Source organism: Mangifera indica, chromosome 13 (assembly GCF_011075055.1).
Source record: "Mangifera indica cultivar Alphonso chromosome 13, CATAS_Mindica_2.1, whole genome shotgun sequence".
In the NCBI taxonomy this organism is placed as follows: Eukaryota; Viridiplantae; Streptophyta; class Magnoliopsida; order Sapindales; family Anacardiaceae; genus Mangifera; species Mangifera indica.
The window spans coordinates 14951123-15021767 of record NC_058149.1 but is presented as its reverse complement, the minus strand read 5'-3'; the positions used below and the strand labels follow the sequence as shown (position 1 = coordinate 15021767).

General features: G+C 32.4%; 8 protein-coding genes and 1 pseudogene across 15 annotated transcripts; 4 read left to right on the top strand and 5 right to left on the bottom strand.

Annotated features, from left to right (window-relative positions):
• Window positions 1–7452: 7452 nt before the first annotated feature.
• LOC123194936 (trafficking protein particle complex II-specific subunit 120 homolog) lies at window positions 7453–13528 on the bottom strand. The gene is made up of 10 exons (XM_044608444.1): window positions 12905–13528; window positions 12531–12737; window positions 12229–12411; window positions 11675–11784; window positions 10963–11022; window positions 10596–10884; window positions 10012–10304; window positions 9035–9912; window positions 8011–8913; window positions 7453–7875 (listed from the first exon to the last, which is right to left on the bottom strand). The coding sequence occupies exons 1-10, from the start codon at window positions 13313–13315 to the stop codon at window positions 7655–7657; spliced, it is 3555 nt and encodes a 1184-aa protein (XP_044464379.1). The 5' UTR covers window positions 13316–13528; the 3' UTR covers window positions 7453–7654.
• A 2384-nt stretch (window positions 13529–15912) lies between these two features.
• LOC123194937 (aberrant root formation protein 4) lies at window positions 15913–20654 on the top strand. 2 transcript variants are annotated; one of them, XM_044608446.1, is made up of 14 exons: window positions 15913–16151; window positions 16243–16419; window positions 16513–16662; window positions 17085–17157; window positions 17464–17633; window positions 17743–17802; window positions 17981–18131; window positions 18248–18307; window positions 18430–18701; window positions 18777–18848; window positions 19046–19123; window positions 19226–19429; window positions 19811–19862; window positions 20275–20411. In XM_044608446.1, the coding sequence occupies exons 1-14, from the start codon at window positions 16065–16067 to the stop codon at window positions 20301–20303; spliced, it is 1635 nt and encodes a 544-aa protein (XP_044464381.1). In that variant the 5' UTR covers window positions 15913–16064; the 3' UTR covers window positions 20304–20411. The 2 variants fall into 2 exon arrangements, with proteins under 2 accessions (XP_044464381.1, XP_044464380.1); XM_044608445.1 differs by having other exon boundaries at window positions 15919–16151; window positions 20314–20654.
• Window positions 20655–21344: 690 nt separating this feature from the next.
• LOC123194938 lies at window positions 21345–25257 on the bottom strand. Of its 6 annotated transcripts, none has more exons than XR_006497351.1 (7): window positions 24747–25257; window positions 22475–22531; window positions 22227–22289; window positions 22067–22135; window positions 21695–21983; window positions 21526–21592; window positions 21345–21417 (listed from the first exon to the last, which is right to left on the bottom strand). XR_006497351.1 is itself a non-coding variant. In XM_044608448.1 (6 exons), the coding sequence occupies exons 1-5, from the start codon at window positions 25083–25085 to the stop codon at window positions 21732–21734; spliced, it is 780 nt and encodes a 259-aa protein (XP_044464383.1). In that variant the 5' UTR covers window positions 25086–25257; the 3' UTR covers window positions 21345–21592; window positions 21695–21731. The 6 variants fall into 6 exon arrangements, 2 of the variants coding, with proteins under 2 accessions (XP_044464383.1, XP_044464382.1); XR_006497352.1 differs by having other exon boundaries at window positions 21345–21411; XM_044608448.1 differs by having other exon boundaries at window positions 21345–21592.
• Window positions 25258–28933: 3676 nt separating this feature from the next.
• On the bottom strand, window positions 28934–30146 carry LOC123194969. Its single transcript, XM_044608478.1, has one exon. The coding sequence runs from the start codon at window positions 29889–29891 to the stop codon at window positions 29334–29336; it is 558 nt and encodes a 185-aa protein (XP_044464413.1). The 5' UTR covers window positions 29892–30146; the 3' UTR covers window positions 28934–29333.
• A 5682-nt stretch (window positions 30147–35828) lies between these two features.
• LOC123194584 (probable receptor-like protein kinase At1g80640) lies at window positions 35829–39128 on the top strand. The gene is made up of 10 exons (XM_044607861.1): window positions 35829–36122; window positions 36319–36492; window positions 36593–36846; window positions 36934–37066; window positions 37145–37208; window positions 37290–37386; window positions 37528–37630; window positions 37986–38104; window positions 38188–38277; window positions 38747–39128. Exons 1-10 carry the CDS (start codon window positions 35954–35956, stop codon window positions 38903–38905), a joined length of 1362 nt encoding a protein of 453 aa, XP_044463796.1. The 5' UTR covers window positions 35829–35953; the 3' UTR covers window positions 38906–39128.
• Window positions 39129–39918: 790 nt separating this feature from the next.
• Window positions 39919–44482, bottom strand: LOC123194583 (aspartate aminotransferase, chloroplastic). 2 transcript variants are annotated; one of them, XM_044607860.1, is made up of 11 exons: window positions 44167–44482; window positions 44006–44065; window positions 43308–43502; window positions 43100–43138; window positions 42926–43015; window positions 42688–42796; window positions 42496–42605; window positions 42087–42230; window positions 41809–41975; window positions 40672–40936; window positions 39919–40312 (listed from the first exon to the last, which is right to left on the bottom strand). In XM_044607860.1, the coding sequence occupies exons 1-11, from the start codon at window positions 44236–44238 to the stop codon at window positions 40181–40183; spliced, it is 1383 nt and encodes a 460-aa protein (XP_044463795.1). In that variant the 5' UTR covers window positions 44239–44482; the 3' UTR covers window positions 39919–40180. The 2 variants fall into 2 exon arrangements, with proteins under 2 accessions (XP_044463795.1, XP_044463794.1); XM_044607859.1 differs by having other exon boundaries at window positions 43308–43505; window positions 44167–44474.
• A 1426-nt stretch (window positions 44483–45908) lies between these two features.
• LOC123195324 lies at window positions 45909–46789 on the bottom strand (annotated as a pseudogene).
• A 6938-nt stretch (window positions 46790–53727) lies between these two features.
• Window positions 53728–54718, top strand: LOC123194415 (protein PPLZ02-like). Its single transcript, XM_044607604.1, has 2 exons — window positions 53728–53923; window positions 53996–54718. The coding sequence occupies exons 1-2, from the start codon at window positions 53841–53843 to the stop codon at window positions 54507–54509; spliced, it is 597 nt and encodes a 198-aa protein (XP_044463539.1). The 5' UTR covers window positions 53728–53840; the 3' UTR covers window positions 54510–54718.
• A 10293-nt stretch (window positions 54719–65011) lies between these two features.
• LOC123193898 lies at window positions 65012–66447 on the top strand. The gene has a single exon (XM_044606970.1). It carries the CDS (start codon window positions 65061–65063, stop codon window positions 66219–66221), a length of 1161 nt encoding a protein of 386 aa, XP_044462905.1. The 5' UTR covers window positions 65012–65060; the 3' UTR covers window positions 66222–66447.
• Window positions 66448–70645: the final 4198 nt, after the last annotated feature.

Genomic DNA, 70645 nt, shown 5'->3' with positions numbered 1-70645 from the left:
AAATTGTCCAGATTTATTTTAGAGAAAGTTTTTATTTATATTATAAATTAATTTTGTATATAAATAATATGTCTAATCACAATATACTATTTGTGTAATTAATTTTGTTTATTTGACTTATTGAATACTAATTTTCACTGGATTATATGTAACTGCGGAAACAAGTTAACATTCTTACTTAAATTTGAAGGTAAAAGTGTCAAAAAAAATACCTTTTACTAGGCATTTATGAAATTCAAAAGATTGAAACTTACCCGTCATGCAAAATCGAGTGGAAAATATCGGCTCCGCTTACTACTATTCGTGCAAACAAAATATTAATGGCGGTCGTGGGCATGTGTTTGAAAATTCACAACCTATTGCATTAGAACAGCAAGAATTTTCATTTATTATGAGCAGAGACCTACCAAAAATAGTGAAGGAACAGTGTGATTCATTGGCATGGGAAGTTAAACGTCTACTGTCATGAATCTGTCAAAGTCTTGATAATGCGTGTTTCTCAATTTCCACGTCAAATTTTTGTTTTATTTTTGATCGATCATTCAACCACAAATTAAACTTTTGTTTTCTTGGTAGCCAAACAGAAAATAGAATGCCAATCACCTGCCCACACCAGACAGGACACATGACTTGACATGACATGACATGACACGACAATTTCTTCCCAATTATGTGAAAAAGCTTCTGCTCTGCCCTTGAATCTTCAACAATACCACAAAAGAAGCTTACTTTTTTAGGATCTCTCGCCATTAAGGACCCAAAACTCATTTGTATTTTGCTCAATATTTTAAGTATTTAATTACATAATTAAATTATATATAATTATATAATTAAATATTATTTATTTTTAATTTAAAATTATTTAATCACATAATAATATATTATCTAAATATTCAATTAAATATTTAAAGCTGAATATATATATATAATTTTATAATTAAAGTTTTCTCTCAATCATATATTTTTATTGTCATAATTCATTGTAAAATTATTGTAACATCGGGAATAATATGAAAAGAGCATACAAACTTTGTTGGTTTTATGGAGAGATCAAAGGCAAAGAGTTGTTTCAGGATTAGGAAATGTAAGAATGGAGCCTTATGTGATATTGAAAAAGATATTAGACTATTTTTACATAAATTGATTGAAAGTTTGAATCATGCTTTTGAGAAGTTTAAGATATGACAAAAACAGTGACATTAAACCTATAAAAAAAGATATATACATACAACTTCAACCCTCCAGCGAATTGTTCACGGCTCCACTTATCTCAATTAAAAACCAGCTAAGCTTGAGCCACTCTAATTTCACTCTCCAAATCTTACTAGCTCGGCAAGTATGCGACATTATGCATGCAATTCTTTTGGTCCATTAATAACAAAGGATGAAAACGTGACCATCAAATGATCAAAACGTGCCCTTGGAATCTTTATTTTAACCTTAAAATAATACAACACAGAGGGATTTTATTTATGTATATTATCATGCCATGCGCTATTCCCACGCGATTTGCAAGAGTTTTAGACGAATGACTGGTTACATCTCTGACACGTTTCCAATGCCTAACCTGAAAAATACAACCAAGTGACGTACATCAACGTGTAATACGCGGAGCCGTCACTGTCACCCAATCGAAAGTCGTCATTAAGTCCTTTGGGACGACCCAAAAAGGGACCCACACGTTTTAACGAAGCTGCAAGAAGAACTGCAACGGTGATGATTCATCGACATATTTATATTATTAATACCCATTATTATTAATTGATTAATGGATTGAGAAGATAATGAAGATTGTTAGATTATAATAAGATAATTATGATCGCTTAATTTAATTATGATCAGTGGAGGCAAGAGGACCCACTAACTAATTTTTCATGTAAAATGAGAAAGAAAAGTCATAGGTAAGATTTTGTCTCTGTCTTTTTCTTAGCCTCTTGGGTACAGGTGATAATATTTATATCATAATTTTATTTTATTTTTCACATATCGAGTAGAGTGATCTTGCTTCATAAAAGTTGTCCTCCTTTGAAGAAGCATTCACTCAAGGATCCAACTTTACTTTTCAAGGAAAAACAATGTCGTGTGTGTGCAATTCTTGTAACTTTGTAAGTCTCAACACAAAAAAAATCTCCACTAATGCCCAATCATTTATATAAGTAAATCGTACATATATAATCTATATGTTAGTGAGGATAAGCGATCTAATCTAAGATCATCGGGTTATTCTAATCCAATTCATTAGGAGGTTTGCCCTCTGACCATCAGAGTTTTCTTTAGAATGTATGTCGGCAGAAGGAGTAAAGCACACTTTTGAGAAAATAAAATTGTTCCTAGAGATGCATGCATGAAGTCCCCACTAATGGTGAGTCACTCTCAAAAGCTTTCTCTATTCCTAGAGATTCTGGAATTTGATCCCAACGAAGGGAATATTTACACGAACACAACATTTTTATTTCTTTATTATTTTACAATATGTACCAAATCTGAAGACAGAACCCAGTTGAAACTATTCTTCTGCATGCGCCATTTTTCTTCATATAGTAGCTTATTATTATTCTAATAATAATAATAATAATAATAATAATAATAGATTTCCAAACCTAAATGGTTAGGTTAGGTTAGGTTAGGTTAGGTTTGTTGTGGAAAATTAGAGACAGTCTAGAGTTGTTTACTGTTCCCACCAAAGTTTCCCCTCATAACTTTTCTATCTACTACATGTATAAAACACACTTTTCCAATCAAAACTTAACTTAATTAATGGAAAAAATCTTAATACCATATTAGAAAATATAATTCTTATATTATCTCCAACCGTGTCACTTTTCAAAAACTATATCACTCAAAATTAACAAAATTTAAAAATATCTTTGCTAATAAAATTTGTTATTGATAACTTTTTATTTTCTTTTTACTTTCACCATCTTTAATGGGTTTGAGCTTGAGTGGATAGGTGAGAGTTTTGGTTGGTTTGGGGTTCCAATTTTGAATTAGGATTGTAGGTTGACTAGTCCAATTGATAATAGAGCAATGCTATGTGTACCCATTTTTGGTACATAATTTATATACGCAGTGATATGTCATCATGTAATTAAGTAATTTTAAAATATGTGTTATCATATGATAAAGAAACATCCAATCATATGATAACACCTAATCTGTGTACATAAATTATGGACCAAAATAGGTATACATAGTTTTATTGTTGATAATATTGATGTCAGCATGATGGTCAGACTAATTTGATATTACAGCTTAATATTATTTACCTAATTAAATATGAAATCAATATGATTTAATTGCAAAAACCCATATAGCCATTATCGAAAATGAATTTGACATTAGTTTTTGATCTAACAAATTCAACCCTACCCAAATTTAAATACAGTGATATAAATAGCGATTTCTCATTATGACATCAAAGCCTATAGTATACACACCACGTCTCTTCTCATTTGAAATATCAGTGTGTGTGGGGTTTGAACTTTGAACTTTCAATTCATCATAAACAGTAAACATTTTTGAGAGCTTTGACTGCTATCTGAAAGTGAAATTGGACTGCTCAAGTGGGAACTTAGACTTGAAATTTTCAAAACCAAACGAAATTTAAGCTTATCCCTAAATTTCCAAGGCATGGGGCCTCATAAAACCAGGCAAAACACATTCAAAATCACAACTTTACTGACCAATGAACACTTGTGAAGAATAGACAAACACTACTAATCACAAACTTTTACAATTACACTTATTCAGCTTCAAACTTGTCGAAAATTTCTCTCTCAAAACTCAAAATCAATCAATCAAAGAGTAGATTTGAGACGAAACTAGTACATGCAAGGCTTGGCTCAAGGTTTGTTTAAATTATAATTGTTAATTTAAACTCAACTTCAAATTTGTTCTAACTAATATTTAATGTCATTCGAGGTAGACATGTTTAAAATTAGTTAATTGAACGATTTAACATTATTTTGAATTAAATCTAATTTTTTATTAAAAAAAATCATAAATTAAAATCGAATTAATTTAGAGGTTAATCCGTTTTGAACTAAATTAAAACAATTGATTAATTAAACCAGATTTCTTGTTAATCATTTTAAAATCAAAATTCATAGGGTCATCCCCCTTTCTTTGTTCAATTTTTTGAAAACTAGTTTTCCTTTTTATGAGTTTTTGAAAATCAGTTATAATAAGTTAATCCGTTTTCAAAATTACACAAATCTAATATCTAATCAAAAAATCAATTTTATTATATTCTTAGGCTAATATTTGAATTAACTTTTCAAATAATTCATTATTAATTTGAATATTAATTTATTTAAATTATCAAATAATTTTAAATATATTTAATTAAAAATTATTAATAAAATAAACAACATCAGTAGAGTGATAAATAAATCGAGTTAAAACCCCCAATATAACTTGGATTCATTGGAGCCAAATGTAGAGTCAGGAATCCCTTTGGACGGAGATGGAACGAAGTGTCAATTTATCTCTGTTTGGCATGAAAATTTGATGTGACCCACAAGGATAGATGGATGGATGTGATTCTCCTTATCCAATAATGATGAAACGTTTCATATTGTAGACCTTTATATATTTTGTACAGGTTCGATGCATGCATTGGTTTGGTTTGGTTTTCAAAAGCGCACTTGTCGCTTTATAATATTCATTCAGCCAATAATACAGAGAAATACAAAAAATGGTATCGATTTGGGACAATCATGGACCGAATTTGGCTAAGAGTAGTTGCTTTCACAAAATGCCTCAATATGAAATATGTTGCAATTGAATATGCGCTAGTTTTCTTTGTTCCAATTATATATACCTTCTTCTAATACATACTTTAATAAACTTCTATCAACATCATTTGATCTAAAACAAAGTTGCATTTGATTCAGATCAAGCTCAAATAAAATCTAATTTAAAGTCATTTTAAATTAAAAAAATTAAATCGAGAATATTTAGATTAGTTGAAATTTAAATTCAATATAAGAAAAACTTTAAATTTGATTCAACTAAACTCAAATTTGAATATTTAGATTAGTTTAAACTCGACTTTTTTATGAAATGAGCTTAATCCTTAGTTAGATATGATCTAACTTAACTCAACTAGAATTTATGACTCGGCATGAATAAACTAATTTTGAATTAAAATTCTAATTCAATTCGTTTGTTTGTTTACTCAGTAATATTATTTATTCCCCTAATAACCTTTTAATGATGGTATGCACTACCATGAATTAATTTAAACTGAATATTATAAATTAAATCCGAGTTTAGATTAACCTTGAATTCAATCTAAACTCAAATTTAAATTTGAATAAATGAGATTTAATCTGATCTTAGTCGGAATTCAAATAGACTTTAGGGTGTTTTCATAAAGCTCAAACTCTTGTTGTGTCTATTTGTGCCGACCCCCTAACCCTAGAACAAGTAGGCTTTCAAAATTTAGGTCCACAAAAGCACTTAAAAAAGAAAACTTCCTGTCATGGACCACAAAGCCACTTATTTATAACTTACCATTTCAACAAAGAAAATAAAGAAAGCAAGAAAACCCAATTTGTGAATGAGTGAAATCCTGCCTCCATACGCATTTATTTGTATGGAAAAGGAATTTTGAGTCCGTGGGAGACGTTATGATTGAATGAGAACATGAAGCCTTTGCCTGTTCCGCTGCCCGTGCCTCCCAAGAATGCTTAAACAGCAAGCACAAAAGTGATGTAAATGATATGATATAGAAGTTAAAAAAGACATCAAATAGAAATGAAACATCTATGTGATCATCCATTCAATGAATAGAGCAAAATCATAACTCGCATAAAAAAAAGAGAATAATTTCACTTTTAAATGATGTTGATTAAACGCACTAAAGGTGGACTCGAGTGTCTAACTCAAATAAGAGTAAACTAAAGTTTAGTTTAAATCTAGAATGACTAACTCAAGTTAAAATTCGATTCATTGAAGTTAATAAATAGTAATATTGGAAAAAAAAAATTTATTAAAGATGAAGAACCATCGATATGATAAGTTTTGCTGTAACAATTTATTAATCTTGATCGCAACAAATTGATTCTTCTTTAGCTCACGCTTAACTTGTTCAAACTGAACACCAAAACTCAACTTGAATACATCCTTAAATGACACAATTCAAAAATGTTACCATCATAGAGACTAAGAATTCTTACAATATTTTTGTGGAGGGTGAAGGGATATTGGCCTAACTAACCACAAATATGGGGAATTACCAAATTGGTGAAGGAATATGAATAGTGAAAATAAAATAAACAATAACACTTTGTATACAAAGGTTGGATATTTATATACACAAATAAATTGATATATTATTATCTATTAATTAACGATAAGATCAATAATTATATTATTTAATTATATAATAATATATTAATTTATTTATATTTATAAATATTCACCATCTATATATATGTAATAATGTATACACTTGGAATAAATTGATGTACGGATTAGAAGATTGGATATTTTTTCAATGGAATAATTGTGGACTAAAATCCAGAGTGTTAAAAGGAAAAATGAAAATATGATTGTGAAAGGACAAAAAACATGTTCTGAAAAATATCGGGTGAGATGATGAAGGAATATATGCTTCTGGGTTGGGGCTATGCCTCAAAACGACGACACTTGGACACAAACAATTTGTTTAAAAAGAATCATTATTTTGGATATTTTCAAGATTAGATTGTCGATTACAAAACAACAAAATTTCCAAGAAAAATGGTAAGATTGTAAAAGGGTTGCTTCCTTCTATTTCTTAAAGGTAAGTGTTAGATGCTTCAGCAATTTTCTGAACCTATGCAATGTAGAAAAACTACGGAGATTATTAAAGGAAGCCACTTTTTAACGGGAAAGAGTCAACAATGAAATGTAGGAGGGTCAAAAATAAACAATAAAATGTTGGGGTGTTAAAACAGTATAACAATGAAATAGTTCACTCCCATTTTGACGTGACCTAGGATATATTATACATACAAATATTTTTTTATAATTTATTTATTCAAATCAATATAATAACATATAATTTGAGTAATTTTAAACAAGAAGAAAAAAATAATTATATCATCAATTCATATATTATAACATTAATTTATATATACATATATTAGTGTGAAATAAAATTTTATTCCAATAATTTAAAAAAAAAAAAAAAGACATAGCTGGAAAAAAATGAAGCAAAGAGGCAGCACACTTGTTGGGCCAATGGCCCATCAATTGACATTCAATAATAAAATTATATACTATTAATCTAGAATATTTAATTGAGTTTTTCTAAAATATATTATTATAAGATTAAGTAATTTTAAATTAAAAATAAAATAATAATACATCATTTAAATATTTAATTAAATACTTAAAACTTGATACATATACCATTGCTAATTGATATTTGGCTTGAAGACTTTGCAGTCGCTTACAAAAATATATCAAAAACATACTAGAAGATAAAAGTAAATGTTTCACAACAATGCTTTGAGTCTTTGAGATGCATTTGACGTGGCAACCCTATGAAAAGCGTTTCTCATAATCCAATATAATACTAAGAAGGCTAAAAATGTGATAATTGATGCTGCCACAAAAAATTCTGGGCATTTCTCATAATCCAATCATGAGCATACAAAAACAGTCACACAGTACCAGTAACTCGAACATGAAACGGAGGTCCACGACAGAAAATCGGTTCATCAGGTGAATCAGTCTTCGCTCGAGCCCGAAGGATGTTATTAGCATCATCGATTACAGCAGCAGCCACAAGAGTGTACTCACCTGGGACAAGGAAGTACAAAGAGAAACAGTGCCTTGACTCTTGCAGCGGCAGAACCTCCATGGCAATTTCATCTAGGACACCTGAAATTATCAATAAATTTCTCAACCATATATGTAATTTCCAACCCAAGGTTTTCATCATGCTTACTGAAAACAGTTTTAGAATCATAAATAAGAAGTTGATCATTTTTGGAGATTTAATAATGAGAACCTTACCAGACCATAGGACAGTCCCTTTGGAGCCCTCAATGCAATTTTCCCCAGCTACATCTCTGCATGTAACACTAAGACTAATCTTGATAACTTCCATGGTGTTATTACGAACTATAGTTTCCATAGGAGTCATGTCATGTGCTAAGACAGAATCTTTAGGTAAACCAAGTTTTTTAGCCTTCTCAGAATCCTTTCTAACAAGCCTGAAGCCAAATGTCAATGGATCTGGCAGTAGTACATCCATAACAGATGTCTGAAGGGCTGCCTGTATAGCATCCTTGATATTCAATTCTCCAGAGCTGTTGCGTCCAGATTGCCATCTGACCTTTATTCTTGAAATCAGGTTCTTAATGGAAGCATCTAGCTCAGCCTTGGTATTCTTCTCTGAGAAGCTGGAATTTCGGCCCCCAGTAGATCCATCTGACTTCAAGTCCTTCACAAAAAAGGAACCATCAAGAATAGGCAACTTAAAATGCTCCAGCGGAATTAATACCCTTGCAGAGTAATCCCTATCGATTCTTGTTTTAGGATAACCATATTCAGTAGCATCTTGATCACTTGAAAGGCCATCCTTGTTTGAATTTTCCAGCCGGACAGAAACACTAATTTCAAAAACGACATCAGTCGGATTGAACAACTCAAGTTCAAGGAAACGTAGCCCCCAACTTCCTCTAAAGGGATCTATCTTCATCAATTTTTCCATCTTATTTTCAGAACCAATGATTCCCTCAGTAGAATCCACAGAAACAGGCGTAGAAAGGTTTTCCCCAACATTTGCAGGAATCTCCATTGAAAGCAAACGAGCTTTTACAAAAGATAAACCTTGCAAAACATTGATTTGCAAGGGAACAACCAGGCGTCTACCTGGGGGCAAAACAGACTGATCTCCAGAACTCATAAGTGGCCCTGAGAAACAAAATGAAAGGTGTGACCACTAGACTTTCATCTTAATATTGAGAAATATATATATTTAATACTAACTTTTAGAAAAAGAGAGAGAGCAATAAATGCCATTGGTGGAAGATACCTGAGTAATGAATCAACAAAGAGGGGCTGCTTCCATCCTTTAAGTGCCTCCCTGTACTTCCAGAGGCACTCTTGGTAGAAGCAGTTTCATGATCCACCAACCCAAGCTGCCAGGCTTTTAATGTCACAGGTACAGTCACTTCAGCTCCTGGCTTCAAAGGAAGAGCAGATTTTAAGGCCTCATATGCAATTGAGATAACAGAATCTTGGTTTTTTCCTGATAGTGAAATATGTGCTTGCTCAACTGGAACTGTGCCAGCATTGGACACACTAATCCATACATCACGAATTTCACCTTCGTACAAAATGATGGCCCCATCACCACCAACAACATGTGACAATAGCAGTGGCAGAGGTGGTACCACAGATATATCCGGAATGGATACATTTTTCAACTTGGCAGACCCACAGCATCGGAAAGGGTCAGAAAGAACAAGTCCTTGTGCTGCTCCTAGAAGCAGGTTATCTACATCCCTAAATAGGTGTTCGGTTACCACACCAAAACAGTGAACTGTGCATCCTGGAATTGTCACAACACCAACTGATGTTGGTATTCCAGATAAAGTGATCACTTTAGACGAATTAGGTGGGAGATCTACAATAACTGGAAAAGCATCAAAATTTTCTGAATGTGTCGAGAGATATATACTGTCAACCCTTAAATCAAATCCACAAGGATTTGCCAACTCCACCAACACCTGGACTGGTTCTCCAACAATCCAAATCAATTCCTGCTTACTACTATCATTTGGGTCTACTTTACTGTATGGCGTATATATAAAAGGGCCTGAAGGAGCAGAGCCCACCCACCAGTCGTCTCTACCTGGATTCCGCTTAATGATGTCCATTTGTGAAGGAAGCATGGGAAAAGAGTACAACCTGAAACAATAAATAACTCAGTATATTTTCTGAAAATTTAACACAAGAGGGCTACAAAGGAAGCATGGGAGAAGAGGATTTTAATATATTGGAATATACCTTACAAAAGGTAGTGCTGGATCAGCACATCGAGTTCCTGAAGGCAACCTTTCTGCTGAATTTGTTAGTGCACTAGCAAGGCCATTTTGTCCTGCAGGTGTAATTAGAGGATAATAAGATCTGAGAAGCCTAGCCGCTGCACTCCATGCAGCAAGAGGATCTCCTGCACGAACAGCAGAGAGCAGTATCTCCCTTAACACAACCATCTGCAAGGTGCTCCACTGTGACTCAAATAGAGAGACTACTGATTGATGGTGCCTTTTTCCGCCATCAGCATAACTTGATCCAGTTTCCTTTAGCAAACAAAGAAGGTAGTGGTAAATTTATTATGTTTAGGAGAAAAAATTCACACTTCAAATTATATAGTTATAAAAAATAGACACTTTTGATTGTAATTCTTGAACCAAATTCAATATCCAAACTCCACCCATGATATTACTAAAAATTATAGATATGTTTACATCAAACAAAGTATGCTGGTAATGCTGTTGTACAACAAGGTCACTAAACAAACAGACAGCCTTCTATTATTTTATCCACAATTTCTTGACTTTTCTTAATTTTACTTGCTCATATATACTCACACCAGACAAAGAATGTTTGGAGATTGATGCTCGACTCTGAACACGATAGGCCTTAGTGGTCATTGCTAGAACTTGCAAAGCACAAATAGCAGCCGATCTTTTTTCTTGTTGCAAATACAACTGAGCTACCTGCCTTGAGAAAAAGGCAGCTTTTCGTTGGTAACCCAGAGTTCCAAATAAACGAGCTATTTCAACATATAAGATGAGTCTGTCACTGGCATCTATCAACGACTTTGCCCCATCTGCAGCACTTGTTAACAACTCCACTACATCCTTAGCTAGCTCTCTCCTGGAAAAGACAATAATAGTGAAAATTGGTTGTAGCTACACAAGTAAGAAAGGTTGCGGAAGACAATAATGATTATACCTGCAAAGATATCTTGCCAATTTCAAAGTAGCCTCAAGCTCAAAGCTTAGGGGTGAGACTCTACAATTTAAAACAACAGAGCTATTAATTGTCAAGAGACTCCAAAAAAGAATAAAATGGATGCAAAAGGGCATCTCACATTAAGATTCACAAAGTAAAATAAATAAGCTTGAATGGACATCATTTGAGCAAAGCTATAAATGAGATAAAGGTCTTGTTGACTTCCCTAAGGCATATCAGCAGTTATACTAGAGAAAATACTATAAAACAGAAAAAACGGATACTTTCGAATGTCTAGCAAAAAATAAGGAGAATACGTATACATAAGAGCATCTCATATTAAGATTCATAAAGTCAAATAAAATAAAAATTAAAGCTTGAGTCTCTATCATTTGAGTAGAATTATACATGAGATCAAGGCCTTGTTTACTTCCCTAATCAGACAAACATACAAAACAGAAACCGCATGATACTTTATAATGACTAGCAAAATATCAAAGAAAAAGTAATTATACTAGATGCTAAGAAGCGTGACTAGCAAAATATCAAAGAAAAAGTAATTACACTAGATGCTAAGAAGCAACGTGCTCCAAATGGAATAGTGGCTCACATTAGACAATACAAATTCCCAAAACCATTCCACAAAATAACAGAAGGATGCAATTTCTAATGAAAGAACAGCAATCAGAAAAAATAACAAGTCAGAGATTACCTCTGTGCATTGTCATGTATAAATGATTTCCTGTAATGCAAGATGACACTGTTGTACCGGTATCTAACCTCTTCCTCCAGAACTGGGTCTTTCTGGCCTATTCGGTCCACCTAATAAACATATAAACAGATGCAGGTATGCATAACAGACCACAGAAAAACACAATCATGCAAATCTTCAAATAGAAATAAAGTTATGGAATTCAAGGGATATTTCAAAGAGAAACAATGAGATGCAGAGTAAGATGATAGTAATGCCACAGCTAGACAATGATGGATGTCATACAGGTAAAATTTCTGTATCACAGAACATTTCTCATTCAATATAAACTTTGACACATGAGACAAACCAATAACTGCAATGACTTAATAATACACCGGGTGTTATTAATCCACTTGTTTATTAACCAGTCATCATGCACATGTAGCTGTATTCCTTGCTCACCCCAGCAGGTGCCAAACCCAATGGATATAAATATTAAGAATTATGCTAAAAAGCAAGGCATCCAACATATAATACATCCCATACAATCTTAATTGAAAAAGAGAACACACCAGTAAGGCACAGACGCTTCCTTCCAGTGCCCCAGCATACCAAAAGAAATCAGAGGTCAACCTAGCTAGTTCCAGTGCAGTTGAATAATGAGCATTTGCATCAACAGGTGATCCAGCCAACAAACAGTAATCCCCGATAGTTTTCTGCGCACGAGCAAGTCTTCGCTTTTTTGCCTTTATCACCTACATTTTTCATCAAATCAAACTGATTAAGTTGAAAAATTCAGGAACAAAATTAAAATTTGTATTAGCTTAATTAAAAAATATACAGATTCAAATTCTTATGACACCTAAACATAAACCTCCTCTGAGTTAAGACTGGCTTGAGAATCTAAAGGTGTCTTCAATAGAGTTCCAGCAGATTCCGCCTTAAGAACCCACTTCTCAAATTCCATCAACAAAGAAGCCGCAATGTCTTGCATCATCGTCTGCAAGTGAAACTCCTGCATTTGAAGATCAGCCGGAGGAAACAAAAGCAAATTTTCACCCTTCTTTGCACCATTCTCTAGCTGCCACATTAAGTAAACCAATCACTTAACAATAACAAATTACTTAAAACAATATAAATTCTTCTTCCCCTTGAGTTTCTGTTTATTCGTTTATCAATTCTCTAATTCTTCAACCAACAAAAAAGCCAATAAATAAATTACCAAAAATAAATAAATAAAGCACTCACGTGAGAATCACTTGGAGAGAACGCAAAACAGCGTTTAACAAGAGCGGAGCTATAACCCTTACAAGCGAAATTGAACTGCTCGATAACAGAATCGAGATCAGGAGAGGACGGGCAGTGGCAGATGCCAATAACGGCCAGGATCTTTCGATTTGACTGGAAATCTTCCCAGGGGCTTGGCGGGGCCCCGCCGAGTACGAACTTGAACCGGAGCGAACCCGTGTCCCAGGGCTGCTGAGTAAACGGAGATTTTTGATGCTCTGTGTAGAACGAACTGATTGCGGAGAGCGGGATCCTGTGATGCCGGAGTAGCATTGAATGGTAGTCCCGTAAAAGAGTCGGTGGGACCGTGCCGATTGGGAGAACCGCGATCCGTATCATGCATGACGTCTCGATGCTCACGTCTGGCTCCATGTTTTGAATCGGACGGTGGGGGAGAGAGGCGCAGGGAAGTCAGTGTGAAATGGAATGTATCAGATCAAAGACGTTCGGATCAATGATAGAGAGAAGCAGATAGTTAAGTGGAAGAGTGGGCAATGAATTTGTACCGTACGGTGATGGTGAGGAAGGGGAAGAAGAAAAAGTGCACTGTTTAGTTGTAGGTTGGTCTAGGCCAAAGGACTATTTCCCAACCATAATATGTTGCTATTTAAAATTTTTTCCAGTTAACTTTGAAAATCTCATTTACTAATCTATAGACAGTTAAAATTAACAGTTTTAAAGGTAAAATCGTTATTTTGTCTATAATATTAAAAATAAATTAAAATTTAATCTCAATTTCTTCTTAAAACCCTAAAAACTAATAATTTCCCTTTATATCAAGTTTTAAAAAATGGCATTCCTCCTATAGGGTTTAGTTTTCAATCCTCAGTGCTAAATCTGGTGTCATCATTGGAGATAAAGCTTTTTCAACATATCACTATACTTCATCGGTCTCTCTTCCCTCTTCTAGAACGTCGATCGATATAAATCTAGTTTGAAAAGATAAAGAGCTTTGTCGGGAGATGAAACTCTTTATCTTCCCAAAGGAAGGAAGATGATTGTCTTCCCATAAGAAAATGTTCGGGAAGACAAAGAGTTTTGTCTCCTGACAGAGTTCTTCTTCTTTTCAAGTTAAATTTGCATCAATCAATATTCCAGATGAGGGGAAAAAGATCGCTAGAGCATAGTGATGCATTGGGGAAGCTTCGTCACTGGCGATAGGGTCGAATTTGGCATCGAGGATTAAAAACTAAACCCTAGGGGAAAAATTATTAATTTTTAGAGTTTAAGAGAGAAAAAAGATAAGATTTTAAAAGCTTAGAGTTCTATTAATTTTAACCATTTATAGATGAGTAAATGAGATTTTCAAAGTTAATAAATAAATATTAAGATAATAACATACTTTGGATGGAAAATAGTCTTTTGGCCTTTGGTCCATATATGATATGTGACGAGGATGTCCTTGTGCTGGCTTAGGCAAGCCTTAGCCCGAACCCCAAAAAATCATTTCTTCTAAAACCTTAGTACTCAAAAGTGGTGGTGGATTTAGACCAAGCGCAATCACTCGAGTTAGACTTGAATTTTTAATATTCAAATCAAATTTAATCTTGTCCAACTAATGTTGAGGGCCATGAAATAGTTATTATTGAGATAAATAATTTTATTAATAAAATAAATAATATTATCAATATAAAAAATAATACCTCATTAATATAATGAATCCCTTTATATATTATGCTAGGATTTACTATTTTTTACAGTAAATGAAAAGTAATACTTATTAATCATTTTTTTTGTATCACTAAGACTCCAATGTGATTTACTTCGTTATTAGATTTCCATTTCCTATAAATTAAATCTATCATGTGAACTAAATTTAACAATAATGAGATGATAAAATACATTATAGGTTTGGATTAGAGGCGATTTAAGTCAAATTCAACTTAACTAAAGCTTAGAGTACGACCTGAAGTCAAAATAGTGAATTCAAGGTCGAGCTCGACTCAATTGGATGGTAAACAACATTCTTATATAAAATGATAAGTTATCAAATAAAAAAGAAAAATCATAAGAGATGAAAGAAAAAAGTTGTTTGTTAGCGAAAATTAAATAATTTAAGGATCATGAAAAACATATTCGGATTCAAAGTTCTTGTACTTTGCAAATGATTGGTGATCCACGCATTCCAATTATCAATTTACAACATAATTTGCTTAATTATCTTTTTGTATTATGTGATAATTTTTTTTTTTTAAAAAGAAGTAGCAAAAGAGAGAGCGTTATATTTTTTTGGAGAGTTCTCAATCCCACCTTGGAAGTTATCTAACTTCTTTATTAAAAATGAGAGGCAGATGAAAATTTAAACTTTGAAATCTCAACTGCAATTAATTGTTACAATTGTCAAAGACAGTAAAGTTATTTTCTCTACAAAAGTTAATTAATAATATATTTTAACCCTTATCGATTAAGTCAATTCATCACAGAAAAATTGAATCTAATATCGTTAAAAAAAAAGAAAAAAAAGTTATTGAAGATAAAGAAAAAACATGGATGAAACAAACTCCAATATGGTGATGCTAGCAAGCCTTTGAACTTAAATTGAAATAAAACTTTAGTTAAAGATGCGCTTACACATAGTTTTTAGGTAAACAGCTCTATTGGTGTGAGACAGGAGTATAAATTTGGAGAATAGAATGGGTTTGGAGATGACTTGATGATGAATTTAGGAATGTTATGATATGAAAATATATTATTTTATCATTTTTACAAATTATTTTGGGAGTAAATTTGTTTAAATTTTGTTAGTAGGTCAAACTCAAACAAAAACCCAAATGAAAGATTGATTAAAATTTAAAAAATAATTTAATATAAATTATAATTATAATTTGATTTAAAAATAATTTAATTTTAAATATAATTCTGATATTTTACGAAGACAGTCCCAATCTTCAACTCAAAATTATTCTTTTCAAACCAAATTTAAACTTGTGTTCCCTGAATGGGACAAGGAAATGAGATCAAAACCATCTTGAGAATAGGATGTATTCAATTACCAAACAGATGGAAGCGACACCGTTTCATACAAGAAAGCTGAACACTAGAATAGCCAAGTGAATTTCTACTTTCAACAAATGTAGAGAAATCGAGAAAAATTTAAAATTACAGTTGCAGCGGCGCCACCATGTTAGCTCCAAACGACCGTCACGATTCTCCCTCCGATCAGCCTCTGGTGTGTCGTCTCCAAGATATTTTAACTTCAATAGCCAAAGTAAGCTTTTTACTCCTCCCTCTATCATTTTTTTTATATGCTGCTATGATTTTTCTTCCTCACCATCGATCTCTTTTTTCCTTTCTCGTAGGAAATTGAATGTGGAAACATCGGCCAAACTGAAAGCTTAGTTTCGGAACTTGTCAAGTTCCTTGATTCGATTTCTGATTCTACCGAATCAGTCCCCAGCAATGATGACATTAAGAACAATGCTTATGAAGTTCTCTCAGCGATACTTAACTTTGTATCTTCTCCTTCGTTGGACCAGGTTTAAAAATATTATTATTTATTGTTCCTTCTGTAATGAATAATTTTTTTTTTTAACTTTGTTATAAGCTGGTGAATTTTGTTGCAATGTTAGGAAATTATTGATACACTTTCATTTGAGTTGCCAAAGGCTGTTACGAGACTTGCAGGCGTGTCTAGTAGCTGCTCGGAGATTGTTAATAGTGTTATAGATCGTTTTGTAGCAACATGTAGCCCACGGGACATGCTTTCAATTCTTTGTGAGGTAAGTTTATTATTTGTGAACACTGAATATTTTGGTTATTATTATGATTATTATGAGTAATGGTATATATGTAAACAAATTTTACTAATTTATTTGTATAAACTAACATGGTAATATATGATGAAGTGATTTTAAAATGAGAGAAAAAGTAAATAATTACGTAACCCAATCACATGCTCTTATATCATTTTGTATGAATAAGTTAGCAGCATTTCTCTGTACATGTAGTTTTATTCTATTATTATTAATAATCATTATTTTTTTTTAAATTAATCCTTCTCATTTTATCATATAAAAGCAAATAGAACTACTTTAACTATGGCTTTTAGTATAATTGTATTGCTTCCTATTATCATATATCTTAATTTACTAGTTCTATTGATTATCTATTTCTTTGCTAATTTTATTTGTTGATGGATTAGGCATTAGACTCTTTGATTAAGACAACAAAGGAATCCAATAATTTTGTTCCTCTTCTAAGTGGTCTCTCCAAAGGTAATAATTCTTAAGATTATAGAATGAGTTCCCTTTGCTAATGGATGGATTAAATGTTTCTACTAATATTTTTGGATATTAATTGATGATTATCGGTTGTACTTTGCCCTAATGAATTCTCCCTATCAATGTCATGTTATTGCATCTCTGCTTTAAGATAACCAAGTGAAAGTTATGGCTTGAGTTTTTCTTCTTCGTCTGTTTTGGTATAATGTTGATTGGATTTTGTGTTGGATCAAAAGATGTGAAACTACATTTTTGCCTTTTTAGCAAAGAGAAAGTTAAATGTTCTTTTCTGATTTTCAGTATTGCTTTTCACTCAGAGGCGACACTTTGAACAAGTAAAAGTTGCAGTTCCTGTTATCCTGAAGGTTCTGAATAGCGTGTCCTCAGAGTCAGATGACGAAAATACAGAACCTTTATTTGACAGGGCTATAGGCATTGCTGATTCTATCCGTGCAGTTTGCTCTAAGCTGGTCTTTTAAGTTCTTGACAATATTTTTACCTATTTTCTCTGAGTACAATAAATATTGTCAGTGTGCTTTCTGTCAGATTGTTATAACTTTCCTTTTCTACATGTGGCAGGATGGAGCAGCAAAGGAAATGTTGTGTGCTCTTCTTGGTCTATATGTTCTGCAGATTATGGTTATCACTCTTCCCTTTTTGGAACTTAATTGTTTTATCTATACTAGAAATACTTGTATTCCTGTGTGAATTGTATTTATAACCATCTTTCCCATTTAAAATGATTTGTCGGCTTTTCTTTTAAGTTGTCATTTTTACCTCATCTCTTTTAACTTTTGATTAATATTTCTATGTGCAGGTGCATGTTTCAATAAGCATGAAATTTACGGTCTCAAAATGCGTCCCTTTAGTATCAAAGTTGTCAAATTTCTTCCCTTTTTGCCATTTATCATATCTTGGTTTAATAACTGCGTCCGAAGTGGATACCATGACTAACATGATTGTTGGAGGTAAATTCTCTCAGGTGATCATAATTATACCCTATGTGGCTTCATTAAATATACCTAGTTTAGAGAAAATTAGACCACGTTAACTGTTACTTTTATTTTTATCCTAATATGCCCAGAGGATGAAGATGATTATAAGAGTTGTATATCCTATGTGGAACAAGGTGCATCTCTTTCAGGTTTGTGTTTGCTAACTCACTTTGCTGATTCTGATTATTAGTGTTTCCAGATATCAGTTTCCTCGCTGTTGACTACATGACCTTGTTTTTGCATTACCTTTGTGTTTACTTTATTGATGCAGTGATTTGGGGCCATGCCTCTGACCTAGTTGCACAAGCTGCTGAGGAGAATTTGGCATCTGTCAAGAATGAACTTAAAAGTAACCAAACAAAAAAATGGCAAGCTATTGGCATGCTAAAGCACATACTCTCATCTGGCAATTTGCCATGGGATTTCAAAGAACATGCCATCAACTTCTTGCTTGACATAACAGATGAAAATATCTCCCAAGAGAATGGTGGTGATCATAATGACTTCTCTTCTTATATGCCTAGTGTCTTTGCTGCTTTGCAGGTAGACCCTTTCATCTTGTGTTTTGTGCTTTTCTTATTTTTCCATGCTTTCTGATTCTTAAAACATAATGCTCAGGCTGTTGCAACGGTTGTCATATATTCACCAAGTTCAGTGCTTAGGAAGAAAACCTATGAAGCATTTAAAAGAGTAAGTCTTTGGCTTTTTAGAATGAGAAAAAAATTAATCATCTGATACTGATATTGGTATTCTCATAAATATTTTTGTTTCCTGGCCCTTGGCTAGGTCATTAGATTTTGAAATTAAATCTTCTGTTACCTTTATATCAATTTTTATGTTTTCTAGTGTGTTTTTTTTATATTTACATCATTTCCCACGAAAAACAGGTTGTGGCCGAGATTCCACGTTCAGAGAAGCATGACTTTTTAAAAGCCATGATCATTAATTGCAATTCTCCCTCTATGGTAAAATAATTTCAAGATGGTTTACATGATTTGCAAGCTTTTTTTTTCTTTCCCAATTTTGGAACATGATTTATCTAAAGTAGTTGTTACAACTTCATATAGGTTGCAATTCTACTAGATCTTGTTAGAAAGGAAGTCCTTAGGGAAAACCAACAAAGAATATCAATACGAAATCAAGTCCTGCCAGCTGAAAATTTAGCATCTGCAAATGCATTGTTTTGGCCTCCAGTTGTCCTGGAACTGGTGGATTTAGTCTTGAGGCCCCAAAAGGGAGGCCCTCCCCTTCTTCCAGAGCATGGAGATGCTGTATGGCTTTCTCTTTCTTCATTAGTTACTTTTGTTTTAATTTGCTTGTTGAAGTGCTGCAGTATTTTGCTATTTTAAATTTCTTTTAAATCTAAATACTTAGTTGTAAATAACTAAGAAAACTGTAAGTGAACTAAACATTGTGGATGTATTTCTTCATCAGAGCATGGGTTCAGTTTGTAAATAAAGTCCTAAAGTGGTCCCTTATCGAAATATATTTTTCATGACAATGTTTATTGGTATTGATATGTACCATGTAGCTTGTTTGTTCTGTTTCATAAATTATTATGTTATCAGTAATGTTAGGGCGGTTGAATCCTTCATGTCCTTCATAACCAAATATATCTTGTTTTCTTTACATGTTTGGTATGATGTTCACAGGTTCTGTCTGCTCTCAACCTTTACAGATTTGTATTGCTTACCACATCGAAAGGTAATATTGAACCTACAGGTTTTAAAGTAAAGAAAAATCGGGCATTTGTATGCTAAATATTGCTTTTAGCTTGCTTCCTTACCGCAAATGTTTAGGGTGGTCTATACTTATTGACATGGTTCAGATGGTTAGTACTTATTGACAGAATGACACATTATCATTAGTACATAAATTAGTACTTATTATTAATATACATAGTTTTATTGTTACTCATTAATTATGTGTTAACAAGTAATACATGAAATAAACTTGAATTATATTGTCATTATGTCCTTGTTTTAGTTGCTGATCATGAGAATGAAGTCTGAAATAAAGAATGTTTCATGAATTGGAACCCTTTCATGTTAAAGTAAGCCTTAATGTTGTTTATAGAAACGGATAACCCTAACCGCTCACAACTTTTTCATTTCAGTCTGTCTAATTAACTGTCAATATTTTTGACATGTAACAGAAGAATCCAACAACGAGGTGCTGTCAAAGAGCAATTTACAAAGGGCTTACCACGAATGGCTTCTGCCGCTTCGAACCCTAGTAATGGGCATTATGACGGAGAACAAGAATGATTATGATCAGTTTGCGATTGATACAGTATGCACTCTTAACCCTGTAGAGTTGGTTTTATACCGCTGTATTGAACTTGTTGAAGAGAAACTGAAACATTCAACATGAATCAGCATAAGAATACATGTATACATGATGTTGGCTGGGTATACGTCCTCAGTTCCCATGAATTTTGTAACCTTCTTTTGTTTAAGTTGGAAATTAAAATGAATTATTTGGTGTTTACTGCAATCATTGGCTATTGTAATTTCCGTGCTTAACCGTCTGGTTCATTCTTTTAAGTTGTTGTTGAAGAGGCCAGGGACATTACAAAACCGAAGCAATTGAAAATCGGTTAGTGGCCGTCAGTACGTCTAAAGAAATATCCGTGTACAATGATTTATTTTCTTTAGGGATGAATTCGGGTCAAATCAAACCTGTATAAAGATGAGTTCAACCAACTTGAGATTGAGAGTTATTTCCAGCCAGCCAGTTTTCGATGCGGCCACATAATCCACCCCTAATAACTATGGCTTAGAATGTTCTCAGAATTTTAGATTGGCCAGACCTTTCATAATCTTGGACGTACGAAAAATGATATTTTGCTCATTTAAAAAGAAACTGTAAAACCACACGGATGGAGCATTTTTTGGTCAGACTCAACTTCGAATCCACGCATATTCAGAAATGCTTTCAGAATTATTTTCTTAGTCAACACAACTAAAGAAAATAACTTCTTTTATTCTCTGTGGCGAATGGATATAACTAATGATTAACAAGAACCATCTTTTGTAAAGCCCAGAGCTGTTTCCTTCAAGCCTAAGATCTGCTAAAACTAGAGCAAGGCCGTGAGGTAAAAAATTCCGGAGCTCCAAATCAAGTTGGAAATTAACTTTTCACAAGCATATGGATGATCAATATGAACGTGCAAGCAAGAGTATATGGAAGAACAAAATTGTCAATTTAGTTTTAAGAAGCTTGATCAGAGATCTGTCCAACAGCTGTTTACCTACAACTAAAAAGATAGACACGGTTATTTCTACATAATCCTGAAACAAGAAGTAACGAGGGCTTACCCCAAAGAATTTCGGAAGAATCTGGGACCTGCAACAACATGACTCACCAATTTGTTTGACCTTGCAATACGTTGCAATTGCAGAACAGGCAAGACTTGTATTCGCGGCATTTTCCTGGAAGTTTAAATACTTTACATATGTGACCAGCTCTTTGGCCTGAAAAGATCATTTCTTTCGGCAAGTAAGCGGCCAAGGATATGATTTCAAAGCAATTACCTTTCGTGGTGAAAAGAAACACAATGGACAAGTTTCCTTAACTCATCCCATATAAAGTCTCAGAGCCAGAATCATCATCGGATGGCATCATATTTAGATCAGGTAAAACGGACAGGCTATTATGCTCAGGTACAGCCTTCTGCGTCTCACTGGGCCCCAATGATGCAACGATTATGGATTCTGATGGTGAGATTGAAGGAATTTGATCATGAGAAGAGGCTACTCTCTTGTGGACCAGAGTAGAACCAGCTTTATCAAGCTCAAATGCAGAGTGTAATCCCAAATTCAGCTGCAAAAGAAAGTAAAAAACTGTTAAGAAGAGCCATCAACAGGACCAGAAATGGAAAGCTACACAAAGCAAGAAGAAATCACCTTCATTCTGTTCAATTTCTCTTTTTTAGCACTTTGCTCCTTAAAAAGAGCTCGTACAGTGTCTATCTCCTGTTACATGGATATGAAATCAATTTAGACTACGAAGAACAGAAGGCATAAACAAAATATTGAAATTAAGCAAAAAGCTTCATGATCAAACCTTTTTCAAATGTATCCTTTCTTTCAAGAGCAAACTCTCTTCCTCTTTAAGTTCAGCAAATGTCTGGAGCAATCAAGTCAGATTAAATAAATTTAAAAAACAATAATCTAAAACATTAGTATAGAGAAGTAGCTTCTAAGCAAGAAATCTTTAGAATGTTTATTTCAAACAAACACAACCTAGAGTGGCCAAAATAATTGAATTTTGCTCATTATAAAAATATTAGCATAAAATTCACAAAAAATCACCTTTTTTCTTCTTGATCTCTTAGTTGGATTGCTAGTCGTTTCATTTGTAGCAGTGCCCTGCAAGCACCAAATTTCAAAGTAAATTAATAAATATAATGAACAAATTATTAGATTTGAGATTCTGACAAAACCTACTTGCAGGGTAAATTGAAATAAGAAACAATAACAAAGGTAAATAATAGATATAAGATTTACAAAGTAAAACCCTCAATTGATTATAAGGGAAACATATCACAAAATAATTACACCTGACACCTTTTCTTCCACGAAATTAGGCAAAGCACAATAGACTCCCTCTCTAGATTGAGGAAGAACACTCTCTAAGAATGGAAAGACATTGAATGTTTGTGGGATGATTTACAATGAACAAGAGCTAGCCTATTTATAGGATTTACAAGAGTGATCCGATGGTGAGCATATTCAAGGAATGTCTTTGGCATATTTTAATATCCATTTGGCTCAAGCACAACAATATCACAAACCCAGGCTCAAGATCTATAGTACCGCCTGGAGCAACTCGTTTTTTGCTCGATTGTGCCTTCATAGCAATCAAATTCGAGTCGGCTCCACTTGAATCCAATCCTACAGCAAGCAATTTCTTCATCTTCTCTTCTACTACATTGTCAATTCCTATTGAAAAAGTGATGCCTGATGTACTAATAACGGACTACCGATGCTTTCTAACCGGATAAGCATGACCGCTTTGGGGGGCTTATCAGACAAACTAGACTCTGACTGACGTGGCACGTGGATCATTTAATTTAATGGTGCCCCCTTACCAACACATTTGAATCTTCTTCAGACCTAAGAAAGGTGCTACACAGACAGCTGGCAGATTTCAATTGGTGAATTAGCAGTAGAAATCCACGCTCCTAGGTAAAGTCATCCTCCGCAACATAATGAACCAGTAAGGGCACGCCACATCATTGAAGGCACGTGGTAGCAAATGAATTATCCATTTATTTATCGCTCACGTGACTAGATCACATGACCTATCTGCCACGGACGGCAGTCGGCAGAAATTGAGTCACTCACTGGCTGTAACTCAATTAAATTTTCAACATAAAATCAAATCAAAGTTAAAAATGGTTGAATCAACGGCGTAAACATAATCCAATGGCTCATAATCGTCTTATGTGTGGGGCCAAATGACAACTGCATTTTTTATGCACAAAGCTGATTCATCTCCGAAAAGATTAAAGAAATGGCCATAAAGAGCAGGAAACGGCTGAAAAAAGTATGAAAAACATAATAACGTGATAGGAAGACGCAGAATTATCATATAAAACAGCGCCACACCAGATCATTCTCCAACAAGCAACCTAAATCAAGGAGCATCCGCCACTAAAAGTCTAAAACGCAGAACTCTCTCATGCCACCCTCTCTCAATATGGGCCCACTCTGGGGTCCATGCCAATAATTTTTTTACTGACTAGAATACCCTCTCACTGGAGGTAAGAAACAAATTTTCACGAAACCCGTAATTTGGCCTTAAGAGAAACTAAAGAATTTATGCGAGAAGGTTCCTGGTGATTAAGGTGGGGTGAGATGAATGGCTATCATCTGACAAAATTGTCCCCCATACAAACTCATGCCTTTTGGAGGACCTAGGCATTGGGTAATTTGGTCTATTTACAGGCTAACAAGAATGACAGGTGACCGGAAAGAGGCGAGAAGAAAACGTGAGCCACTTTCACATCAGCTGACCTCACGTGACGATGACATCCTAATGTACACAGGGACATTTTGATCTATGTACTTGAGGATAGCCTCACTACGAACCTAAATAGCGGTTAATCACCGTTGATCGGAGGAATCAACCGCAAACGATCTGGCTATCAATTCTCAAAGTGATAAAAATGTAGTCCCAGTGGACAAATTTGTCCTTGTCAGCTACTGACATGGGTTCTTTGGTGTTAATTGGGAAACGGAAACATCGGTTTGAGAAAGTCACGAATATCTCCAGTTTTCCTAGCAAATATGGAAAATAAAAAGGGGTAAAATGGTCATAGAACTTACGAAACGGCTTCCAGAAGGCAACAATGTCTCGTCGACGGACACACAGCAGGAAAAAAAAAAAAAGCCACCTCGACCTGAACCTCCACCTCCGAGTTTCCGCAGACTCGTCAAAACGGAAAGCACAGAGGGTAAATTACCACACTCTTGAAGGTCATTTACGTCAAATCACACAAGTACAACAAGTCACACCACACAGAGATCAGGTCGATAAGAATATGAGGAAGAGGAAGATGAAGAAGGAGAAGAGAAAGACCTTGGATCTGGTACCAAAGGATTGGTGGCGGCTTGATTCTTCGAAGGCGTCAACGGTGGCGGAGGGAGAGGCATCGCCGCCGCCGTCGTCGCCACTCCATGAGAGCGGAGTAGTAGGACTGGCTCTTATGCTCTTCGTCGAATCTCCTTCTTTTACCCTATCGCATCTTATAGACCTTGACCTCGGCTGTCGTATCCCCCACCTAAGAGCCGCCGCCATCGCGGATTTCGCCACTGACGTCGTCATCGGAAACGCTTGCGTCTGTTTCAACCTCATCAACAGCTCCACAACAACACTGTCGTCCGTCATCGCCGCCCTCACCCACTCGTCCTTCATCATCGTCTATAAAGAAACAAACGCTCCACCTCGTCCAAACAGATACTGAAATACGCAGAGATAATATGAATAGACCAAAAAAAAAAAAAAAGGAAAAAGAGAGAGCGAGAGCGTTGGGGTGGCGAAGAATGAGAGACAGAAAAGTTAATATGAGAAAGAAAGAGAGTAAGGTGGGGTGTTGAGTTGAGTTTATATACGAGGGTTGGTTGCTTCAATTTAATTAATTAATTTATTTATTAATATGTGGTTGAGTGGATTGGAGTTATTGGTTTTGTTGCCGGATGACAATTCTACCCTTCGAATTCGATAATGATTTTCAGATTCGACCAGGGACGTGAACTCTTGCCATCTCTCTACCATTGGGACAGGAGAGAGACTTGAATATCTCCAATTTGTCTTTGTGTGTTGTTTAAACTTTTACATGTTAAATTGTTTTTAAAAATTATAAAAATTTTGTTATTTTGAGAAGGGGGCAAGAGGAGGAAAGTTTTCTCGTGGATAAGGTACAAGAATTTGCTGTCACCTTTGTATAAAAAATGGGGTGAAGATAGGAAAAATCTCCACTGCAAGAACAGGCATGGGGATTAGACATTCAGCTCCACTTGACCCACTGTCTTCCATGTTTGTTACTTGTGGTTATAGTATGGATGCAGATTTGATTTTTTTTTTTTAATTTTTTGAATAATAATATATGAAATAATCTATTTATCATATTTGTATTTTTAAATATATTATATTATATTGAATATAATAAATAAATCGCTTAATTTTTCAGATAAAATAAAATAAATTATTTTTTTGGGTTAAAGTTTGATTTTAAAAAAAAAGAAAGGTTAATCTTTAATAAAAAATATTAAAATTTAATTTTTTAATATAAAAATACAAGAGTTTAATTGCTAGATTTGAAAAAATAAAATTCAGCTTTTTATTTAAAAAATCATTATCATCGCTTCATTTTTTAAATTTTCATTGGTGTAGGATCGTGATATCACAATGACACGTGGCACTGAAGTGAATACGGATTAAGGAATACTATCTCTATTGATATATATCATATTCATATATGGCAAATGAAATATCCTCTGCGTCCCATCTTTCTATCCTCTTGACCTAACTTCAGTACGGTTCTGTTTCTGCAATTCAACAAGATTCGTTACCCCGATGAAACCATATTCTGCCCAACTCATCTTGTAAAAAGTTTGTCAGTTTGCCTTAATTTGACTTTAACTTATAATTACGGCGTCGTTGCAATGTTCACATCTAAAAATTTTACAGTTGTACCTTGTGGAATTACATTCACACCTCATTCTTTTAGTCAAAGATATTTCAAAAACCATCCAGGTAATCATGAACAAGTTTTCAATATCGCTTACTACTAAACGGTTAACAGGGTATTCTAGTGCATCTAATAGGTATGTAATTAAATAATATTATATATATTTATTTTAATTAAATATTTTATCATATAATTATATATTATTTTATTTTTAAGTTAAAATTATTTAATCAAATAATAATATATTTGATAATATATCAAATATATGCTTATTTATAAATTTAAAATAGATATACAATTTTTTTTAGTAATTAGATATATATTTTTTTATTATTTAAAATTTAAAATAAAATATTTAATCAGATAATCATGCATTAATATTAGTATATTCAGTATTAATCATTTTGATTAATTTTAAATTATAGAAAAAAAATCAATATTGAAACCTCACGCATAACGTTACTCAAATACTATTTCTTATCTAAGATTAGAAAATTCCCTTCCCACCACTGGATTCATAAACTTTAAATGCTCACTCAAAACTTAATTATGTGATAAAAAAGTGAACGGTTGAATTGTTGAAAGACATATCTATATCATTTATCTTTTCAATTTTTTTGAAAAATGACTGCAAAATTATTAACACTGATATCAAAAATTGCATCAAGAATTACTCATTAGAAATTAGAAAGAGCAAAGCATGGCCTGTGAGTAGACATGTCCAGGGCCCAGCCAATGAGGCCGTACCAGAGACCTCAAGGTCACTCACATGAGTCAGTTTGATACAATCTTAAAAAATCTGAAAGTCAAAAATTTAAAAATTAAAAATATATATAATATTATAGGTTGGTTTACAAAACACGTGAACTGACCTGCTAACGGGGTCTTACCATGCTATGGGCTTGACGGGATATGATACAACACAACCTTTGAACATGATAAGCCACATTGAATAAGGGCCGATACAGGCTGATACGGCCATAACAAGTCTAACTTTGAGGCACGAGACCCGAAAGGCCAATCTGCCTTTGGTAACTTCGCCTATTAGACCCACCAAGTCCTGTTCGCCGAAAGTTTTAGGATTTGACAAGACTCAGATTCGAATTCTTATCTGCAAAAGAGTTGGGAAGATTTTTGGATTATAAAACTTAAAAGGAAATTGAAATTATGGTGAATTTAGTTGATGAAGGCAATAGAACGGTGTAGTTGAAAAAAATATTGGAGTTTAGGAATTGAAGAATATATGCAGAGGCCTATTAGAGTACATGAATAAATTAGAGTTGAATACGATAAGACTTAAACTGAGTTTATAAGTGAATAGCATTCAAAAAGGAGTAGATCTGATTTGGAGACTGAATTTATTACACCAAACAGTCATTCAATTTCAAATCAGGTTTGAACCCCTAAAACCTTGACAATTTTGAATCAATCTTGATCTAACTTATTATGTTCAAACCGAGCCTCTCAAAACCAGTCCTTAAAATAACTCAACAGTGAGATGAAAACCCCAAAAAAATTCTAAACTACTAAGAAAAGATGTTACATGTATTAGCAGGCAAGTTTTAGTTTATTATCATTTATAAAACCACCAATAAGGGAATATAATGTCAGAGTCATGGAAATGGCTAAAAATCCTAAGATGGCAATCCAATCTAAGTTCACAATACATATGCCAATTTTTTTTTTTTTTAATAGAATTTTTTGTTATGGCCTTTTTCTTTCTTTGCCTAGGTTGTTAAATAGGAGTTACTCTGATCGTGTTCAACTCACGTGAGCCAAACTCTAATTGAAGCTTCACTTGGATGGATTTTGAAGCGTAGCCACCAACATCACTTCTAACAAGAATTTGTCTACAGTGATTCTTTTTCTGGACGACTTGTCACTTGCTGTCTTCTTCTCCTGTATTACTGTTCACCAACCGACCAAGCTAGAGCTAGCCATTTTGGCTTCAAGCTGCTCGAGCAGGCCTTGTTAAGGGTTTAGAATCTCTTCTGTGCAGCAACTTCGAACAAGACAGCTGAATTTTGAAATGTTGATTCTTCCTCTCACGCCTGCTTCAACTACAGCATAGACTTGTAGCCTGCAAATGGCAAAAGTATATATCCAGGTACTGATAGTACAAAAAGAGAGCCTGCTAACCATATTCCACCTATCAACAACACAGCCAATAACTGCTAATCTGTGCAATTTCAATAATAAAGAATGAAGATTCTCAGACTGATGCTCATTAAAGTTGAATCAATAAGCACGTATTGCATACACTTACCATGTTTCAAAACTTCTTCAAAGCATCAAATCCTCCCCTCATGGAAAGGGAAAAAAAAAAAATCAAAAGAACATCTCCTAAGCAGATTGTTCACAGAAAGATGATTTCTTCTCACAAAACTGGCCTAATCTAAACACACACCTTCCAAATCACCTAAAGCATCAAAATATACAGTAAATACATTGATCATCAACAGGACCTCCAAAACAGTATAAAGAGTCTACTTGGAAAAATATTTCAACCCTCCCTGGCAAAATAATTTGTTCCAAAGCCACAATAATCACCAGACCAGTAAAGAACAGCATCACATAACATAACTAAAGTTCTTTATTTCGAAATTAAAGCGACTACATATACATAAATCATACCCCTAACAAGATTACAAAAAGCACAGATACAACATAATATCTATAACTTCTTCATAATCATCAACTACCCACAAGCAAAGAAAATAAACCCACATCTCCATTTCTTTCACAAACCCCTTAAAACTAAACCTCTAAACTTTAAACTATACATACAACTTTTGATCAACCCACTACCATTATCACAAACCTTTAAGAAAAAACTACTCAAATTACCATTACCACTACTAATTGCCAAGTTGAGTTAGCCAATTCGGTCTTTATCCCCTTGAAAAAATAAGGGATCTGACCGATAATCAGAGAACCCAAATAATTCCATTTTATACTGTTTCTGACTTCAGGTTTCACAACATGTCAAGCTTCAAAATCCTCCTCAAATCACTCGTTGCGTCGTCATGTTTGACGGCGGTGACGGTCTTCTTCGTGAAAAACGCAGGTAAGGGAAGCGAACTAGGAGGCGGAGAGGTAATAAAAGCTGATCCGGCATAAAAAGACAAAACTCGGTCCTTCGACTCAGTGAGTCGGTTAAGAATCGGTACCGACTGGGGATCAGGTCCCAACCTCTCCGTTGATCCCAGATCTGGATCTGGACGATTCTCGGCAGTCTTTTTCACAGGCTCTGGTGCCTGAACCGGCGTTGTTTTGGTGAGTTCCTCCCCACGTTTAAGGATCTTGACTTGACCCATCACTAGGTTGTTTTTCGCCGAGAGTTTAGGGGCCACCACCTCGCCTCGGGACGGAGGCGACGTGTTTTGATTCCGTGGCGGACTTCGCTTCCTCCGGTTCGACTGCGTCCGGTTGGGCCTGTTCGAATTAGGGTAGGAGTTTTTAGGGATCAACGGCTGCTTAGAGAATCGGTTCTCTTTCAGAACGTCTTGAGGGCTTAGAACTGCTACAGTCATCTTTAATTCAATATAAAGAAATGCAGAATTAGAGATTCTGAGCCTATAATCGAAGATTTAACAAGGATGAAAGATCGAAATCAATCTAAAGACTGGTCGATTGGATCGAGATTTCGAAGACAAACGGAAAGAACGAGGCAAGGAAGAAAAAAGTTTAAGCTTTTGAAGAAAAAGAAACGAATTTAAAGACGACTATAATTGCGGTTCAGCATATGAACAAGCATGATGAGGAATACGATTGGATGAGTCTTCGTTAGGGAGAAACAGCGTGATTTTATAGGGAAACCGATGCCTGGCTAGAGGGCAACGAGGAAATTCAGAACCACTCTCATTAGTTGTCCGTGCATATCACGCCATCCCGAGTCGGCCAAAGGATATACATATATGATTAAAGAATAAGGTGGTTACAACCAATTGATTTCAAATTTTTAATCCGGGGCGGGCTTGACCTAGTAAAGGCGGTGGTTTGAGTTACCATATTAAGATTGGTTAAATCATCCTATTGGTATTGAAAACTTAAATATTTATTTATTAAATTTTATTATTATGATTAAAAATAAAATTATTTTTTATTAAAATATTTAAAAAATTATAAAATTTATTATATTTTTATTCAAAGTTTGAAAATTAATATTTTTTTTAAAGTTTTTTTAATTACCATTGTTAACAATAAGAGATGAAGACGATGGTATTCTCTCTCTCTTTTGATTTTTTTCGCAGTCAAACTCTATTTTCGACTATCATCAATCATTAAAAACGTAATTTAGTTTTATCTGAAGACAAAAAAGGGTCTTCGTTAGCTAGTTTTCTTGATCAATATTGACTAGAAATAAAGCAAAACTAAGAGAGAAGTTGAGAGGGAGAGCTGTTGCCATTTTTGGCCGTCAGTAGCATGCTGAAAAACCCTAAGAGAAAAATATAAATTTTTCAAACTTTAGATAAGAGAATTTGTTAGTTTTTTAACTTGGGGGTGAAGATATTATAAATTTTTAATTTTTTAAAATAATTTTGTTAAATAACAATTTTACTTTTGATAATAACAGTAAAATTTAATAAATTAATGGGTATTTGAGTTTTTAATAATTAACAGATAAGAATTTAAGTTTACATCAAACTTGAGGTGGGAAATAATCAATTCGCCTATATATAAATAATGAACAAAAATTTATATATAAACAACAATATATTATTATATGATTGATATTGTTTGATATTTAATTTAAAATTATCGAATCATGTAATTATATGTTATCGTTTATATACAAGTTTGTGATTATTATTTATACACATTATTTTGTTGATATATCAAACTAAAAAAATCCAACACAAAAACAAATTCATTCTAGTGTTTTAACTTGTAACTTATAATTCATAAAAGTTAAGTTTGAGTTTTAACAATTACAAACTTATTTAATAATATCAAACTAATGTAATTAACTTGATTTGATCTAAATTACAAATTTATTTGATAACATCAAACCAAAATGTAGTTGGCTTGATCATAGATTGATTTGATTTAGTAATTCAAGTTAATTTAAAACTAATTTGACTTGAGTTGTTTATTGAATCTTACATTGATCAATTTAACCCTCCTTTTAAAACAGAGGTTACACGTGTCTTTGTCTGGTTATTTTTTTATTTTATGATTTATGATTATATTATTTTAGGAAAAAGTAATGTAAAGGTGGTGTGTGGTTTTCACGGGCTGAGAGGCGAGTGGAATGATGGTTGTTGGGGATTAGACCCCATCTAAACCTCGGTTGTCAAGACTGATCACCTGACGTGGTAGCGGAACCACGGGTAAGGTAATTATCAATGACCTTATGTCTCACCCTGGTTCTTTGCTTTTATTGCAATAATGCCATCTCATTCAAGACTTCACTCTTCCCTGTCAATTACCAAAATACCCTCTCTTTGGAATCGTTATTTAAGTTCTAGATCCTTCACAAATCAGTTATCTATTTATTTTAATTACTCATAAATAGAGGATTTCTGTCGTTAACAATTTCACTTAATGTTAATTAAGCAGATATTTTGGTTGATCAAATCAACATTGTACACGTCATTTATGCTTTTTTTAAGGCCGGTTCCGATATTTTCTGGGTAGAGTCATAAAGACAAAGGAGGTGTTTAAAAAGTTAGAAAAAAAAACTTTATTAATTAATCAACTAATTAATTAAAAACTAAAATAAAGTTAACTCACGAAACTGAAAAGGACATCCAAGGGTTCACATCGTTTGGAAAACAGAAAAAGTTGACGCTGGCCGTCGATTAGCAGTCGTTGAATTGGTTGAAGCAACCACAAAAGCCGAAATACACGGGAGCTGGCGTTAGTTTTGAAATTTTTAGAAAAAGGAGGGGTAAGGAGGAAAGAACCTGGGTCATACTAAAGACAGCTGGAAAAGAATTATAAATACACTTGTTGAAATCTGAACGGGATGATGTAGACTTCCACGAAGACGTGTGAGGAATCGGTCAACCGACTTCTTTGGGCAAGTTGATTGAACCGCTTTTCGGTAATTGCTAGGCTGTTGTTTGTTCGAACTGACAAGACAAGACCGTTTCGATAGCGTTTTGTAATAATGCAATGGCCTAACACGTCTTCATTTGGAGGAGGACTGACAGTTCAGTAGGAACGAATTAATTTTTAAACGGGAGTTACAGTTATATATTAATCTCAATTCGAAATTTATATCAATTTGACTTAAATCAGATCTACAACCGTTTGAATGGGTGGTACATTGGGCTCCTCGTACAATTGCAGTGGAAAGGTCCAAAGCTAAAACTTTGTAGTTGAGGCCTAGAGCTTCATTGAAATGAACAAATGAATCATTTATTTTCAAAATGTTATGAACTGAGATTGACCCATTACCTTGAGGCCATCAAAATCAACCCCAAAACGTTTTTGCCAGTTGAAAATTTGAACTATCCCATCACTAGGGTTAGATTTCGCCTAAATTTATTGAATTTAAATTATATTTTAGATTAAATAATCAAAATTGAGTCAAGAATTAGAATCATTCTCGTAAATAATCTAAGTTTGAGTTGATTTAAATATTTAAATTTGAGTATAACATAGATTCAATCTCTATCTGTGAGTATCAATTTGTTAATCTCAGAATAAACCTTTTGAATTAAAGTTAATTTTAAATCAGTTTACCTTCTGTTTAAGATTGGTTTGTCTTGTCCATTGCCTAATTCCAGATTCATGTGCACGGTTTACCATATCTTTTATCATTGATAGCAATTTAGATTGAATTTGACTCAAATTATTTGAGTTTGAATCAAACTACCCGATGTCAAGTCATTTATTAAAATTTATAGGGCTAATTTTGGTGACCTCCGATAAAATCACAAATGTTTGTCCGCAAACAATTAAAGCCAGCTTGGGCTTAGTACCAAACCCACTATGCTTGGATTGAGGATTAGGTATTATTCATTTACCCACTTCCTTTAATCATGCCTAATGCAAAACCAATATTGTACCAAATCTGAAGGAAAGATTGTCGCCTCGTACTATACCTTTCTGCAGTAGGTCCATTATTTATAGACATATAACAAATTCTATTTATATACTTTAAAATTTTTCATAATTTTGTCAGATGGGTAACTCAAATTTGTGCTTTATGAATATTAGAATTGTTTTTTTTTTTTTTGTTCATGGGAATTTAAGAGAGTCATATTGATTTATTTTGTTATCTTAATACTAATATAGGCATGCTTGGCATGGCGTTTTAAAACCCAATTCGACAATAAGTGAAATATGACATTGGTCAAGGTAAAAATTGGTTTTAACTAGTAAATTGAAATTTACTAACGACATATCAAATTTAATCTCAAAATCTATGTAAAGGTTATTTGTTAATGAAAAGAATTTGCCCAAGTTGCTTTTGTTGAGTAAATTACTATTTTGTCATAATAAGTGTTAGATGAAACATGTTGCTTTGTACTTTAATATTATTTAAAATAATAATAATAATAAAATGAAGCAGAAGGCAGAGCACGTAACAAATAAATACAAGCATCCAGTATTTGAATTTGTATTTGTCCTTCATGAAGAACAAGTTGATTGACTGCTACTATTTTCCAACCGTTAGATGAATCTAACGGCTTGGCTCATCATGTGGGGCCTCTTAACTTTGGAGTATAATAATAATACTATTTATAGACGTGTCTGATATGGCCTGTTTCCATGCAGGGGCCCCTTGTCTTCAAACCTAACACGTGACAATCCTTTATTTTTTTTAAAATTTCTTGCATATATAAATTAAATAATCTAATTCCAAATTAAAAAATAATTATTATTAATAATTAAGATTAACAATAATGTTAATAAATAAATTTTTTAATCCAGTTGAAGCTTTCCCTACCATTTGTATTGCTCTATAGTAAGGAATGTTTTTGGAACCAAGTCATGTAACATTAATACGAGAGTTGGATTATTTGATTTGATGATTTAAATGTAATTTAATATTATTTATCTTATTTAAATCTAAATTATTATTAGTTGTAATTATAATTCAAAGTAAATTTAAAACTAGTTTTGGAATTTAGAAAAGAGTTTGTAAGAATTCCAAAGCTACTATTATTATAAATATAACAAACAAAATTTAACCTAGAGATTTTAATGGGGTAATAGATTAATTAGGTCGGGCTTAATTTAATGTAGTATGAATTATGTTGGCCCATCATGTCATTGTTAAGATCTAAGATCAGATGTGACTTATAATATTGTAGATCGTTTTTGATGGATCAATATATCAAAATTAACTTTTTATTTTTATTTAATTTTGAAGAACAAGATTTTTTCATTGGCTCCAACACGACCCACATTAAATGCGGACCTTTTCATGCCGCTTAAGGCTGTAATTTTTTGTTGGAACCGTGCCTTTGCCACGTCATAGTTCAACCTATTGCTTTCTCATTTTTATTATTATTATTATTATTATTAATTTTTTAAATCTGTTGAATAAAGTTACACGTTTTGTAAGAAAAAGCGGTTGTTATTCTTTCTTGGTAGCTTCAACATGTAGGGCAAAAGCAAAATAATGTTGAATGACTAAAACTTTCCTTATAATAATAAATAATTGTAAAGTGAGGCAATTAGAGAGATTAGATTGGGCTATGATTATGATTATGATTATGAATGAATGTATCCACCGTTCAATTTTCTTAGTAATTAATGTTGAAAATCGGTCAATTAAACCAATTAAATTGTATGATTTTCTCACCATCAATTGGGGTGAAATCCAAACAAAGCTTTCATTCAATCGTTTTGAAGGAGTCAGTTTACTAACGTTTTGAGTACGATAAATTGAGACTTAAACTTAGCTTAATAATAATTCCATTTTATACTCAATTTAAATAGATTTAAACTCGATTTATTTCATTAAAAAAAAAATATAATCCTAAGCATAAACTCAATACTTCTGAGATAAGTTTAAATTTAAACTTGAATCATTTAAATTGAATATATTAAAACTCAAATTCAGTTTAAATTTAATAGAATCAATTCAAGAGCGATAAGTCGAAACTCAAACTCAAACTCAATTCGTTTTTTAAAAACAAATTTAAACTTTGATTCAAATTCAACTTATTCAGTTTAATTAATTATATAAAAACAAATATATCCTTAATTTGAACTTAATTAATTTCATCCAACTCAAATAATTCAAGTGAAACAAGAATAAATATTATGGAAAACATTGAGAATCCGGATAGATAGAGATTTCAAATGATGGTGTGAAATTTATTTTTCTACAGTTTGATTATTACCGTTCGTAACCGTCCCACGGTGCAAAATGGGATTCACTTTCTTCAGTCTCCTTTTCGGTCTCCTTTCAGCTTTTTCTCAGAGAAAAAACAAAGACGGTTAAAAGAAGTGCAAAAGGTTATTTTTTTTCTATTTAAAAAAAGCCCATTTATTTCATTGGCAGCTCAAGTAGCCTGTTTCTTTGTTCTGTACTGTTTGTTTTGAATATTCAAACTCGGTACTTAGCCATGCCTCTTCACTCTCTCTTTCTTCTTCTTCTTCGTCTTGTTTCGTAAAAAAACAACACACTATGAATCTTCTTCTTCTTCTTATTCTTGGTTTACTTGTTCTTCTAGGACAACCCTTTTGGATTCATGCTTCTTTCCTTTCAGATCACCCACTTGCCTTCTCATTCTCAGCTCCTGTTTCTTCACCTCTCATTTCTCCCGTTTCTTCTTCAATGGCTGCTTTTTCTCCAGGTTTATGTCTATTTTAACTTCAAATTTCAAAATCAGCCACTCATTTGGGTGCATTTAATGCTACAAAGATTAGAAACAGTAGAAAAGTTTTGATTTTTGTTGTTGATTTGATGAAAGATTCTCCCTTTTGTCTTTCCAACTAACATTCAAATGCTATATTGGCTGAGGCTTTGCTTCTGTATGTTTATTTTTTCAGGAATTCAAACGGGCAGTGACGAGCAGAGCCGTGTAGATTCGCACCACAAAATGATTGTTGCGCTCGTTGTTCCATGTAGTGCACTTGGTGCAATTATTTTATTTTTGTTGTGCTTTTGGCTTTATCATTTGAAGTGCACACACAAATCCAGCAAGAAAAATGCTAAGAACCCAGGTACTTATTTTTTGTACAGATTATATTTTCCATTATATTTTTGCGATTTGCTGATTTGGGTTCTGTTCTTTGTTCTGGTTTTGCTGGTTTATACATGGAGATGCTGAGAATGGAGTTGTATTATCTCCATTTTTGGGCAAATTCAATTCTGTAAGAATGGTTAATAAGAAGGGAGCTGTTATTTCATTTATTGATTTCAAGTTAATTGAGAAAGCAACCAATAATTTTCATGAAAGTAATATTTTGGGTGAGGGCGGATTCGGATGTGTTTACAAGGCTAGATTGGATGATAACTTGATTGTGGCAGTTAAGAAATTAGATTGTGCTACTCAAGATGCTGGAAAAGAATTTGAGGTATCATTATTAATGGGGAATTTATCATTTTTCTATATTTTGCTGCAATGCTTTTTCTGACTTTGAGTTGCTCTTCTTCATTTGCAGAATGAGGTGGATATACTAAGCAATATTCAGCATCCAAATATAATTTCACTTCTGGGTTACAGCTTAAGTGACGAGACAAAGTTCATCGTTTACGAATTGATGCATAATGGATCTCTTGAAACTCAATTGCACGGTAAGAAATTACAAAATGGAGTAATATGAATCAGAAAATGAATTGACAATTTTTTTTCCTTTCGATTTCATTATTCAGGTCCCTCTCAAGGATCAGCATTAACTTGGCATATGCGGATGAAGGTTGCCCTTGATACAGCAAGGTGAGCTTGTTCTTGCATAAGATAGTTCTTTATTTTGACTGGCTGCTGAGTGTTATTTTTATATTCGAAACTGTTGACCAGAGGGTTAGAATATCTCCATGAGCACTGCAATCCGCCAGTCATCCATAGAGATCTGAAATCGTCTAATATACTCTTGGATTCCAACTTTAATGCTAAGGTAATGTACTACAACAAAAATTAATGAGGTTCCATGTTTTTTTCTTTATAACACTCTCGAGATTCTATCTATATACTCCTTCCTAACATTGAATCCACTAATACATTTCTCTCTCTCTCTCTCTCGTTGCCCTGGTTTCAGCTTTCCGATTTCGGTCTTGCCATAGCCGATGGAGGTCAAAATAAGAATAACCTTAAGCTTTCAGGCACATTGGGTTATGTAGCACCAGAGTATCTGTTAGATGGTAAGCCAACTTGATGATTATCTCTTTAAACTTGACCAGTTGCTATGTTTATTAAAATATATATTTTTTGGACCGTTGATGACTTCAATGATATTGGGGGGTGCTGAGTTTTATAGACATAGAAATTTCCAATAGAATAAGTTATCTTGACATATATGCACATGTACTGCTTCTGCAAGGCATCTGGACTACTTATTATGTTGTTTCAGCGAGATTCCAAGTGAGAGTACCACATGCAGAAGAAAATCTCAAGCAACTGCCTGATTCAGAAAAATGATTAAAACATTTTATGAACGCGATGCGATTCATATTATACTTGGTTTGTGATAGGAAATACTGTTTTTTTATTCTCTAGGTAAATTGACAGATAAGAGCGATGTCTACGCTTTCGGGGTTGTGCTTCTGGAACTTCTTCTCGGAAAAAGGCCAGTGGAGAAACTGGCACCAGCTCAATGCCAATCTATTGTCACATGGGTATCCATTGCACTCAACGCACCATGTTTTAAAAGATTGAATTTTGAAATTAAATGCATGAGCTTTTTAATCTATGAATGTAGGCCATGCCTCGGCTCACAGATAGATCTAAACTTCCAAACATCGTGGACCCTGTGATAAAAAATACAATGGATCTGAAGCATTTGTACCAGGTTTGTCTCTTACATATTACTGCATTTACTGCTTCTTCAGGTATTTTGATTTCGATCTGCAATCGGATTCATTTAGTAGATCTAAATTGTAATCTGACTTCTACTAACCAGTCTAACTAGCCTTTGGATTAATTTCGGTGTGTCATTTTTTTAATAGAATTTCTTATTAGTTGATGGTTGAGCTGAAGAAGAATTAGCCGAAGATATATGTGTAGCGATTCTGGTTAGGTTAGAAAGTTTGCCATCAAATGCATCATCAAGTCTGGCTTCTGATTAATTGGTTGTTTATTGGGGAGAACAATTAACATGAATCAGCAGGACTAAGTTTAGGTTAGGAATGGTTGGTGTGGAACGGAGGATATATTTTAATGTTCATATGCAAGGCCTCTGGATTTGGCTCAGCTACTAGAACCGTCTAATACTAAAAAGAAAAACACTGATTTGCTCTAAACATATTACTTATTTACAGGTAGCTGCCGTTGCCGTGCTATGTGTGCAAGCAGAACCAAGCTACCGCCCACTGATAACAGATGTTCTGCACTCTCTTGTACCACTTGTTCCTGTTGAGCTCGGAGGCACTCTAAGAGTTACACCACCAGGGCCTCCGACAGACACCACCATACCTTGAGGATGGAATGCCTGAAAGATACCAAAGAACTATTGTGAACGATGCAGCGCCATTTTGGTTTCCCAATTAGTTGAATCACAGAACCGGATTAGTCTTATACATGATGGCTATAGTTTGCACGTTGACATTTTAGATTTATGGTTTCTCTAGCATTCTGAAAATCACTTGTTCATACGAGACTCGTAAAAATTGAAATATTGAGCCAGATGGTCTTCCCTGTAAATATTTTATTTGTTCCTCCATGCTAACCATATTTCATAGGTAGACCTCTTTTAAGATGTTTTTTTTCTGTTCAACAACTCTTGCCCGCTTCAACCGACTGGTCAATTTCGATCAAACGTTCACACTTAAGTCAGTGTACAGTTTTTGGTCAAACTTTTATGTTGACGGCATCATAATAATTTTGCAATCAACCCTATACGAATTTATGTAATAAACAACATGAAATTGTTTTAATATTTATTTAAACAATTAAATTATGTATATAATTTTATACATAAATAATAATATAATATTATGTGATTAGATGTTAATTTATTTTTGAATTTGAATTATTTAATCATATAATAATACATTATTTGTAAATTTACTCTTATTTAAATAGTTAAGATTTTGATAATCAAACCAAGGTTTGGATTGGGTCAGAAGACCGGTTTCCTACCACACAAATTTGCAAGCAAGAATGTTGGTGGCACCGCACCATAACAGCTATTGCGTGTGAAAAAAAATTAATGACAAAAGTTGGCTCAAATGTCAAACGTATCCAAAATTTGAGTTTGTGTTCAGAATTGTATTGGCCGACACGCAATCGACCAGAATGCTAAAGAAATCTTTGGAAACAAACATGCATAATGTAATGGTATAAAAACACAAATCACTTTCATTTGTAAATTTGTGATGAAAGCCGGATTTACAATAGTAATGAGTACAAACAAACCGATGTGTTATTATGAGATTAGCTGATTATAAATTAAAAATAAAATAGACAATTATATTACACAATCACATGATAATACTCATCAACACCCACCATTTCTAGATATTGCTATGAGGATCTGGAAAGAGTTGTTAAATTCCTCTTTCAAGAGAAAAATAAGAACACTAACAAATTATTGCTTCACATATCAATCAGAACTCGGGTTGCAGACTTTTTTACCAGGCACTTGAATTATTACAAGCTCTCATACTTAAAAAAAGGTAAATAATGATTGTATATGAAACTAACCAGAAGTATCAATGGCTTGCTTCTTATAAGTATCTCATGATCCAACGATTTTAACTGACATTGTGAAATGAATCGATAATGGCATCCGCAAGGTATTCACATTTGGCCAAAGACAATCCAGCCAATGATATCCTTCCATCCTTGGTCATGTATACATGCCACTTATTTGTCATGTTATCGCTCTGCCGGACAAAACAAGAGTATAGAAACATATGAAAGTTCCATAATAATAGGAAAAGCTCAGTGCAGGGAAAAAGTAAAAGCGAGAATGCATATGCAATGAAGAAGGTGAAGAAGCTAATATGTCATTATTGAACATTCTTGAAATAAATGGGATTTAACTAGCTTAAAAGAATAGTTGTTTGTGTTTCGAGACCTCAGATGTAAACATCTGGTCAAAATGACAGTAATAAAACTAATCAACACAATCTTATGTCAATATGTAAATCCCTATAGCAAGGATCACATTCTGGAAAGTGAGAAATTGATATACAAGAATTTTGAAATTGAAGGAAAAAAATTTTCAACCATGGGCAATTACCTGAGCTTTATTCAAGCCTGTAAATGAGAACATGCCAATCTGCTTAAGTATGAATGACCAATCTTTGCCACTATTATCTTTAGATGAGAGACTATCAAAAAGTTTTTGTCTCACATTCTTTATCCTTCCGGCCATCATTTCCATCTCTGCTTTCCATTCATTGAAGAGAGTCGGATCACCAACAACGTTTGCTACAATCCTAGCTCCATGAATAGGAGGATTTGAGTACATAGGTCGAGCAAGTTTTTTCAGTTGGCTCTTTACCCTGAAAGTACAAAACATTAATCAGCATGCCTCCACCAAGCTGCACCACTTCAAAAGTTAGAAATTATCTGTAAGAGCCAATCATCTTCATAATTTGGTAGACTTGCACCAAAATTAGTTTAATTTTTTTTTAATCTATAAATAATTATCATAAATTGCTTCATAATCAATATAGACAAAAAACACGATGATGCAAAAGAGTCAACTCTATATATTGGTATGGCTCCAAAAATTACAATGATTACTTCAAAAATTGTGAAGAGAAGAAGGTTGTTCAGATTTCTTACATTGGTAATGCTTCCCAATGCAACCTACAGCACTTCATTATTTTATTCTCAATTCAACTGGATGCCCAAGATTCTTTTCTTTTTTTCCTTCTTTCCAAATTGGCAAATATAATCAAACCCCTCGCCACTATGGTATATGCACGATTAGACATAAGCTAAACTAGCTGATATGTCAGCACTAGCCAAAGAAAACTCCTACGATGAGACAGCTATCAATTCACAGAAACTTGCATATAAAAACCATGATTTCATGCCCAGGTTTTGGGAGTTTCAGTGATTGAGAACACAAGCCCAAAATAAAATGCAGCACACAACCGAGATCCAATATCAAGGAGAAACTCAAATAATGAGATAAATGGTTTTGGGCTTAGATATTTAAGCAATCAATCAATTTTATTGAATGGGGATCTGAACAACAATGCATAGTTAAGCAAGAAACTTTTAGTGGGTTTCTGACACGACTAATAATTAAAATAAAAGCAACACTAGACTGTAATCAACTATCCCATGCTAACTTTAGGCACATGGTTTGACAGAATGAAATGCGAATTATAGAAGAAGAATAAGGAGAAAACATTGTACGCACCTTGTTGCTGCATCTGCTGATGAGCAGACAACATTGATAGCTCCAATCCTGTCTGCATAAAGCCCAAGATTTTTACTGTATGACTGGGCAACTAGAAGCTCCATACCACGCTCAATGAACAACCTAACAGATGATGCATCTGCATCAAGGCTTCCACTTGCAAATCCCTGTAGTACATACAAGTGTTCTGATTTAGAGGTCACTACAAAAGTGGTTCTAAAATTTGACTGAACTTTCACATGATGTAAAACAACATAAAAAAATAAACAAATCAGTACCTGGTATGCAACATCGAAAAATGGAATGTGGTTTTTCTCTTGAATGACATCAACAATTTTTTCCCACTGTTCAGGGGTTGGATCGATGCCAGTAGGATTGTGAGCACAGCCATGGAGCAAAATAAAAGATCCTTCAGGGGCTGCCTGTAGATAGACAGAGTATCAACATACTGAAATCAGAGAAGTGACTTAGATGAGAAATTTAAATTCATAGAAAATAATATATTATGTCATTCTAGGATCTCTTTTACTCAAAACATGTTACAGAGCGCTAATTCTACTGAGAAATTCAAAGAACCTCTTTCAGAAATCAAGAATGTTGGAAGATGAAAGTGGCTAGCTTAAATTCAGAAAACAGAACCTAATTGAAAATGGAAAGACAATTTGACACTTCTGGACAAGATGCAACCTTTATGTCAGCTATCATCCCCTCAAAATCTAAACCAACTGTTTTTGGATCATAGTAACAGTATTCAGACCATGGAACTCTAGCATCATTGAAAATATTCTTGTGATTACCTGCAGGATAGTTCAGTTAGAACCAAAAATTAGAAACCTTGAAGCAAATTTCACAAACAAATTAGAGGGAGACAATACACACCCCAGGTAGGAGATGATAATAAAACCTGTGCTCCAGGAAAATATCGTTCTATAAGAGCTGCGGCTAGTCTCAGAGAACCAGTTCCTGATAGACCCTGAACTGTTGCAACCTGGAAATTTTGTTTAAATTAATGGATGAGAAGCTGATAGAGCAGTTTTGTTTTACCTTAATCAAATTCTCATGGCACTATTAAAAAATTATTTTCTATTTACAATATGACAGACTAGATTCTACATACTCTTTGTTCCTTGAGAGCTGCGCTGTCTGCTCCAAATAACAACTCTGCAGTTGCCTTATTAAATGCTGCCAGACCTTCGATTGGGAGATACTGAAAAGTAATTAAAATGCTGTTAGTGAATCTCTGTTAGAAGAACAGTGTCCAGTAATCTATACAACAGAAATCATCAATTACCTCTTTGTTTTCCCCTCTCTCCAACATAATACTCTCTGCCTAGAAATTGAAAAGGGTTTGAATAAGATTAATAAGTTATATTGGTTATATTGACAGTGAAGTATCACTACTCACAGTCACAATTTCATAGTAAGAAAGAATAGGAAACATAGAACATAGGGGGAAAAGACAAAACTCATTAACAATTGGTTGATGAAAGAAAACTGACCTTCTTAACAACATCAAGCACATAAGGCTGTAGCTCTTCAGTTCGATAAGCTCCAACTCCAAGATTGAGTTTCTTATCAGTTGTGTCTGCCTTAAAAGCCTCAGACACTCCAAGAATAGGATCAGGGGGAGCCATTGTTACACCCTCAAAATGAGACACATTGACTGCAACAGCCATAGATACCCGGCCAAAAGACTGCTAATCGAATTAAAAATAATTATTAAAGTACACAAATAAATTCCAATTGCAAGTTCATTTAAATCACACCCAAAAACAAAAAATTGTTTTCAAACAATCAAGTCATAACAAAAAATCAACAATATGCAAAGTTCCAAATCCAATGAGTAATTGATATAAGAATAAAAGATCATAAACGACAAAAAGACAACTCAATTTAAAAACAAACTACTGAAAATTCCTTAATTCATAACATATATTATCATGTAATAAAAAATTCTGGTAAATTTGAAAATTAATTAAAAAACTGATTTTTTGTGTTCAGATGTCCTATATATCTAAAAATTTCATAAAATTCAATAATACAATAATTCAAAATAAGCTTTTTGCTTTTCGATTATGGCTTAAATAATCTAAAAACCTTATCCTAAACATGTCTTATTTAATCCAATAATAATATAACAGACTTATCTGGATTATCCACAGAGATAACAATATAAATATAAGAATAAATGGCACACCTTTGTCTTCATCATCAAACCTGGAGTCAATTTGACACTCCCAAGCTTAACCTTCCCCCGCTGAACGTACAAGAGATTGATATGATCCACGTCAGCAACTTATTTCATCAGGAACTAAACAGAAACTGTAAAAGGATTCATATAAATTAACAGAACAGAACCTTGAGAGTCTCGTGCATGGACAGCGAAGCCGAAGGAGAAGCTGAAGCTATAGAAAGCATTGTTGAAGCCATCTGGATCCGGTTCTTCAACTGTTACGAATCAGCGAGGGAAGCAATAAAGTTTTGACGAAAGATGCCACCAAATAGTTCTAATTATTGCGTGATTTTCACAGCGTTTCACCTTGCGAAAGATGGAGGCGGCGATAAGTACAAAGGAGAAGACTGGTGTGATCTTAAGCTAGAGAGTGACAAGTGACGTTTGAATCGTCGCTGATATAGTGAGAAGTACATTGTAATTGCGGTATCTGCGTGCTGAAGATCAAGGGTGAAATAGTCTTTTTGAAGATAAGGTAGTTTGATCGAGTAACCTATGGGGATGTTCACGAGCGGGAAAGGTAATTGTGGACCGCCATTTGTCAGTGAATGACGTGGTTAAGTTACCAAAAAAATTTAAAAATTAGTTGAAAAGATTTAATTTTTTTATAAAGAAAATTTTTATTTATTGAATTCAATAATATTATGATTCCAATAAAATTGTTAGTTTAAAAAAATTAAAATTTTAAAATGTTTATAATATTTTTTAAATAACATTATGATTTTCAAAATTTTTTTATTTTATTTTTAAAATAATTATAAAAATACAAAATATTAAATTTTCAGTATAGATAGAATATGTAATTGATGTTGATATAAGACTGTTTCGGATAAGATGGATCTTCAATGTAAGTCAATAAAACTGCATATTTCAATTTAGTTAGTAATAGTCATGCGTGGTCATTAAGTGTATTCATACTCGTTAAAGTCTACCTAAAATCACTCAATAAAAGATTTGTTTACCTTAGACTGTAAAAGTTTGCATGGTCCTAATAATAAGATTGAATTTGAATTAAATTGATTTACATTTATATTTGTGTTCAATTTAAATAAATTTTAATTCAATAACTTAATTTAAATTCAAAAGCTCATTAGTGTTATTGTATTGATAATTTTTTTTTTTTTACAACTTCTTCTTATCCAATTTTTTTTTTCAAAGACTTTTCTTTTTATTTGATAATTCTTTATTTTTTTAATAATTTTTTTACTAATTTGATAATTCTTTTTATTTTTTTACAATTCTTTTTATTTTTTGATATCATTATTCACTGTTCAAACTAATTTGAGCTTAAACTCAAATTAATTATTATAAATTCAAACTCATTCCCAGATTTGCCAAGAGCATGGATCTTCGAAAACGTTCACAATCAACTTTCCCCTAGCAATTAGCAATTTTGTTCCTCCATTGTTTTTGAAAATTTCGGTTACAGGAGTCAAGAAAGATAAAGCATATGATCATTACCGTTTTAAAGGGCCAGCTCTTTTTTCTCCCACAGGGCTTTTAACTTCCTCCAAAACACTCAAAATCCCTAACATAATGGTTAAGGCCTGTAATATTATATTCAAGTAACACACCCATAAATGAGACAAACCAGGAGAAACAACCCATCCGGCATCCCCACACGTGCGACTTCAGCAGATTACTTCTCGAAATACAAGCATATAACTAACGGAAATATTACCAAGCATTCATAATCAAATGACAGTTTCAAATTCAAATGTAATATCTGCCACACAATAGAAAGAGCCCTATTAGCTAAAAACAAAGTATGATTAATCTGTAATATAACAATAGTACTCAAATCACTTGTTCTCATATTTGTATCTATTTAGTGCAATTACTAACATGAACTGCAACACAAGGCAGATCAAATTTGGGAAATTCGATCAAAGATCCAGCTATATGAACTCATCAATAATAACAAACACATATACTTCATTAAATTCCACAAGCACTAATCCTTTAGAAAACCGAATTAACAAAAACCAACAAGGAGCATTACTACAAATTGAAGGAACAAATTTTGAACCATGTCATCATATTAAAAGCTCAAACGCATCAAGGACACTTGTGAGTTGTGAGTTCCGTATACAAAGCATAAATCTTGTATCATCATGGTCTTAAAGACAACTAAAAACTCTTAAATTACTCAAAGATCAGCTTAAACAAATCAAACGAAGATCCATTCAAACAAACACCTCAGAATCTAAGCTTAGTTCAACACCAGTGTCTGCGCTTTGCGTTGTGCCTGAAAAAAATGTACATCAACAAGAAAGGGAAAGGCAACAGTTAGATATCTCTCATGGGCCTTTCACGTGATAGTTGAATCATGTCTAGTATCTACCAAACTTTAGATAAATCCTAAGATATATACTAGTAACCATTGTTCTTAATACAGTTTCAATATAAAGACAAATAAGAGTGAGAAAATACCTGATAGCGTTATCGGTATGCATGCGGATCCAGTGAGGGATAGGCCTGTTTTGCCTCATCTTCTTGGCAAGTTTCTTCTTGATTATAAAAGTCTTGTGTGACGGCTGTTCATATGTTCATTTAATATATCAGTTAGAGATTAAAAACCCAAAAAACCAATCAAATAATTAAACAGAGAAACAGAAAGATGAAGAGGGTATTACCATTTTCGCGTCTTTCGATCCGCTGCTGCAGAATGGGGGACAAACTGCCAGTAGCGAAGACCGAACAAGGAGGAAAGGTGCAGTTTATATAATAACAATATTATCTATACTTATTTTGAATGCATAAATATATACATATTTATATATGTTATTAAATTATTAAGTATTATTTTATTTTTAATTTAAAATTATTTAATTATATGATAATATATATAACTATGTATATATTTATATATTTAAAATTAATACACATAATTTTATTTTTTATATTTTAACGCATACTCCCTTAACTGGATCAATCTGGATCCACTTGGCATGTTGGGCTCAATGGGCTCACTTATAGTAAAAAGGCCCACTCTAAACATCCCATTTAACCATTCTTAGGATTAGGACCCAAATTAATAATTGTTGAAGTTGAACAAACATGATTGGTAAATCAGAGGATTCCATTTGAACTAGCTTACACAAAGGCCATCAACTTAGATACAAAATACTTGGATTTAACTCAAATAGATGGAGTTCAAACCAAACATGATTAACAAAATTGGTTTGTTTTTAGAAACAAGTCGAATTCGAATTGACAGTTTCTCAGCTCGGATCAACTCGTGTTTGGGTCATACTTACTATTATCCTAGTTGGGTTGCTCAACTTCTAAGCCCAATCCTTGTTCTTCATAGTCAAACCCAAAGAAGAAGAAATGCTTTAATTGAACAGGAATATATTATACTCCATCCAATTTAAATTTAAACATCTGCTTATTTAAATCAAGTCAAGTTTGAAAAAACCCCTATTCGAATTTGGCTTGCATTGAGTTCATTTAATCATATAATAATGTAACATCCATTAATACCTGTTATACACAAACCTTAGTGCATAAAACATTACTTTTTTTATATTAAATTTTGAAGGACAATGATATAGTATTCAAACTTTTTATAGCGAAACCAAAAAGAAAAATAGAGAGACAGCACGATAATAATATTGTGTACATAGTTTTGTAGATATGGATAATATACTTACAAATTCAAAGTGGTTTTTTATATTGCAATTAAACTTTGTATACTTTTATAAGTATTATATTATCATATAATTAAGTGTTTTTAAATTATGAATAAAATAATATTTAATTATATAATATAATATTTAATTTGATACTTATTTCAAATACATATAGCATCACTCTTTATAAGATTGTATTTATTTTCTTTGTTATTTAAGTAATCTACTCTTGAAAAATAAATAAATTGTTTAATAAAAAAATTTGTGTAATATTTTATGGGCTCTAAATATACAATCTTGTGCAGGCAGAGTCCAATCTAATACCTTTACGCACCAGCCTATAGATTAGCCCTCGAAAGATTGGTCCATGTATATATATATATATATATATTGGCTAAAGTCAAATCATGAATGGAATACCTCGTCATGACAACAGTAATACTAGTAAAATATATCCCTTGTATTTAAGTGATAAAATAAGTGAAATCTTTGAAAGAAAAGTTAGAGGCTCGACAACACTCCGGTCACTATGTCTAAAGTGGGTTCCTTACCATTAAAAAAAATTATAAAAACACACTACAAACTTATATAAATAGTAATTATTAAAAAGTATAAATAAATTAATATATAATTACATATTTAAATAAATAAATACTCAAAAGATTAAAATTTGAACATTTAAAAATTTAAAAATTTGTATTTACATATCTAAATAAATAATATTTTAGTTATATAATCTACCATTAAAAATTAAAAATTTTGTATTTTTATACTTAAAATTTAATACTAATTTAATGTATGAGAGTAATAATAAAATATATAAATTATGAATTCAGTCCAATTCAATAACGCCCGTGACGTTGAATCATACTATTGAAGCTACATTTACAGCAAATAACGCGGAGTTTGAAAATAAGACTGCCATTATTATTATTATTATTATTATTATTTTCAAGTCGTAATCTTTCCCGAGCAGCACATGGCCTGAAAATGACGTTGTTGTTTTATAATCCTTGATTTTGCTCCCACAGAAAATAAATAAATAAATGTCAAGCTCACAACACCATTCTTCTTAATTGTTACTTAATTATTTTTTTAAGGTGTTCAACCACATGCTTCTCTTAATTACCCATTAAATCAGGACCTCTGTACATGTGCTTCAACTTGACCTTCCAATTCCTTGGTAACGTGTACTCGTCTTCTTCTTATTTACCCAAAAATTATGTATAATAAAATGAATCATACGGATATCAAGAATTTCTTTGGTTGAAGTTAAGAGGGCTCAATTCAATCTAAATCAAACTCAAATAAAATTCAATTTAAAATTTGTTCGAATCTAAAAAGATAGTTTGAGATAAACACTTTGAAATTCGAATTTAATTAAAAATAATTTAACTTTAAATTTAATTCAAATTTATTTAAACTAGTCTCATTTATAAAAAATTAGCTCAATCTTTAATTTAAACTCAATTTTTTTAATTTTAGCTTGAATAATCTAGATTAAATCTAGACTTAATGAATTTAGTAAAAAGGGTCTCAATTTCTTTTTTAAGATCAAATTCTTGATAATCCAAATATATAGTTATGGTTAGATTTGGTATAGGTCAAACCCAATCAAGACAAACTTGAGATTGATTCAAATTTAAAAGAAGTAACTCAAATTGGCTTAAAATTAAAGAATTGGGGCTCTAAATATACTTGAAAGTAATTTACGCTTATATTCAATTCAAATAAATTAAAACTCAAATATTTATATCGATGGGATTTCAACTTATTTATTCCAAGCTCAAACAATCTGGATCTAACATAGCTCTACATTTAATTAGTTTGTTGAAGAAGGGAAGGTGGGCTGGGGAGAAGAAATGAATAGTGAAAATGCACATGGAGTTTGGATTGAGGCATCCTTTTCATGCAGACTTAATGATAATAGTAAGATTTTCAAAGGAACAGGCTGGGCAAATCCCATAGACTGCGGGGGTGTACTTGGAACCACACTAACGTTTCTATCGCATCACCTCAATTCAAAATATTTCATAATCACGTCCTTTTCTTGGTTACTCAAGAAACCGCGTCTTCTTCATTGTTCTTAGATCCCTTTCTTGACTGGTATTCACCGGAAAACTAGCCAAAATCTCCTCAATTTTCTCCCTATTTTATCTACTAAATCATTCTTATAATCAATGTTTTAAAACCAGATCCGGCATTGTTTGGGATAAAGACTCGGTGTTAAGTGTTTATTATCAATAAATTGATTTGACCAATCATTTGGATTGATGATATCAACAACGTAATTAGGATTGAATTTAAATTGAACTAAATCGTTTTGAAAATTCGATTTAGTTTAGTTTAAATTTATCTATATTAAATTTAAATCAAACCTGAGTTAATTCATTTGTTAAAATGAGATAAGTTTGAGCTAAATAGAATTTGATTCAATTCAACTCATGAGTCAAGCAAATGACTTGATTTGATTTAAATTTGACTTATAACTCAATTCAAGTTAGGTAAAAGAATTATTAAAATAACATTGTTTCATCAATGAATTACAAATTCGTATTAAACTTTGAACTTTAAACATAAGGATCAAACAAGAGTTAAACTATTCTTAATTTTAATTTGATGAATTTAAATTAAATTCAAATCACCTATATTGTTTTAAAACTTGGCCTAAACTTGGTTGGTTGGCTACTTAGTCTGGACAAAATTGAAAAAACGGGTCGGGCCAGGTTTTGACAGATTGGTTGTGCTTACCTAATTCACTTGTGATCTTAATTTATGCTTGGGATTGACAGGGACATTCCATGTTCTTACCCAACATAAATTATTATGATTTCTCGGACTCTTCTTATTTGTTCGATGGATGACTGGGAAATTAATTAACAGTGGGAGATCAGATCAGATGATGATCATCTCATCACCCATCAACGTTGATATCTTTACTGGGTCCCATTCAACGCGTTTGTTTGTGGGGTCCTCTTTCTTGACCTCTCTAACATTAGCTGTAAACCAAACTTCAGACAATTCCAAACGCATCTATGTTGTTTCCTTCATTGTCTGTTCTTTACATGCCCGAAAAACAAAGAATATTTAAGATTTAATAATAATTAAATAAAATACTTTTTCACAATTTTTCGTGAGAGCCTTCATGAAAGTCTTGCTCGAAAGGGTTTCATAAATTTATCGATTCCTCGGTAGAAGACAAATTATGAAATCTCAATTTATTAATCTCATAATCATTGTATTCTATTAAGTAAATAAAACACCTCATAATTTTTTGTATGAATATACAATTCTTTGTTATTCAAATTATTCTTTGAATATAATAATATTTTTGTCTGTAGATTAGCCGTTTTTTTTTTTTTCAATAAACTATAGTTTAAGATTTTAAACCTTCCTGTTTACATGTGAAGCCTGAAGCCATTACCAATTTGGTCAATCGTTTCAGCTTTTGACATCAGCTTAATAAGGGTTCATTTTCAAGGTCTATTAATGGCTGAAAACAAAACAACAAGGAACGCGCAGGATTCACAGTGGAGCAAAATGTTTAACTGCTAATTGCCAACTTGACAAGAAAGCCAACTGACAGGTAAGGTAAGAGAGAGGCCAAATTGTTGAACAAATCTTTGTCAGATGAAAGAAGAAAAATTCTGTGTATAGTGATCAACACGTAAACGATTCTAATCTTTCCCATGTGGAAGCTCCAGAGCTTTAAATGGAAGCCCAAAAAAAAAAAAAAAGGTCAGAAATGGATGCTTGTGGGTTAGGGCTAAGAGATTGTGATTGTTTTTGTTCCTTATCTCACAATATACAGCCATGAAAAACTGAAGTTACAAAACGGATTTGAAGTGCAAAATTTAGGTTGCTCTTACTGTTTTTGCGACTGTGCTTGCATGAGCGTTACAGAATAAATAATTAGTCCGTGTATAACACAACCAACCAACCATGCCATCTACCCATATGTTACTCTTAACATATATTTAAAAACTCTTTTACCCAGCAACAACAAAAAAGATAAAAACTTGACAATTTTGTAACAGACTTAATCGTTTATCATCTTTGTCTATGAAATAAAAATAATAATATCATTATCTTCGATTTTAAAAGAATAATATGTTCAACAAATTCTTTAAAGATTACTAAACTCAATATAATGGACATTGCATAAGTCTCGTTACTAATTTTTGTGTTTAATGCTACCTCTTGGTCTTATAAAATTTGATTTAATATAAGAACCATCCTGAATGATATCGTTTTAATATGTATTAATTTAAATAATATTATTTTAATATATTCGTGTAAAATTTTTTCAGATTCATGAGTTTGACAAGTTGTATACTCGTAAACTTGAATTTGAATTTGTTAATATATAACTTTTAAATTCAAATTCATATGATAAAAACTCATTTCAAATTTATTCAAATTGAATTGATAATCGAACATGAGTCATTTCAACTCAAATCTATCCTCAAAACAATAGTACTTGAGATTTTATCATGATGATACAAATTCTTAGACAATTATTATGGTCTAAGATTCTTTAACCGATGTGTCTCAAAAAAAGGATTGGCTCAATCATATTAGCTACAATTGAAAAACCCAATTCCTAAATATTCACAATATGATCATATCCAAGTCAATTTTATCGAACTTGATTGATTTTTAAAAAATTTTCAAAGATTCTTTGAAAGGTTTTCATTAATTTTTAACTTGATTTTGTTTTTTCTTTTTAAAGCATCATAAGGGACAGGTTTCACGGTGTCATTATCGATCCCGGTTTAAATTTGGCTCACATGAGGAATCTATGGAATAGGACAACCTTAGATTTTATTGAAGAAAGAATACTGTGATTTGGTGGCCAAAGTTCAAAAATGCCCTTCTGGACTCTCTCATTCCTACCATCCCAACAATTGGATTTTTCTTCTTCGGACACCTACGTTTAGGGTTGCAAACGAGCTAGCTTCAGATAGATTATCGTTGGTCTAAACTTGTACCTCTTGTTGGTCATTTTAGTAAGCTCACAAATGTATGGTTTAGTTAGAGTAAAATATCGATAAACCACTAAACATTTAACAGTTTTCATTTGTATCCAAAAATCTTATTAATTGATTTTTAACATGTGGATAACTAATAAATATACAAATTATGAGATTTAATTGTAATTTATCGAGTCAAACTCAAGTAAGTTAGAGACAGATTTGAGTCATGCTAAGTTTAAACTTGGGTCAAGTGATTTCAACTCAATTTGAAAGAATCAAGTTCAACGAGCTTCCCTCAACCAGCTCAGGCTTCACTTGCATAAGGGGAGCCAAACATGATATCGACTATAATATCGAGTTAAACTCAACCTAAACTCGATTTATTTATTGTAGTCAAACCAAAATAAGTCAAAATAACATTGTTTTAATACATAATAGTCAAAACAACATTATATTAACATATTTGAATTGAGTTTTTTTATGCTTAGAGAGTTGAACATCCGCAAACTCGAACTTGATAATACAAAACACCATAAAGTTAAGTTTAAGTTTGTTTCAAGCTTGATCAAGTTAACCTAATAATTGAGTTTGAGTCAACTCAAGTCAAATTCATCATATGTCAAGATCAAGCTAAAAACTTCTCGGCTCAATAAGCTATAACTCGAGTTAGGCCTAAATGCAATCAAGTTAGGCAATACTTGGTTCAATTCGATTTCAACCCTGCCCATATTGAACCAAACACTCAAATTAAACATTCCAGGAAGTCAATCTAGCTGAGACAATATTAAATTGGCAATCACATTTGAAAGCTCTAAAACGGACGATCTAGGGTCTTATGTTCTCAGAATATTCCATTTTGAAGCAAAAGTTATAATCTTGCCATGTGAATTGAACTTGGTCAGTTTGAAATTTCACTTAGACCTATTTATTCAACAATCGTCACTTCCAAATAAGCCAACTGGAAACTAATACCTGATTTTAAAAAATTATAAAAATAAAAAAATGACCTAAAAATTGAAGTGGGTCCTCTTGGCTCAAAATGGGTGCCAGTCCAGAAGGCCAAGAAAAGAAGCCTCCAATCTCTTTCAACAAACCCAGCTACAAAAACCCACCTTTGCTCTCCATTCTCTTGTCACTCAGGCATTCGCACAAACCCTTTTCTAAAGAAGCGTTTCGTTTTTCACTAACATGACCAGACCTCAACAGCGATACAGAGGTGTGAGACAAAGGCATTGGGGCTCTTGGGTATCTGAAATTCGTCACCCACTATTGTAAGTTTCACTTAAAAAATATCAATTCCCTTAGTAGGTTTCGGTACTAATCGAAACGTTTCGTGTCTTCAGGAAGACTAGAATTTGGCTAGGCACTTTCGAAACGGCTGAAGACGCTGCAAGAGCTTATGATGAAGCAGCGAGGCTCATGTGTGGACCGAGGGCTAGAACCAACTTCCCTTACAACCCAAATGCGCCTCAATCTTCATCATCCAAACTTCTCTCTGCAACTTTGACTGCTAAACTCCATAGGTGCTACATGGCCTCTCTTCAGCTGACAAAATCATCTCCAAATGAGCCTCAAAAGGCACCAGTTTCACTTGCTGTCAAGTCCAATGACATTGCTGGGAGAGGAAGTGAAATGGGTTCTTCACGGTTGCTAGAGAAGAGCCCATTGTTATCAGTGCAAGAGAGAAGCGAGTCCAGTGAAGAGCCAAACTGGTTTATGAAGAAGAAAGTTCAAGTTGAAAGTAGCCAGCTGCAGTTCAAGCCTCTTGAAGATGACCACATTGAGCAAATGATTGAGGAGCTTCTTGACTATGGATCCTTAGAGTTATCTTCAGTTTTACCATCTCAGTCTCTCTAAGGCAGGCCAACAAAATCTCAGTTCTTCTCTTCTGGTTCCATTTTTCTGCTAATTTAACCCTTTTCTTCGTAGCCTTTTTAGAGTCCCCATTGAGTGTTATAGGCTGCTACCAGCTCCACCATCGCTGGTTGCTAGATTTATCTCCTAAGTGACCCTTGAAGAAGTTTATGTACAGTGCATTTATGTTATAATATATGTTATTATTATTATATTTGGTACTAAGAAACACTTATTCAAATCGAATTATCTTCTAATTGAAGCTAAATCGATTATATTAAATAATAAAACCTTGATTTAATGATAAATCTTAAAGTCAAGGGTTTGATTTTATGTGCCTTCGATACTGTTTAAATGTGCCTTTTTTGTGTCTTCTTTCATGAAATGTCAATTCCTTTGAAAATGCAGTGCCTTACTGTCATACAATAGTACAAACTTCTAAACAACAATTTTTTCAACTCAAAAAGAAGAACCCTTTAGAATTTGGAATTGTCGTACATGTCTTTCAACTTCAAAAATATCCTAATTTTACTTCCTTCAAAAGAAAATCCACTAAAAATTTGAAATGGGAAATTCACAACCTGCAACATGTTTTCAGTTTCTCTTGTTCTGTTTTCGTGGCAAATGAATTACAGAGAAATTTGGCACAATAGCAACTCATAATTGTGTTCCAGTTAGGATATCATGTTGGGCATTGGGTCACTTATAGCTTCTGGAACTAAAATTTTATATTCAGAAATCAAATGGATACATGTTAGAATCTCATAGCAGGATATGAGACTTAGATATCTCACTGTAAAATATGGGTTTTTGATGTGACATTTATATAACTTGATCTCCCTAATCTCAACAATTAGTTATTAAAATATGATTTTTATAAGGTTTTGACATGACAGTATTCGTAATAGACTAACAGAGAACTAGCACACAATCATAAACAACCATTTTGGCATGTAACTCTCCTAAAGTTTTGACATTACAGTGTTCGTCTGAAGCTAACAGGGCGCTAGTAATACATAGTCAGAAAAACCATTTTGGAATATTATTCTTTCAAAGTTTTGACATTATAGTGTTCGCTCAAAAACTAACAAGAGTTAACAGACAACCAAAACAAGGTGTAGTTCTCCTAAGGTTTCAACATTATAATATTCGTCTGGGTTAATAGAGAGTTAGCGCATCATTAGAAACAACCTTTTTGGAGTGTAATTCTCCAAGTTTCTAATATTACAATGTTCACTCAAAACTAACAAAAGATAACGCATAACCAAAAACGATCATTTTGTGGTGTGATTCTCTAAAGTTACATATCAATGAGGCAGAAAAACAATGTGATGATCAAATTGTAGTAGGGTTTGATGATGTGGAACATGAACATCTTTTTACAACTGTTTGGTTTGAAAGAGCTTCTGGTTTTGCTGCAGCTGGGGCAGACTTTTGGTTATAGCAACAGCTAAACAACACTGAATGCAATTGGGTGGGTGTTTCTAATGATTCAAAATGGCCCATTTCTCATCTTTTTCTCTCCACGTCTCTGATGATTTCCAGTATTAGGATGCATGCTTGGCCTTATTTATCCATTATTTTTCCCACAAACTAATGTTGTATAAAATTGACAATCATGCAAGGTTTAGTTGATTAGAAAATTGCAAGAATCTGAAGCTAGCTCTTACTCAATTGGGCATTCTACTTTTGCCAAGATAACCTATACAACCTTGGGAGAATCATATGAAAAGTGTATATTTTTCCGATATAGGATCCAAATCTTCCCACTAGAAACCTATACTTTCTCCCAAGAGGGTTAAATATTCGTAGGCTTAGATAGAAGTTGAGTCAAACTTAATATAAGTTGACTTGAGTTAAACTTGAACATGAGACTTAAGTTCGGCAAAGGAATAAACCAAATCAATGCTAAAAGTCTTCACATCAATTTTAACAATAATCTGGATTCTATGGTAACTTTTATCGGTCTATTTTCCTCAAATGAAATGTTTTTTTATCGAATTTAATATTTAGATTATTAGTCTGTAATATTCATTTTTAAAAACTCTCAATATTGTGTCTGGTTTGACCTACTTAATTGGTAGCTCAAAAAGTTTTAATGGTGACCAACTATTGAAATTAAATGTTGAATGCGTTTTGCAGGGTCCTTGTTAACATGAAAACAATTTGCATCTATAGAAACTTCAACTTATTACATTTTGTGCCTTATTCTTATAGCTTATGTAGTACCCTTTTCTACATACACAAGTAATATAATCGCTAACTTTTTCTCACCCCAGACTTTACTTAGTACGACACATTTCCATGTTTGATCAGTTAGACCAGCGGTTTGGGACTATTTCAATGTTTACTAAAAAACATGTTGGTGTCAACATGATGAATCGCCATAAAACCGATGATATAAGTATGACGTGGTTCAAGGTGGTCCAATGGTTAAAGCCAGTAGTTTGTTCATCTACGTCAGGTTAACCACTGAATCCTAAATGAATAGATCTGACTAGTCTATCCAATTTTCATAACTATGATTTTTGTTAAGGATAATTTCAATTTAGGCCAAGTCATATAAGGCCTAACTTGAGATTAATAGAAAGTTACCTTGAGATCAACTTAAGATTGATAAGTTAAAATTGAAATTCAACTCTTTTTAAAAATTAGTTCAATTATTAATTTAGACTTAACTTATTTGATCTAAAATCAAATTCTAGTGTAAACATTTTAGATTGTATCTAACCTTAATATTTGTACGCTGTTTGCACCCTTAAAAATAGCTTATAAACAAAGAAGTCCAAATGCTTATAAACCCAATTACATAAAAACTCAGTTGATCCATTTGTTGCATAACAAACAGTTCAATGATTTTTCTTCTGCCAGTGCTTGAATTGCTCATGATGTTTGATCATATTGAGTATATTTACAATATTACCACCCAAAGAATTTAAAATTTGAGGGGTTTTTTTTTTTTTCAGTTATGTTTTTTGGGATTTTGGTGTCCATTCTTTGTCAATGAAACTTCATGATGGTTCACCTGTTTGAAGATTGATTTTGCTCCCCACAACTATAAAAAACTAAAGTTGTTTTAGTCTCATTATTTTGTCTTACTTTTGATCCACCAAAGGTCATCAAATCATGTTATGTTAGTAAGTTTATCATCATTAATTGTTTGAACTTAACCAAAATTTGTGGGAAACCTTTGAAATTCCATCTAAGACCGTATTTGGGTTGAATTGGTTAAATATTAACTCAAATGAATTGAACTAGAGTTAGAGTATTCCCAATTTAAGTTTACGTTAGGTTGGTTCAGGTTTAACAAACCATTAAAATTTTATTGTTTACTTTTCTAGTTATTTTTCTTTTTTTGTGTTTTTTTTTTTTACAATTCTTCTTATTTTATAATGTCCTTTTATAATTTTCCTAACAACTTCATTGCTAGCTTGGGTTGATTTTTTGAATTCAAATTGATCCTTATTTAAACTCATTTCGATTTGAATCTATCACTAATTTCACCAGGTAAGCTATATTCATGGGATTTACTACTACTAGCAAATCAAACTAATCAATTTGACCTGTTTTGGCTCTTCATTTATCTTCAATATATGTGAAGCTTTGATTGTGAATCTTTTTATCTTTTTGTCCTGATTTTGCAGCTTTAAGTTTGGAATCAGAGCATAACAATCTGTACAAGGCTCTTAAATTTTGTTTTTGTACAAACTTTCATTGTGAAAGGCCTCCCTTGAATTGCACATTGGGTGAAAAAGAGAATGAACACTAAAGGGTCAAAGGTAAAAGATCTTGTCAAGAACAAAAGTGGTCAAAACCAATCATTCTATATCTAATCATGCCAATGGTATAGAGAATCTCAAGTGCGAATGTTCAGTAAAACAACCTGTAATAAATATTCTTACACAAATTTCATATAAATAAAAAGTAGACACAAATCTAATGTCCAGTATATTGATAAATAAATTTTTAAGTTATTATTGAGACATATTTTAAATTGAAAAACCAAAAATAAAATAATATTAATAATTGATTGTATGTCTAAAATAAACTATATTTAAAACCGACAAACCCAAAAGAAATTAGGTGTATTGGGATTGGGTTGTCTTTGAATGGGTTTGGTAATTTGTTTAAGATGCCTTTCAAATGACTCAAACAAAAATCCAAAAGGAAAATGGCTTTCTTTTTTGAGTAAAAGAAAACGGTGGTTGGCTTGGCCTACACTCTGAAAAGCTTGTATACTTTTAACTGTTTCAGAGCACAAAAACTTCATCTGAATAGTTCGTTGGAACTGATATTTTTGTGTGCATCAATGTCTGGTTTCTTTGGTCAAACACCTTCCTAACAACTCCACAACAATTAACCATATCTAAAACCACTATATTTTTTTTCTTTTTTCAATCGAGAAATCTTCGAATTACCATTTTTACATTTAGTTGAAAGTTATTTTTTTGAACTATATAGACTTAAATTAATTACACCAAACTGATGAAAAATTTAAAGTTTTTAAAATTTATTGGCTCTCTAGATTAATTTTTATTCCAAAAGCTAGTCAATTAGGTCAATCAATAAGACTTTACCAAAGTTGAAGCTGAAATCAATTGGACCTACCTCCCTTGAATTGTAATCTAGAATCACATGTACAAACATCTTATTTGGGTTGTAACTATTTCAAATCTTGGGCTCTGACACCATTTACTGGGTGGGCACAAAAATATTATTGGATCTCTCACATCTCATCACAAAAGTTATCTTAATAGATAAGACTTTTTCGTACATTTATATACTTATACTCAACTTAATTCTCAATTGAGGTGAAATTCTTAATAGAATTACAGTATCAACTCTAAAAAATGACTCTCAAAGTTCCATGATTAGATTCGAATGGACTGACATAGCAACTGCCTTTGCTACATTGTTCACAAAAAATGAAAATTAGTACAGAGGAGAGAGTGAGACTGTCGATGAAAAAGCAAGAAACACCGAAAAGAGAAAGTCGTCCAAATGTAAAAGTTTGTGGCAAATGGCATTCACTCTGTCTCATAGTAAGCACTGAGCACAAAGCACTACCAAAAAGTAATACAGCCAGCTTGGACCCCTGTATACTTTTCTCATCAAATTACCAGAAAGTAATTTCAGTAGCACACAAATTAGGTCCTGTTTTTGTTTTGTACAGAAACTTTTGAAACTTGTTCACTTTTCTTTATAACAGAACTAGGCACTGGACTAGACAAGACGCTTTTGTTCTGACCATCTCACATTCTAGGAGGTTGCAACATTCTGCTGATTTTTAGGAGGGACTAGTTCGGATTGAACAAATCAATTCTGAGTTAAGGATTGACTTGTCTTTATAATTGAGTCGAGTTCGAATTTCAATTCATCAATATTGAATCAATTTTAAACTGACTTTTTTATATTCAAACTGACCTTGAACCGGGTGTTGTCCGGCTTTAGTCTAGATCGAATTTAGTCATATTCTTAGGGTTATCTTTTTATGGCCCATGAAGCAGCTGCATTTCTGGAAAGATTAACATTCAGAACAAAACTATATATATTACTGGATAAAATTGCACAGGATTAATGAGCCTAGCCCAAATTTTGAAAGAGCAATGTGGAAAGTGGAATCCCCCTGGTCGCACCTACACTCATCTTGGGCTTCCTTCAAGTGAAGTCCAAGATGCCAATTTCAGCTTAACTCTAGATATATCAGAGATGTGTAATGTTGTCCGGCCCGATTAGTAACTGGCAGACGATCTAGTCCTGACTCCTGAGCAAAACTAAAACTGATTTTAGTTATTGATTAGATGGTTGAAATTAGAGGATACCGAGAATCGAACCCAGAACTCGGGTGTAAGGAGTCATAAACGTCCTTGCACTAAAATTTTTTATTTGTTAACGTTGTCAAATTTCTCATATTTACATTTCAAAAGAACTTTATAGATATAGGTGTGTTTGAATTAAATTTGATATATATAAAGTCGGTTTAAATTTGATTCGAATATAAAAAACTCAAGTTAAACTAGAAATAAAACCATCAAAAAAGTCATCATAAAACATTAGTGAAAAAAATGAGTTGTCAGAGTAAAGAAAAAAAATATTCATCAAAAAAATAAATCTAACGACTTTTGATAATTTATTGAATTCAAACTATCTTAATTTAGATTTGAAATAATAAAATTTGACTTATTCAAATCAAATAAAACTGTTCTCATATAAGGTTTTGTTCGTGCTCTACAAGGGTCAAATTCAGCCGTACTTGGACATGACATTATACAACAACATTAGGTGGACTATGTTTCTTCTGGGCCGTATTTGCATATGGTGGGTTCCTTTGTTTTATTATTAATTATATTTATTTAGTAATTATTTATCAGAATAAATATTGGTGTTTTAATAAAATCATTACCTAAGTTGAGCAAGATCTATCAGATTACTAAAGATAAAAGTCATTAATTTTATAATGGCCAATTAAGTAGCTGCTTAATGAAATAATAATATGATTAATGGTGGTTGAACCTAGTTGTGAACTCGGTCCAAAAAGTCAAAGTCTTCAAAGTAAAGAAACGAGTCACGTAATTTTTTTAAGATTACTTAAATTTTTTTTTTAAATACATATATTTTTTGCAGGACTTTACTTGGAATAGTCGTGCTTTCAGACGCCCAAAGACGTAAAGGTTAGGTGGCCGTGCTTTATAATTTTAGAGTAAATTACATTTTCATCCCTTAAATTTTTAGTCTATAATTATCATCCAAATCCTAAACCCCATAACAAGGCTTTAACGTGAAATCAGATAAGTTAATTATTATATTACTTTTCATTATTTGAGTTTTCGAATTATTATATTATCGTTGGGAGTAGTCATTGATACTTGAATCACACTGATTAATATATGATCTTATTTGATCCTCTGAATCATAATACAATTTATTAGATTCGATAAAATAACATTTGTATAAATGTGATATGGTTTACGTATAATTTTGAACAAATAATTTTTTTCTGAATATTATTTGACAAGATTATATATCTTTTAATGTGATTTTAGTTTTAAAATTAGAGGTATGATGTGAGTATAAATATAAGAATGATTCGGTCGAAATCATACTCAAACCACGAAAGTGCAATTATATTAAAATGCGTATGCCTTTTAGCCGAATCTCATTTTTCCATATGTGATTCCAATAGCTAACAAAGAAATTTTTTTTCTTTTTTCCATATCTTTAAAATGTAGGAATTATTTTTATGTCCTATAATTAATTTTTTGTTATGAAAATTGAATTTTTAATAATAATTTGTAATTTAGGAATTAAAGAGAAACACGCATAGTTAACCCAAACCATGGGGTAGAAAATTATATTACCCTGATTTAAAAAGTTTTTATGTTACGACTGGGTCAATTTTCCAAGTCATAACATTTGTCTAGACTTCAATTGCTTTACTTTCCTGGAAGTTTCATAAATTTGTATCAATCAGTCCAGGGAATTTGGTCTTTAATTGAATTTTAATGCAGAAACGGGTACATGGAACGTACAATTTCAAATGTCCATTAGTACCAGCTGGCCAATTTAAAGCAGTCCCTTCGTTGAGCGGACAAAAAATTAGCTATGGATAAAGCAGCTGGGGAATGGGTGCTGTTCGTTTGTGAACCAATAAGTCCCTTGCACCGATCTGATCCTCTCTTTCACCAGATGGGCGATGGTTCAAATAATGACGATCATGGGGTCAAAGTACAATATATTAATATCAATTGGTTTTGATTGGATCTGATCCCAAACTCTAGATTTATCAAGGACTATGACATATTTTAACTATCAAATTAGATTAATTTAGAATTGAACTAATATAAACAGTATAATATCACGATTCAACTATTATCGTTGAATCAGATTAATTTAAAATTAAACTAATATAAACAATATCATATTCAACTACCCGAACAAAGAACCAGTGGCTAAACCCAAATTATAATTGATATAATAAAGTTAAGAGTTGGTTCATTAATTATAATTGAGTTGGTACTGTATTGGTGAGATGTGGTTTTCTGGTAAAGTTAGTCCAGTTTGTTCGTAGTACCAGCCATTCATGTACGCTGGATGCTTAACAATTTTACAAAGCGATTAATAAAAATAGTACGGATCATAGTACGTATGGACTATAAACCGACTCCCTTATAGGATCTAGGATCATAATACGGATTTTTGGTGTATATGGGATCGTAGTTTTCTTAATATGAACTAGAGATGGATGCTATAATCCATACAAGCAAATACTCCGTTAGGGTCAAATTTGATTTTAGTTGTATGAGTATAAAGTCGATATCAAATTAAGCAATCAAGTTTAACTTATAAATTGAACTCATTTTCATAAATGAGTTGAGTTTAAACTGACTTAAATATATATGTTTAAATTAATTTAAACAAAATCTAAAATTAAATTAAATTTAAATTTAAATTTATAATCTTAAATTAACATTTTTATATTTAAGATAATCTTAAATCGAGTTTTATGTAGACTTGACAATTAAATTCAACCAATTCCCTACCCAAGAAGAATACCATTAAAAAAAAACTTTGAAAAATATAAATTTTGCACAAAAATTTTTTTTTTCTTAGTTTTCAATGAATTCTATATATAGGGTTAAATTCAATCTAAGTTATTTTGAATTTGAATTGAATAATTCAGGTTTAAATCAAAGATTAATCTTATTTTTATAAAATGAGTTAAAGTTTGAAATAATCTAAACATTAAGTTTAAGTTGATTAGAACCAAATTTAAAGTTAAATTATTTTTTAACTTAATAAAATCTCAATATGTTAATCTCAAATTGATTTTATTAATCAAACCAATCTTAAATTAAATCTAATTTAAACTTATAATAAAACTAGGTATATCAACTTTGGATAAATAAATATGTATTTACCTATATATATCATCATATAATAAATATATATATCATCATATGATTAGGAGATTTTGAATTAATGATAAAATAATATTCAGTCATATGAAAACATATATAAATATATATATATATATATTTATATATCTAAAGTAGGTACATATAATATTACACTTAAACTTAAATAAGAAGAAATCCAATTTTATCTATTGGTAGAAGAGTGCTTTTCTTCTCGTAATGAATACATTAGTTGATTATATTTTAGACTAAAGAACTATTTTTCACCCAAATTTTGATGAAATGGCAAATATATACATATAGTAGATGAAAAACTCAAATATCTATCCAAGTTTTAGTCTGTTATAACACATCTGTAAATTTTTGTTAGGATTAAAGGATAAAATTAATATTTTATCAGAAATATTAAAATAATTAAAATTATATCTCATTTTCCTTACTTGGTTTGGAAAACTAATAATTTTTCTTTTGGATTAAGTTTTAAAAAATTTATTTTTCTCCCTTAAAATATCAAACCTGAAATCTGACTACTTTCTTTTCGTGAACAATTATCTAACAGAGGAAAGACAAGAGAGAAAGATAATCGTTGTCTAGATCTAAATGACAAACATCGTCTAGCAATACACCTCATTGGTTGTCAATGGTTGAAGAAAATGGTGAAGAAAAAAACTAAGGGATTTTGAAAGGAAAAAATCATATTTCAAAGTTTAAGTAAGAGAATGAAATATTAATTTTTAAAATTTGAGAAAAAAATAAAATAAAATTATATTTTTTAATAATATTATTAAATAATAATTATATTTATATATTTAATAACAATTTATAGTTGGATAAGTATTTAAAATTTTTACCAAAAATGATTATACTTTTGAGTTTGGACAAAAATTTGGGTGGAAAAAACTCAGTTGGCCTTATAAATTTATTTTGTTATGAGTTGGTAAAGTTTCCCAACGCTAAAGCAAGACAATACAGTCATCAACGTTTTCACAGGAAGCATAATCATAACGGTCGTGAAAAAACAAGTCAGCATAATTATTGACACGCACAAAATTAAAAAAAAAAAAGAAATTCAAATATTCATAGTTTTATTTGTGTTCTAATTTTGACTGTCAAATTGTTACCGTTTTCAATATTTTCCAATGAAGACGCGACAGACACCCATATTGAATCTTCCATAATTTGGCACAGATTAAGCTTAAAAGCCCTTTAGTTTAATGCACAAGTCAACCATGTAAAAAGCAAATCTAATTTATAACATTGACCGCAAGCGCAAATTGCTTTGCAAGTTGGGCAGGTATTTAACTTATAATTTTATGAGTATTTAGTTTTGGAATTAGTGATTTAGGGTTAATCCTAAATTAATTTGAAATAAAACAATAATACTTTATACTCACAATTGAATGATTTTAATATAAAACAAGGTAAATAATTAGATTTTAATATAAATGAATTAAAGATAAACCATCAACTAATCTCATAATGACCAGTAAGTAAATTTTTATCTACATGTTTTTAAGTTATACTCATTTTTATTTTCTTATAGTTTGAACGCAGGGTCTATCGATTTGACTAATTTCTTAATTGAGAAAGTCATGCCCTACTGATTTGAGTCTTTCTTTCGAAACTCAACCTTTGCCTCATGATAATTAATATAAGGCTTCAAACTCCAAGTTTCACAACTCACACACAGAATAAACAAAGAGAGATGTCCCAACAACACCACAGGAATTCTTCCTTCACAGCTTGTTTCTTCCTTCCCACAAACGCCGACGAACATCCGTCTGCGCCACCGCCTCCTCCGCCACCTCCTCCAATCTCCGGTAAGTTAAACCTCACAACTTGTCTTTACAATACAAACCTCGGTGTCTTCTCCCTCACATGGTCAAAAACATTCCTTGGTCATTCTCTTCATCTCAATCTTCACCCTTACGACTTCACGAGCTCTCCTCTTTCTGATCCTTCAGCTCTTTCTTTTCATCTCCATATCAAGCCCTTTATTTTCTGGAAGAAACATGGGTCAAAAAATCTCGTCAATAACGCTTCTGTAATCCAAATCTTTTGGGACCTCTCCCGAGCTAGATTCGGATCCGGACCCGAACCTCAATCGGGGTTCTTCATCGCTGTTGTTGTCGATCGAGAAATCGCCCTGCTTGTTGGCGATTCAACCAAAGAAGCTTGTGCGAAAACCAAAGCTGAGAAGAAGCCCCAGAAAGCATCTCAAGTTGTTCTGAGAAGAGAGCATGTTTTTGGCAACAACAAAGTGTACAACACAAGAGTCGAATTTGGAGGCAAAAGGAGGCAGATTTCGATAGATTGTAGTGTGAACAGCGACGCTAAGTTGACTTTTAGCGTTGATGACAAAAGGGTTTTGCAGATAAAGAGATTGAAGTGGAAATTTAGAGGAAATGAGAGGATTGAAGTTGATGGAGTGCCAATACAAGTGTCATGGGACGTTTATAATTGGCTTTTTGAAGACATGAACGGCCGTGCAGTTTTCATGTTCAAGTTCGAAAATCTCAACAATCGAGAAGAAGAAAAACAACAGAACGAAGAAGTAAACAGTGGCCATTCTTTGCAACAGGGTTCTGGTTTCGGTATGAGTGGAATTGAATGGAGAAAAATGAGGAAAAGTTTGATGAGAACGGCCAGGAGCTCATCATCGTCTTCCATTTCAATGTCATCAGCTTCTTCTTCTGGGTGCAGTTCTTCTGTAATGGAATGGGCTGCTAGCACAGAAGATAATGAATTCAGCTCTGGACCTAATGGCTTCTTGCTGCTGATTTACGTCTGGAAAAAATGAAATCAAGCTTTCTGTTCTTGGTAATCTTCAGCTATCTCACTAATTTCTACTAACCCATTTGTTCTTGAACATATAATCAAATAGAATAAAAATGTTGAATTGAATCAAAATATAGAGAGAAAGAGAGAGATGGATATGTATACTTTATTTCGGATTTGATACAATTTCTTTTCAATTTTCAATTGTTTACTGATTATATGAATTCAAATGGAAGCCATTATTGTTATTCTTTTGGTTGGTAATGGTTTGTTTGTTTACTTATGTTAATAAATTAGTATTGGTCAGCTTGAAGACATAACCATAGGATCTCCATATAACTGAAGTTTGAACATAGGTTAGATTCAAATTGAACTGGTTAATTTAGTTTAATGTTCAACTCAAAATAAGTTAAATATAAGTTGAGACAATCTTAACTCAAATTGGAGTGAAGTCTACTTGAATATAGTAAATTATTAAAAAGTTATTTTACAAATTTATCTTTTACGAGGATTTTTCTTTTTTGACAGTTTTTCTTCTTTATCTAAGATGATGATTCTTCTTCTTCTTTGATTCTTTTTTATGACTTGTTTGATTATTTCATTGATAATTTACGCTCAAATTGAACTTTATAAATTTAAATTAAGTTCGGATTGACCCTTATTCGATTTTAGTTTAGTTCAAATCCATAAAATCTATCTTTTAGTTGAACTATTATGATTCAATGCAATTCACCCGGTTCAAGTATGATTCAAACAATTTAATAGCCTAAACAGTTTTGAAATTGTTGTCTTAATTAGAGTAACCATTTGATTTTGATCAATTCAACCAATTTAGAGTATTATATCTAGTTTTTTCTAGTAATGAGATATTTTATTTAAATTAGACATTTCTTTTAAACTGAATTAATGAATAGATAATACATGGATACACAGAAGATTAGCATGACCTTTGCGCAACATATCAATTATAAGTTTTCTCGTGATGTCTATGTTGGTTTACAATATCTTAGGATTCCCATCTGGAACTTGCTTGTATAAACTGTATGATTCTGACGCGACATTAATTGTTGTGGGAAATTTCCAAATTGCTGGTAGCTCAAACAATAGGACAAGATGCATGTGAGGTGGGCCTTTTTCTTTTGGTGTCTTATCGTGTGATGTTTAGCTTATGCTTTGTTGGTGCTTGGCGCACACTTACCTTTCAAAATCAAATTCTACTTTTAACCCATCTAATCTGAACCGTTCAATGTAATTGAATAACGTCTTGGATCTCTGAAAAGTACTGTCAATTTGAAGGGTTCATTTTGACGTGAGAATACGATTGTGGTTTAGATTAGATTTTGACCACATGCTTCTACCTTTGTTTTGTTTTTATTTGTGGTTTGTGTTCTGGCCGTGGGTGGACAGTAGTCTTGTCTCGTGAATCTAAAGAAACAACAACGGAGGTTGATTTTTCGTTTTTCATTTCAGACGTAGCTTATTTGATGGACAAGACAGCTTGAATCCACCTCTAATTTGATTCAGACCAAAGTTAAGTTAAAGTTTTATTATAATGGCTTTTTTCAAACTTGGTTTAACTCTTTTTTTTAATTAATATTATTTATTTTATTAATAATATTATTTAGGTCAAAGAACTTATTTGTTTTTAAATTTGATATATTTTTAAAGTTATATCAACGGAATTTAAAAAATTTGAAATCTCATCTATAAAACAATCATCATTAAAATTTTTTATTAGAAAAAAAAATAAAATTATCATTTTTACTAGTAATATTTAAAAAAATATAAAATTCATTATATTAATTTTATATTTTTTTCCTAAATTTTAAAAACTAATAACTTTATTCATACCTAAAGTTATCTAACTTTGAAAACTCACAATTTTCTCCCAACCTAAGGTGTTTTCCTTTACTCCTTCGGCCACCATCTCCGATGTTGACGATCTCTCCTCTTCAACTTAAAATGTTGGTTAACACATAACGGGGCACGACGACCTCCCCTCTTTAGATCTCCTTGTCTTGATTAAGAGATTGACAAAGAGAGGCTGATCAACACTTTAGGGTGAAGAGAGGAGGACATTGGTGTCGAAGATGGTGGTTGGAGAGAAAAAGGAAAAAAACCTAGGTTTTTTTTCGGGGGGGACGGTGGGGGAATTGACTTTTCAAAGTTGAAAAACTTTAAAATATTATTTTTTAAAACTTTGAGAGGGAAATAAATGAATTTTATATATTTTTAAATATTATTAGTAAAATAACAATTTTACCTTCATCTCTAGCGGAAAATTTTAACTTTAATTGGTCTATAGATGAGACTTTGAGTTTTTTAAATCTTGTGAATATAACTTTGGAAACGCATTAAAACTTGGGGGTGATATAGTCATTTGGCCTATTATTTATTTTGTCACTAGCCCAATTCAATTTGAATTCAATTTAAATTTGTTACAATTAATTTGAGTTCGATTTAAAGCAACTCATGTTTGGACTCAAGTGAGTTTGGTTTCAACCTCAATGATAGTTAAATTAGGATTATAAACTAGCTAAGCCACTCACAAGTTGCTCAAGGCTCAACTCATGATAAGTCGAACTTGAGTTTATTGTTACTTGATTTAAATATAATATCATTAAATTTTTAAAAATTTCAAATTGTTCACTTATGTCTCTAAAAATCTTATTCATTTATTTTGAACATATGGATAATTGATATATACTTTAAGTTATACTTTGATTGTAATTTTTTTAACCACACTCGAGTTAATCGTCCTTATATCAAATTTGAGCTTAAAATATACTCAACTGAGTTAAATTTAAACCTAGTACTGTTTAATTTTGTGTGACTGTAACCTTTAACTAGAGTTACCTAATTCACACGTAATTTATTATTTTTGAATAATATTTTATCTATTAAAAATAGACAAAAATATGAAAATAAATTTTGATTTATTATTAATTTAAAATCGTTTAATTATATATATAAAATTATAAAATTAGTGTATCAAATATTATTATTATTATCTCAAATTCTCATTTGCTCACTTGTGTTCAGATGGTGTTATTTTCTATGCATCGCTGGCCCGTGGAAAATTCAACATCCGCTTATGATAGAAGAAGTATAATTTCATAACTAATGTCTCGTAATTATGTGGGCCTTTCCACTAACAATAATTTTAATGCGGCGCTTGGAGATGAGTACAACGGATGAAGAAAATTGGCTTGATTATCACACACGCAAATGTATTAATACTAGGTTTAAAAATGCATCTAAAATTTCAATTTAATCTTTAATGTTACACACACCCACATTTTTCAAAAGCTATTCAAAACCCCATATAGGAAGGAATCAGAACCACACAAATGTATATAATATAATTTGATATCAGAATCATTTTTAAGATATGTGATCACACTTAAATCAAAGTTAAAGAGTAAGTTTATTTTTGTAAATATACCAATTTAGAAATTCAAATTTGAATTCAGTTTAGTATGACTTCAAAGTTAAGTTGTTTTCAAACTAAGTTTAAGTTTTAATTTTTAATTGAACTAAATTCGTGTCTTGATTTATCCAGTTTGTCAATTTCAATCCAATTTTGAACTAGATGTTTCAGGTTTAAGTCAATCTTAAGTTGGCTCTTGATCGGGTTAAATTTGGATCAAATCCAACTCTAACTAGAGATAAATTTAATCCAAAAAGTACGATCTTAAATCGTTGTTTGGCTTGGCTTGAACCGGAGTTTATCTTACTAACAATTCTTCAACTTCTTCTCTATGGATTCCTCTAAATTCAAAAATATTTTTTTTCAACGTTTCAAACAAATCAAACTTGAGTTAATTCATAACTATGTTTGATTTAACTCGAATTCATCCTTAGCTCTAACTATAATTTACAAAATTATTCAGATACCTAAATACAAAAGTAGATGAAATTACCGGATACCAACTTTGGTATAGTGGTTGAAGCAACATCAAAGCTGTCCAGGGACAATGAATCGCTCAAATTAGTCAAATTATTTTAAGGGTTAGTTAATGTTAATCACCATTAAAGTGTGCATTGTGTTTAAATGTGTTTAGTGCTTTAGGTTCTTCTCTGTTTTTAATGCTGCAACTACTACGACTTTGAAACGAGGAAGAACCAGTAAATTTAGCGTAAGCTTCATAGAATTGAGTTTTTAATGGTTTTGCTAAAGCCGACATCCATGACTTTGAACTCGTCATGGGGAAAAATCTGCATTAAATGTTTAACATAACCCCTTATCATAACAAGGCAAGTGGTGGTATGGCTGGCAGTGGGCCATGTCATGTTGGGCCTGACGAAAATGCAAGGCCCTGTGGGCCACAGGCTGTGCTGTGTGCAAGGCACGTGAAAATGTGAGCCTTGATGGGTTTCGCTAACCCATCAATTTTGAAAGCATAGGGCACGAGTCACGACTGACAACACATAGGTTTCCCTTCC

Coding starts and splice junctions, on each gene's coding strand:
- LOC123194584 (XM_044607861.1), top strand. CDS start 35,954: ATGAATCTTCTTCTTCTTCTTATTCTTGGTTTACTTGTTCTTCTAGGA. Junction 36,493..36,592: donor GAAAAATGCTAAGAACCCAG/GTACTTATTTTT, acceptor TTATACATGGAG/ATGCTGAGAATGGAGTTGTA. Junction 36,847..36,933: donor ATGCTGGAAAAGAATTTGAG/GTATCATTATTA, acceptor CTTCATTTGCAG/AATGAGGTGGATATACTAAG.
- LOC123194583 (XM_044607859.1), bottom strand. CDS start 44,238: ATGGCTTCAACAATGCTTTCTATAGCTTCAGCTTCTCCTTCGGCTTCG. Junction 42,231..42,495: donor GGATGATAGCTGACATAAAG/GTTGCATCTTGT, acceptor GTCTATCTACAG/GCAGCCCCTGAAGGATCTTT. Junction 40,937..41,808: donor TCAGCAGATGCAGCAACAAG/GTGCGTACAATG, acceptor TTGTACTTTCAG/GGTAAAGAGCCAACTGAAAA.
- LOC123194938 (XM_044608448.1), bottom strand. CDS start 25,085: ATGATGAAGGACGAGTGGGTGAGGGCGGCGATGACGGACGACAGTGTT. Junction 22,532..24,746: donor CCTTTGGTACCAGATCCAAG/GTCTTTCTCTTC, acceptor TGGTGCTTGCAG/GGCACTGCTACAAATGAAAC. Junction 22,136..22,226: donor AAAGGATACATTTGAAAAAG/GTTTGATCATGA, acceptor TCCATGTAACAG/GAGATAGACACTGTACGAGC.
- LOC123194415 (XM_044607604.1), top strand. CDS start 53,841: ATGACCAGACCTCAACAGCGATACAGAGGTGTGAGACAAAGGCATTGG. Junction 53,924..53,995: donor GAAATTCGTCACCCACTATT/GTAAGTTTCACT, acceptor TCGTGTCTTCAG/GAAGACTAGAATTTGGCTAG.
- LOC123194969 (XM_044608478.1), bottom strand. CDS start 29,891: ATGACTGTAGCAGTTCTAAGCCCTCAAGACGTTCTGAAAGAGAACCGA.
- LOC123194936 (XM_044608444.1), bottom strand. CDS start 13,315: ATGGAGCCAGACGTGAGCATCGAGACGTCATGCATGATACGGATCGCG. Junction 11,023..11,674: donor ATACATGACAATGCACAGAG/GTAATCTCTGAC, acceptor TTTAAATTGTAG/AGTCTCACCCCTAAGCTTTG. Junction 8,914..9,034: donor TTTGTTGATTCATTACTCAG/GTATCTTCCACC, acceptor TTTGTTTCTCAG/GGCCACTTATGAGTTCTGGA.
- LOC123194937 (XM_044608445.1), top strand. CDS start 16,065: ATGTTAGCTCCAAACGACCGTCACGATTCTCCCTCCGATCAGCCTCTG. Junction 16,420..16,512: donor CTTCTCCTTCGTTGGACCAG/GTTTAAAAATAT, acceptor TTGCAATGTTAG/GAAATTATTGATACACTTTC. Junction 18,702..18,776: donor GTGTCTTTGCTGCTTTGCAG/GTAGACCCTTTC, acceptor CATAATGCTCAG/GCTGTTGCAACGGTTGTCAT.
- LOC123193898 (XM_044606970.1), top strand. CDS start 65,061: ATGATAATTAATATAAGGCTTCAAACTCCAAGTTTCACAACTCACACA.